At 47.6% G+C, this 72,089-nt stretch overlaps 2 protein-coding genes across 6 annotated transcripts in view; both read left to right on the plus strand.

Moving 5' to 3' along the window:
- The first annotated feature begins 12,834 nt into the window (after positions 1-12,834).
- Positions 12,835-49,828, plus strand: gpr157 (G protein-coupled receptor 157). Its single transcript, XM_078425161.1, is given in 9 exon segments — positions 12,835-12,897; positions 12,899-12,937; positions 12,939-13,071; positions 13,074-13,117; positions 13,119-13,178; positions 13,180-13,208; positions 27,409-27,622; positions 43,134-43,328; positions 46,992-49,828. Coding segments are annotated over 9 exon segments (945 nt in total). The 3' UTR covers positions 47,160-49,828.
- An 11,922-nt stretch (positions 49,829-61,750) lies between these two features.
- slc2a5 (solute carrier family 2 member 5) overlaps positions 61,751-72,089 on the plus strand; it is a 50,386-nt gene continuing 40,047 nt past the window's right edge. The window contains exons 1-2 of one of the 5 annotated variants that reach the window (XM_078425087.1): positions 61,751-61,820; positions 67,603-67,728. The gene's annotated coding sequence lies outside the window, so the exon portion shown is untranslated. Of the gene's footprint in view, positions 61,821-67,602; positions 67,729-67,896; positions 68,052-68,996; positions 69,462-69,725; positions 69,797-72,089 lie in introns of those variants that run through there. The other 4 variants (XM_078425090.1, XM_078425091.1, XM_078425089.1 and 1 more) reach the window with 4 other exon arrangements.

Genomic DNA, 72,089 nt, shown 5'->3' on the forward strand with positions numbered 1-72,089 from the left:
AACAAAGGAGGGTTCAGCATTTTTCTTGCCTGGTCTGCAATGCACCAAGTTCAATTCGAACACCACAACAGTTCGACACTACCCCCTGCAGGCCACGGCCACATTCCTTCCAGCCCAACACTGTGATCCCTCCTGCTCTACGACCACATTTTATCCCAGACTCGCTACCACACCCATGTGCGTTTTCATCATTGATTTGTCCCTTTGCATACCTTTCGTTCGTTTGTTCCGCGTACCTTTTCATATCTCTCGTTTCCTTCTTGACCCTGACTCTCGGTCTGATGAAGGGTCTCGACCCGAAACGTCACCAGTTCCTTTTCTCCAGAGATGCCGCCTGTCCTGCTGAGTTGCTCCGGCTTTTTTTAATCTACATTCAAAGTTAATTGGCTTTCAATAGGGAAAGACCTATTTTATAAAGACAGGGGTGGGTAGGGGAGGGGAGTGGGGTTAGAACCGCCTTTTAATTCAACGGTTCGAATTCAAGCTGTAGTATTAGTTCCATCGCTCTGTCCCGGTCTTCTAGGTCATTTGATGTAAGATGGTGCCAGGGCTTCCCCAGAACAACAGTGACCAACAAAGAACACTGATGCTTGTGATCATTATTGCCCATGAGAGGATGATGTACAGGCATTATCAGCCACGTTTGCTCCATCAGTTACATTTCCTCCATCGGCACGGTGGCGCAGCGGTAGAGTTGCTGCCTCACGGCTCCAGAGACCCCAGGTTCGATTCCGACTACGGGTGCTGTCCGTACGGAGTTTGTACGTTCTCCCCGTTACCTGCATGGGTTTTTTGTCCGGGTGCTCCGGTTTCCTCCCACACTCCAAAGACGTGCAGGTTTGTAGGTTAATTGGCCTCTTGTAAAAATTATCCCTCGTGTGTCAGACTAGAACTAGTGTGCGGGGATCGCTGGTCGGCGCCGACTCTGTGGGCCGAAGGACCTGTTTCCACGCTGCATCTTTAAAGCTAAAACTAAATTAAATTAAACTTTTTTGGGGGATTATGTTCTCCTTAGAATAGTGTTTTAGTTGTCATTTTGTTCTTGTAAATAAACTTGCCGTGTAAAAAAAAGTGTCATCTCACACGTGATATATTAATCATCCAACAGTCAGAACTCTCTCAACGCCTTATTCCACAGCTGAAGGCTGCCTGGATTTTCACACGATGGTCAAATGTAGAATCCCACATTCCCAAGACGCACATGTTTGTAGGTTATGTAGGAAAAAAAACTGCAGCTGCTGGTTTAAATCGAAGGTAGACACAAAATGCTGGAGTAATTCAGCGGGTCAGGCAGCATCTCTGGAGAGAAGGAATGGGTGACATTTCGGGTCGAGACCCTTCTTCGGACTGATGCTCGGGGAGGGGGCGGGACAAAGAAAGGATGTAGTCGGAGACAGGAAAACTAGTGGGAGAACTGGTAAGGGGGTAGGGATAGAGAGGGAAAGCAGGAACTATCTGAAGATAGCGGTAAATGTTCATACCGCTGGGCTGGAAGCTACCCAAGCAAAATATGAGGTGCTGTTCCTCCAATTTGCACTGGGCCTCATGCTGACAATGGAGGAGGCCCAGGACAGAAAGGTCAGATTGGGAATGGGAGGGGGAGTTGGAGTGCTCAGCCACCGGGAGATCAGGTTGGTTAAGGCGGACTGAGCGAAGGTGTTCAGCGAAACGATAGCCGAGCCTGCGCTTAGTCTTGCCGATGTAGAGAAGTTACCACCTGGAACAGCGGATACAGTAGATGAGGTTGGAGGAGGTGCAGGTGAACCTTTGCCTCACCTAGAAAGACTGTTTGGGTCCTTGGATGGAGTCGAGGGGGGAAGTAAAGGGACAGGTGTTGCATCTCCTGCGGTTGCAGGGGAAAGTGCCTGGGGTGGAGGTGGTTTGGGTAGGAGGGGACGAGTGGACCATGGGGTTGCGGAGGGAACGGTCTCTGCGGAACGCAGAAAGGGGAGGAGATGGGAAGATGTGGCCAGTGGTGGGGTCCCGTTGGAGGTGGCGGAAATGTTGGAGAATAATATGTTGTATATGCTGTAAACCGACCAGGTTTGTAGGTTAATTGGCTTCTGTGAAAGTGTACGATAGAACGTGTTTATGGACAATCGCTGGGCAGCATGGACTTGGTGGGCCAAATAACCTGTTTCCATGCTGTATCTCTGAAGTCTAAAGACTACATCTCCAAACAAACATGATCAGAGGAACTCAACGGGTCAGGCAGCTTCCATGGAGGGACTGGTCACATGACGTCTGGGGACTCTTCTTCAGTCAAACCCTTTGTTGTCTATCCATCTCCCTCTCCCTCCACAGATGCTGCCTGACCCATCGAGTTCCTCCAGCAATTTTGTTGTTTGGACAAGATTCCTGCATCAGCCTCTTATGTCTCCTCTAGTTTAGCGGTACAGCATGGAAACAGGCCTTTCAGCCCACCGAGTACATGCCGACCATCGGTCGCCTACAAACAAGTTCGATCCTACACACATAGAGACAATTTTACAGAAGCCAATTAACCTACAAACCCACACGTCTTTGGAATGTGAGAGGAAACCGGTCACAAGGAGAATGTACAAACTCTGTACTGACAGCGCCTGTAGTCAGTTTCGAAGGTATTTATTTCACAAAATGCTGGAGTAACTCAGCAGGTCAGGCAGCATCTCAGGAGAGAAGGAATGGGTGACGTTTTGGGTTGAGACCCTTCTTCAGCTTATACTCGCTGGAATTTAGAAGACTGAGGGGGGATCTTATTGAAACATATAAAATTCTTAAGGGGTTGGAGAGGCTAGATGCGGGAAGATTGTTTCCGATGTTGTGGAAGTCCAGAACCAGGGGTCACAGCTTAAGGATAAAGGGGAAGTCTTTTAGGACCGAGATGAGAAAACATTTCTTCACACAGAGAGTGGTGAGTCTGTGGAATTCTCTGCCACAGAAGGTAGTTGAGGCCAGTTCATTGGCTATATTTAAGAGGGAGTTAGATGTGGCCCTTGTGGCTAAAGGGATCAGGGGGTATGGAGAGAAGGCAGGTACAGGTTACTAAGCTGGATGATCAGCCATGATCATATTGAATGGCGGTGCAGGCTCGAAGGGCCGAATGGCCTACTCCTGCACCTATTTTCTATGTTTCTATGTTTCTATGTTTCTATGTTATTTTCTTACAGCACCTGTAGTGTAGGATCGAACCCGGGTCTCTGGCACCGTAAGTCATCAACTCTACCGCTGCGCCACCGTGTCGCTCTAAACAGACTTCATTGGCTGTAGAGTACCTCAAAGCTACTGGGGAAAACCGAATAGAAATGTGAGTATTTATTTCTTTTGGGAATCTTTATTTTCGCGATTAACAGAGACAATTTTCCTAGGTCAGTGTGTGTCTCCCGCAGTGTGTTGTGGCTGTAATATACTGGATAATAGTCAGGCATGGAGCCAATTCTTTGTTTAGGCAATGTTCTAAATGGTGCCTGTGCCAGTTACAACTGCTTCTCAACTTTTCAGTTACACACAATCACATCTTCTTCCTGTGGAAAAACAATGCATAGTTCCACAAACCTTATGAAAGGACGACTTTACCTTGGTGACCACTGCTTACTGACTAATCGCCTTCTCCAAGATGGAGCCCAACCCAGGTGACCAGACCATAAGATCATAAGTGATAGGATCAGAATTATGCCATTTGGCCCATCGAGTCGATTCCGCCATTCAATCAAGGCTGATCTATCTCTCCTTCCTAACCCCATTCTCCTCCCTTCACCCCGTGACCTCTGACACTCGTACTAATCAAGAATCTATCTCTGCCTTAAATATATCCATGGACTTGGCCTCCACAGCCTCCTGTGGCAAAGAATTCCACAGATTCACCACCCTCTGACTGAAGAAATTCCTCCTCATCTTCCTAAAAGAACGTCCTTTAATTCCCAGTCCTCTAGGACCTCTAGTCCTAGAATCTCCCACTAGTGGAAACATCCTCTCCACATCCACTCTTTCCAAGCCTTTCACTATTCTGTATGTTTCAATGAGGTCCCCACTCATTCTTTGAAACTCCAGCGAGTACAGGCCCAGTGCCGTCAAAGGTTAACCTCCTCATTCCTGGAAACATTCTTGTAAACTTCCTCTGGACCCTCTCCAGAGCCAGCACATCCTTCCTCAGATATGGTGTCCAACATTGTTCACAATTAGCCAGGACATCCCGTATTTTGGGCTAAATTGTTTTGTCTCGTACGGGACCGCCCTTGTCCCGTATTAGGCCCGGGGGGAGCTGTAGGCCCAGACACTGTAGGCCCATGGGCTGCTGTAGGCCCGGACACAGTTGGCTAACGGAATGTGTTCGGGGAGTGGGGCCGAGTGTGTTCGCCTAACGGAGGTTGCGTAGCAACCCGCCTCCCGGCGCAGGCGGCCGCAGTCAATTAGTGGAGCGGGGGTACGTGGCCGCTGGCTGGGTGAGGTCAAGTGGGGCGCAGGCGGTGAAGTCCCTTATTTGGGAGTGAGAAAGTTGGCAACCCTACTCACAATACTACTTGCGTGCTTGCCACAGAAACAGATCTACAATCACATATTAAGATCCTTCCACACTCTTAAATCTCTACTCCTACAGCAACACTGAACGTCATTCCCTTATCGCGTATCTATACAGTGTAACTGGCTCAATTGCAATGACGTATTGTCTTTCCGCTGACTGGTTAGCACGCAACAAAAGCTTTTCACTGTACCTCGGTACACGTGACAATAAACTGAACTGAACTGTTACTCTATTCATAGAGCACAGGTTTTATCCACTTGGTGTGCAGGATGGGAAGCCCTTAAACTCTGATGCTTCTCCATGGAGCCTCTGCTGCTGCCACAGTCACATCTCACCCCTCACCACATAGTCCTCACCACTGCTTTGGGAGAACCCCCCCCCCCCCCCCCCCCCCCACCCCCCAGGGTCCTTGAGTCTTCTTATCATTTCAAAAATAAACTTCATCTATACAAAAAGGTAAACAGGATGTGCAAGACTATAAAGGCTTTCTTTACATTCAATAAAAGACATGAAGTGCCAGAGTAACTCAGCCGGTCAGGCAGTATCTCCGGAGAACCCGGACAGTTGACAATTTGTGTCGGGACCCTTCTTCAGGCTGATGGCTTGGAGGAAATCTGAAGAAGGGTCCCGACCCGAAAGCGGAGAAGAGGGAATGAGGGATGTAAGTGGCCCTTGATTATGTTGACACAAGGAACTGCAGATGCTGGTTTACAAAAGAAAAGACACAAAGCAGGTCAGGCAGCACCTCTGGAGAACGTGGGTAAGCGATGTTTCGGGTCCAGTCTGAAGAAGGGTCCTGACTTGAAATGTTGTCGATCAGAGTTCCCCAGAGATGCTGCTTGCCTGACCCGCTGGAGTTACTCCAGCACTGTGTCTTTTTAAAAAAGAAACTAGCAACTACAGTTCCTTGCATCCACTTTCTTTACATCCATAGTCTTGCTGAGTCCATATGTTCAGGGTGTCATCAAATCTATATAGTCACAGTTCGTCCATCTTATACATTCAGTGTCAACAAGTCTATACATTCATAATGTCGCCAAATCTATACATTCATTGTCACAATAAGTCTGCATTTATGGTCTTGCCAATCTATACATTCACAGAGTGGTCCAGCCTCTACTAAAGAGGTCCTCCTGCAATGCTCACTGGGTATATTTGCAACAATGTAAGGATTGAGGCTATTTTTGTGAACACGTCTCCTCCTTTTACTCCTTGTGGACCGTGACGGGATTAAATAAATCTTTTTATCAATTTGGAACTTAAAACGAAAGCTTATTCTTTGTCGCTACGTTTTAGAAAGCTACGATGAGATAAAGAAGCAAAACGCAGGAGACAAATGATAAATGATAACGTTACTGACCTCTTTTCAATTGGGGACATATCAAAGTTATCTCTGTCCTGTCTTCAACTTCGTTCCTTCTCCATTCCCATTCTCCACCAAGGTGGGTCGTCGAGAGAAGATCTAATCCACGTGCAGAACACCTTGGGCTGTGAGCCAGGGTATTGAAATAGTTCATTGTTCAATACCCAACTGTTGAAGTAGTTTTTTTACACACTTAATCACTTCAATTGTTGGGCTCACTGAGGTGATTAGTCAGGAAGCACTTCGGTATCCGGCCCATGCCAGATCGTTGGGGCCTCGGGCACAATGGGCGAATTGTGTTCAGCTTCAAACACGCTGAGGATGAGATGATGGGTGGAATGAGTGGAAAATGGATGAGTAGAAAATGGTCCTGTTCCCGATTGCCATTTGGTGCCTCCTGCAATGCTCAAACAATGGACCAACTATTTGGCTTCACCTGCCGAATGGGAACACTTCGAAAGGCCACATTCTGATGGTCTACCTGACTCTTCCGCTGCACCCCCATGGCCCCACTCTTATAGTGTAAGGGCATATTCTCCACTGGAGAATGGGGGAGCTGAATGCTCTTTGTAAACTTATAACTCATTCGCTTAATGTTTTTATTGATAGAAACATAGAAGCATAGAAAATAGGTGCAGGAGGAGGCCATTCGGCCCTTCGAGCCAGCACCGCCGTTCATTGTGTTCATGGCTGATCATCCACAATCAGTAACCCGAGCCTGCCTTCTCCCCATATACCTTGATTCCTCTAGTCCCTCGAGCTCTATCTAACTCTCTCTTAAATCCATCCAGTGATTTGACCTCCACTGCCCTCTGTGGCAGAGAATTCCACAAATTCACAACTCTCTGGGTGAAAAGGTTCCTTCTCATCTCAGTTTTAGATGGCCTCCCTTTTATTCTAAGACTGTGGCCCCTGGTTCTGGATTCCCCCAACATTGGGAACATTTTTCCTGCATCTAGCTTGTCCAGTCCTTGTATAATTTTATATGTCTCTATAAGACCCCCTCTCATCCTTCTAAACTCCAGTGAATACAAGCCTAGTCTTTTCAATCTTTCCTCATATGACAGTCCCGCCATCCCAGGGATCAATTTGATGTTTTCATATAATTAATATAATTAATTAATTTTATTTACTAAAGACATTTACATTTCTTTTAAAGCTTCAAAGGCTTCAACAAGGCAAAAGCTCTCTACCACTGCCCTTCCCCACCTCCCCCCACCCCCCCCCCCCCCCCGATTTGCCTTTGGTTCTGGGGTGTCCCAGCCATCCCTGGAGAGGGGTGGGGGGGGGGGAGGAGGGTGGGGGGCGCAATGCCTCAGCACTGCACCACCCAAGGTATATTCACCGTCCCATTCCCAGCCACACCCGTATCGTTTCACATCATAGTCATAGAGTGATACAGTGTGGAAACAGGCCCTTTGGCCCAACTTGCTCACACCGGCCAACAATGTCCCAGCTACACTGGTCCCACCTGCCTGCGCTTGGTCCACATCCCTCCAAACCTGTCCTATCCATGTACCTGTCTAACTGTTTCTTCAACGATGGGATAGTCCCAGCCTCAACTACCTCCTCTGGCAGCTTGTTCCAAACACCCACCACCCTTTATGTGAAAAAGTTACCCCTTGGATTCCTATTACAATTTTTCCCCCTCACCTTGAACCTATGTCCTCGATTCCCCTACTCTGGGCAAGAGACTCTGTGCATCTACCCGATCTATTCGTCTCATGGTTTTATACACCTCTACAAGATCACTCTTGGTGTCAAGTTAGGAGGAGGGGGAGTTCAACGAGATCTGAGTGTCCTAGTGCATCAGTCAATGAAAGGAAGCATGCAGGTACAGCAGGCAGTGAAGAAAGCCAATGGAATGTTGGCCTTCCTAACAAGAGGAGTTGAGTATAGGAGCAAAGAGGTCCTTCTACAGTTGTACCGGGCCCTGGTGAGACCGCACCTGGAGTACTGTGTGCAGTTTTGGTCTCCAAATTTGAGGAAGGATATTCTTGCTATGGAGGGCGTGCAGCGTAGGTTCACTAGGTTAATTCCCGGAATGGCGGGACTGTCGTATGTTGAAAGGCTGGAGCGATTGGGCTTGTATACACTGGAATTTAGAAGGATGAGGGGGGATCTTATTGAAACATATAAGATAATTAGGGGATTGGACACATTAGAGGCAGATAACATGTTCCCAATGTTGGGGTAGTCCAGAACAAGGGGCCACAGTTTGAGAATAAGGGGTAGGCCATTTAGAATGGAGATGAGGAAGAACTTTTTCAGTCAGAGGGTGGTGAAGGTGTGGAATTCTCTGCCTCAGAAGGCAGTGGAGGCCAGTTCGTTGGATGCTTTCAAGAGAGAGCTGGATAGAGCTCTTAAGGATAGCGGAGTGAGGGGGTATGGGGAGAAGGCAGGAACGGGGTACTGATTGAGAGTGATCAGCCATGATCGCATTGAATGGCGGTGCTGGCTCGAAGGGCTGAATGGCCTACTCCTGCACCTATTGTCTATTGTCTATTGTCTATTGTCACTCCTCATCCTCCTGCGCTCCAAGGAATAGAGTCCCAACCTACTCAACCTCTCCCTCTCATGAGCTCCGCAATTTAACAGCGAAGGCTTTGAGGGGACCACAGTGTGGAGATTGGCTACCGCTGGGATATCACTGAGGGGTGGGGTCCCGTGTAACAGCCCCTGAAATATTCCACAGCTCCTGCCTGGCCCACGGAGCTCCTCCAGCAGTTTTTTTTTTCTTTTTCTCTCAAACACTTCCTGAGTGCACGGTTCAAAGAGGAAACCTGATGCGGTGGAAGCAAATGCATTGATTTGATGGTACAATGAATGTAAACACACGTATAAATTGCACATGTCCACCCAAAACATCACCTATCTGCGGCCTCCAGAGATGCTGCTTGACCCGCTGAGTTACTCCTGCACTTTGTGTCTCTGTGTAAACTAACATCCTTTTTTCTACCCTTATTTTTGACTAAACTAAACTTATAAATTGTATTTCCTGCATAATCACTGGAATTTGGAAGGATGAGTGGGGGATCTTATAGAAACGTATATAACATTATAAAAGGACTGGACAAGCTAGATGCAGGAAAAAAATTATCAATGTTGGGGGAGTTCAGAACCAGGGGCCACAGTCTAAGAATAAAAGGGAGGCCATTTGAAACTGAGATGAGAAGAAACCTTTTCACCCAGAGAGTTGTGAATTTGTGGAATTCTCTGTCACAGAGGGCAGTGGAGGCCAATTCACTGGATGAATTTAAAAGAGATTTAGATAGAGCTCTAGGGGCCAGCGGAATCAAGAGATATGGGGAGAAGGCAGGCACGGGTTACTGATTGTGGATGATCAGCCATGATCACAATGAATGGCGGTGCTGGCTCGAAGGGCCAAATGGCCTCCTCCCGCCCCTATTTTCTATGTTTCTATATATGTTTAATGAAAAAAGTATATTTTACTTTAATAAAGAAAAAGAATATTTTTGACATTTTTAAAAATCCCCAGCAACATGTAAGGTTGAGCGTGACCCATGACCCATGACCCATGGCTCCGATACCCAGGGTCAATTGTGGAAAGATTTCAGGGAGGGATTCGGGATGGCTTGTTTTTTGTGGGGAACAGAATGACTTTGAGCTTATTGGCCTTGTCAGCTGTGCAGGTTGGAGGGATATGTAGAACAAGATCTTATCAAAACGTATAAGATTATTAAGGGGTTGGACGCGTTAGAGGCAGGAAACATGTTCCCAATGTTGGGGGAGTCCAGAACCAGGGGCCACAGTTTAAGAATAAGGGGTAGGCCATTTAGAACTGAGATGAGGAAAAACTTTTTCAGTCAGAGAGTTGTGAATCTGTGGAATTCTCTGCCTCAGAGGGCAGTGGAGGCCAATTCTCTGAATGCATTCAAGAGAGAGCTAGATAGAGCTCTTAAGAATAGCGGAGTCAGGGGGTTTGGGGAGAAGGCAGTAACGGAATACTGATTGAGAATGATCAGCCATGATCACATTAAATGGCGGTGCTGGCTCGAAGGGCCTAATGGCCTCCTCCTGCACCTATTGTCTATTGTTTAAGAGGAATGTCTCTGACAATACGAGTCAAAATGACACACTAGGGGCAGTTACCAACACATTAGGCTTCTTGGTCTGTGTATCGTTACTGTGAGGTGGTGGGAGCTGACTGTCGCCTGATTTATACCAATAAGGCAGAAATCCAAGCTGTTTTTAACCTTAAGCCCCAGTTGCATTTTAACCAATATGCAGGGGCGCAGTGGTAGAGTTGCTGCCTTACAGCGGCAGAGATCCGGGTTCGATTCTGACTACGGGTGCTTGTCTGTATGGAGTTTGTAGGTTCTCCCTGTGACTGCGTGGGTTTTCTCCTGGATCTCCGGTTTCCTCCCACGCTCCAAAGACGTGCTGGTTTGTAGGTTAATTGAATGAATGAATGAATGAATGAATGAATGAATGAATGCATTTCTTTATTTGTCCTTCAAAACAAGTCTGAACGAAATTTAGTTACCATGCAGTCACAACACTAAAAAAGCAACAAAAACACTCAACTACATAATTCAACACAAACATCCATCACAGTGACTCTCCTCCAGGCACCTCCACACTGTGATGGAAGGTAAAAAAGAAAGTCTGATCTCCTTCTTGCTTCTTCACCCGTGGTCGGACAGTCAAAGCTGCAGCGTCGAGGCGATCGAGGCTCCCGACTCCGAAGCCCCCCGCCGGGCGATGGAAGATCCCGCGGCTGATTTTAAGACGAAAAGTCCAGCGATCGGTGTAATTGGCTTGGTGTAATTGTAAATTGTCCCCAGAGCGCGTAGGATAGTGTCAGTGTGCAGGGATCGCTGGTCGGCGCGGACTCGGTGGGCCGAAGGGGCCTGTTTTTGCGTTGTATTTCTAAATCTAAAACTAAAAATAACTAGAAGGGGAAGTGTAGATTGAAACTAATTAGTTAAAGAATAACTAAAGGGAAGTTGTGAGAAAAAAAATACCAGGGAAAAAAACTGCTGTGTTCTGACATACTGTATGAACAGAATTAGGCCATTCAGCCCATCGAGTCTGCTCCGCCATTTGATCATGGCTGATCTATTCTCTCTCAATCCCATTTTCCTGCCTTCTCCCCGTAACTTTTGACGCCCTTACCAATCAAGAACCTGGCAATCTGCCCTTTAAAAATACCCAATGACTGGCCTCCATAGCCATCTGTGGCAATGATTTCCGCAGATTCACCACCCTTTAACTGAGGAATTTTCTCCTCATCTCCATTTTAAAAGTACATCTGTTTATTCTGAAGTTGTACCATCTGGTCCTAGACTCTTCCAATGCCAGAAATATCTTCTCCACATCCACTCTACCCAGGCCTTTCATTATCCGGTTGGATTCAATTAGATCCCCTTCATCCTAAACTCCAGTGAGCACAGGCCCAGAGCCTTCAGATGCTCCTTATACGTTAACCCAATCATCCCTGGAATCATTTTTGTAAACCTCCTCTACAGCCAGCACATCCCGAGGTGTGGGCCACACACTGAGAATTTCCTCATCTCCATTCGCAAGGTACGTCCTTTTATTGTGAGGCTGTGCCCTCTGGTACTGTGCATGTGGGTCTGCTTTTTGCTTGTTTGATTCGCTTGTTGCTGGTCTGGGATTGGTCTCAGCTCCCTTGCAGCCAGAATGGACATGAAGGGCCAGGTGGCCTTTCGTGCAATACTGTTTCTTTTAATTGAAAGGGACTGCATTTAAGCGTGTGTGCTCGGGTGCCAGCTGGAAATAGCATTCCCAAATGATCAAGTTGCTCTCATGTGCTTGTTTACTTGGCTGGGGGAGTAGAGGAACCAACGCTGATGTAGGGGGGTAGGGGAGGGAGAAGGGAGGAGCGGGGCAGGGGAGTGGGAGAGGGGAGCGGGGGAGGGGAGAGAGAGAGTGGGGGGAGAGAGAGAGAGAGAGGGGGAGAGAGAGGGGGGGGAGAGAGAGAGGGGGGAAAGAAAGAGAGAGAAGGGAAAAGAGAGAGAGAGGAGGGAAATAGAGATGGGGAGAGAGAAAGAGGGGGAAGAGAGAGGGGGAAAGAAAGAGAGAGGAGGGAAAATAGAGAGGGGAGAGAGAGAAAATGGGGGAGGGAGGGAGAAAGAGGGGGGGAGTGGGAGAGAGGGGGAGAGAGAGGGGGGAGTGGGAGAGGAGGGGGAGGGGGAGGGGGAGAGAGGAGGGGGAGAGAGGAGGGGGAGAGAGGGAGGGGGGAGGGGGGAGAGAGGGAGGGGGGGAGGGGGAGAGAGAGAGGAGAGAGAGAGAGGGGGGGAGAGAGAGAGGGGGGAGAGAGGGGGAGGGAGAGAGGGGGAGGGAGAGAGGGGGAGGGGGAGAGAGGGAGGGGGAGAGGGGGAGAGGGGGGAGAGAGAGAGGGGGGGAGGGAGAGAGGGGGGAGGGAGAGAGGGGGTGAGAGAGAGGGGGTGAGAGAGAGGGGGGTGAGGGGGTGAGAGAGAGAGAGGGGGGGAGAGAGAGGGGGAGAGAGAGGGGGAGAGAGAGGGGGGGAGAGAGAGGGGGAGAGAGAGGGGGGGAGAGAGAGGGGGAGAGAGAGAGGGGGTGAGAGAGAGGGGGTGGGAGAGGAGAGGAGGGGGGAGTGGGAGAGTGGGAGAGGGAGAGTGGGAGAGGGGGAGTGAGAGAGAGAGAGGGGGAGAGAGGGAGGGGGAGAGAGGGAGAGGGTGGGAGGGGGAGGGGGTGGGAGAGGAGGAGAGAGGGAGAGGGTGGGAGGGGGAGGGGGTGGGAGAGGAGGAGAGAGAGAGAGAGGGGGAGAAGGGAGAGGGAGTAGCAGGGGGCGGGGAGAAGGGAAGGCAGTCTCAATAACAAGGGGGCGGAGGAAGCAAAGTTTTGCGCCCAGCCACATGACCGTGGCCGCCAGCTTGTGGTCGCAGTGGCTGTGATTGAGTCCGGGGAACGCTCTGAGTTGGAGAAGTGTGTGTGTACATGAGCTGTGGGCGCGGGCACCATGCAGCAGACGGAGGTGTACCTGTACGAGAAGGTGGTGATCCTGGTGTCGTGCGTGCTGTCGGGCGCTGGGGTCGTCGGTGATCGTGGGCACCCACCTGTGTTTGGCCGGAGCTGCGGACCAAGGCTCGCCAGCTGCTGCTGTACCTGTCGCTGGCGGACCTGCTCTCCGCCCTGTCCTACGCCTACGGGGTGGTGCGGGACTTCCAGCGCACGTCCTGGGACTGCGTGCTGCAGGGGCCGTCTCCACCTTCTCCAACACCAGCTCCTTCTTCTGGACCGTGGGCCATCGCCATCTACCTGTACCTGGTGATCGTCCGCTCCGACCAGAGCCTGGCCGACAGCCGCCCTGCTCCTCTGGTCCCACGTCGTCAGGTGGGTCTGGACGCTTCTCAGACCCCAGTCTCAGTAGTGCAGCCGCAGACACAAGGACATGCAGAGAGATAGATAGATACATGCTGCTGGTTAATGCACCAAGCTTGCAGGAGAAACTCTGCAGCAGGTCAGGGCAATAGACAACAGGTGCAGGAGGAGGCCATTCAGCCCTTCGAGCCAGCACCACCATTCAATGTGATCATGGCTGATCATTCTCAATCAGTTACCCCATTCCTGCCTTCCCCCCCCCCCTGACTCCACTATCCTTAAGAGCTCTATCTAGCTCTCTCTTGAATGCATTCAGAGAATTGGCCTCCACTGCCTTCTGAGGCAGAGAATTCCACAGATTCACAACTCTCTGACTGAAAAAGTTTTTTCCTCATCTCAGTTCTAAATGGCCTACCCCTTATTCTTAAACTGTGTGGCCCCTTGTTCTGGACTCCCCCCAACATTGGGAACGTGTTTCCTGCCTCTAACGTGTCCAACCTCTTAATAATCTTATAGACAATAGGTGCAGGAGTAGGCCATTCAGCCCTTCGAGCCAGCACCGCCATTCAATGCGATCATGGGCTGATCACTCTCAATCAGTACCCCGTTCCTGCCTTCTCCCCATACCCCCTCACTCCGCTATCCTTAAGAGCTCTATCCAGCTCTCTCTTGAAAGCATCCAACGAACTGGCCTCCACTGCCTTCTGAGGCAGAGAATTCCACAGATTTACAACTCTCTGACTGAAAAAGTTTTTCCTCATCTCTGTTCTAAATGGCCTACCCCTTATTCTTAAACTGTGTGGCCCCTGGTTCTGGACTCCCCCAACATTGGGAACGTGTTTCCTGCCTCTAACGTGTCCAACCCCTTAATAATCTTATACGTTTCGATAAGATATCGAAGGCAGGCAGCACCTCTGCCCTGGGGGGACAGGCTAATAAACACAACCAACTCAACGATTTTTTATTTTAAGATCTTGGAAAATATCTGTTAAGCGATACAAGGAATTGCAGATGTTGGATGCAGAAAAAATAGATACAAAGTGCTGGAGTAACACAAAGGTGAACGATTAAAATATAAAATTAAAACTGGGAAAATATTGATATGTTAGGAGATACAAAGAAATGCAGATGCTGGATGCAGAAAAAAAGACACAAAGTACTGGAGTAACTCAGCGGGTCAGGCAGCATCTCTGGAGCATATGCATAGGTTCTTCAGAAATGTTGCCTGACCTGCTGAGTTACTCCCAACACTTTGTGTTCTCGTTTTTTGTTTAATTTAAGGAGCTGTGAGGAATGGTGCTGAGCCGAAACGTCACCTATTTGTGTTCTCCAGAGAAGCTGACTGACCCGCTGAGTTACTCCAGCATTTTGTGTCCACCTTCGATTGAAGGATGAGAGGGGATCTTATTGAAACATATAAGATTATTAAGGGGTTGGACACGTTAGAGGCAGGAGACATGTTCCCAATGTTGGGGGAGTCCAGAACCAGGGGCCACAGTTTAAGAATAAGGGGTAGGCCATTTAGAACAGAGATGAGGAAAAAGTTTTTCAGTCAGAGAGTTGTAAATCTGTGGAATTCACTGCCTCAGAAGGCAGTGGAGGCCAATTCTCTGAATGCATTCAAGAGAGAGCTAGATAGAGCTCTTAAGGATAGTGGAGTCAGGGGGTATGGGGAAAAGGCAGGAACGGGGTACTGATTGAGAATGATCAGCCATGATCACATTGAATAGTGGTGCTGGCTCGAAGGGCCGAATGGCCTACTCCTGCACCTATTGTCTATTGATTTAAACCAGCATCTGCAGTTTTTTTTCCTACACAAGCTGACTGATCCACTGAGTTACTCCAGCACTTCAGGTTAGTTTTGTTTATTATTGTCACGTGTGCTGACGAACGGCGTCTGGGTTTATTTTCATGACTTGCTGGCGAGAATTCAATATTGATGCCAAGTTCTGCCGGTTCAGAGTTATGCTGCAACTTGTGTGAAAATTGCGGGATCTTCTAACTTGTGACTGTGGCTAAGGATTGTTATAGAGTCATAGGGCTACACACCATCTTGCCTAGACTATCCAAATTCCATTTTGGGCCATAGCCCTCATTTGGCCCATAGCCCTCTCAACCTTTCCTATCTATACATCTGTCATATTTTTGAAAAAGGGTCCCGACCCGAAAAGTTCTCCTGAGATGTTTCCTGACCTGCTGAGTTACTCCAGCACTTTGTCTTTTTTTTAAATGATCTGCAGTTCCTGGTGTCTCTAAATATCTATCCAAGTATCTTATAAAAAAAATTATAACTGTGTTCGCTTCTATAGCTCCCTCTGGCAGATTATTCTAGATACAAACTACCGTTTGACAGAAAGGTTTGCCCTCTTAAACCTCTCCCCTCTCCCTTTTAACCCAATGCCACCTAGTTTTCAGGATTCTCTACGCTGGGTAAAAGACTGAGTATTCTCTTTATCCACACCCCTCACGAACATGTACAACTTCAATAAGTCAAGTCAAGTCAATTTTATTTGTATAGCACATTTAAAAACAACCCACGTTGACCAAAGTGCTGTACATCTGATTAGGTTCCAATGGAAAAAAAATGAAAACATACAGTAGCACGCAAACAGTTCACAGCGCCTCCTCAATGAGCCTCAAACGCTAGGGAGTAGAAATAGGTTTTGAGCCTGGACTTAAAGGAGTCGATGGAGGGGGCAGTTCTGATGGGGAGAGGGATGCTGTTCCACAGTCTAGGAGCTGCAACCGCAAAAGCGCGGTCACCCCTGAGCTTAAGCCTAGAACGCGGGATAGTGAGTAGCCCCAAGTCGGCCGACCTGAGGGACCTGGAGTTAGAGAGGGGGGTTAGAAGGTTTTTGATGTAGGGGGGGGGGGGGGGGGGGAGTGTCCATTTAGGGCTTTATACGTGAATAGGAGGAGCTTGAAGTTAATTCTGTACCGTACAGGGAGCCAGTGGAGAGAGGCCAGAATCGGGGTGATGTGGTCCCTTTTACGGGTACCCGTCAGGAGTCTCGCTGCGGCGTTTTGGACCAGTTGCAGGCGGGACAGGGAAGATTGGCTGATCCCAGTGTATAGGGAGTTGCAGTAGTCTAGGCGGGAGGAAATGAAAGCGTGAATGATTTTTTCTGTGTCGTCGAATTGGAGGAAAGGTTTGATTTTAGCTATGGTTCGAAGTTGGAAGAAGCTGGCTTTTACCACAGCGTTGACTTGCTTATCAAATTTTAATGCAGAGTCAAATATCATGCCGAGGTTTTTGACATGCGGTTTGACTAGGCAGGATAGACTTCCAAGACTGCCTGTTATCGATTTGATGGAGTCGGGGGGGCCGAATAGGATGACCTCAGACTTGCTCTCATTTAATTGGAGGAAGTTCTGTGCCATCCAACATTTTATGTCCTCAAGGCAGTGTAAGAGGCTGTTTAAATTTGACTGGTTGTTGGGTTTCAGGGGGAGGTTAAGCTGAGTGTCATTGGCATAGCAGTGGAAAGAAATGCCGTGCCTTTGAATGATTTGGCCAAAGAACCTAGAACAGTGTGGGATCAATAACATGATATGATTCAATGTAAACTATGTAGGAAGACGTCTTTAGTCTGGCATTCTTAAAATACATGAAGCATAAAAGACAATGGAAGTTGATCTGAACCAGTCCTTTCTCATGTCTTGACTTTTTCTATTGCAACCTGCATAGATACCAACCTTATTTTCTCTTAAATGCGCTGAACATGATGCCAAGACCAACTCTTATCTGCCTGCACATAACCCATATCCCTCCATTCTCTGCATATCCATACAAAAGTCTTTTAAATGCCAATAACGTATCTGCTTCAACCACCACCACCAGCAGTGCGTTCCAGAGACGCTCTTTATCAAACCCCCCCCCCCTACTAATCTTTAAATCACCCCTCTGTCTCCTGCACCCCCCAACCAAAATGGCCCAGCCTATCTAACCTCCCCCTATAACTTGTGGCTGCAAGTCCTGGAAACATCCTGGTGAAGGAATGGGTGACGTTTCGGATCAAGACCCTTCATCAGACTAAAGGGTCTCGACCCAAAAGGTCACTCATTCCTTCTATCCAGAGGTGCCGCCTGTCCCTCTGAGTTACTCCATCATTTTGTGTCTGTCTTCGGTTTAAACCAGCATCTGCAGTTCCATCTGCAGTTCCTTCCTACAACATCCTGGTGAAATTCTTCTGCATCCTTTCCAGTGTGGCCATGCTTGTGATGAGGTGCAGCAGTTCTGCCTCACACTGCAGCCTGTGTGAAATGGGAAGAGTCTTCTTACAACTTGTAACGTCATAGCGTCATACAGTGTGGAAACAGGCTCTTCGGCCCAACTTCCCACACTGGCCAACGTTTCCCATCCATACTAGTCCCACCTGCCTGCATTTGGCCCATACTCCTCTAAACCTGTCCTATCCATGAACCTGTCCAAATGTATCTCAAATGTTGCGATACTACCTGCCCCAGCTACCTCCTCTGGCAGCTCGTTCCGTACCCTACCACCCACTGTGTGAAAAAGTTACCCCTCAGGTTCCTATAAAATCTTTCCCCCAACATCATAATGTTGATGGTGATGGAGTCTTGGCATGCTTTTTGCCAGGAGCAGTGAGGTCAAACATCTACTGATGGGTGGAGTGTCCAACAAGACCATGGACACCTAATGAGGACGGTAATGCCATTCATCAACTGAGTGAGTGTGGGCACTGCGACTGCAGTCAGTGTTGTTGGAGAGTTCCTGGACCACTTTAAATTCATCGCCGCCTGGCTGGAGATGGATGGGAACAGGTGAGGGCCCAGGTGGCCGTGGCTGTAGTTAGGGGTTTGTGTTCTTGGAGTGTGGGTGCGATTGGACAAAGCCTCCAGGGCCAGAGGTGGGCAACACCCTGTGTAAAGAATTGGTACTTCCCACCCCAGAGATATATTGTACTCTGTGTGAAGGAGAGGGAGGCTTTCAGTGTAAGAGCCTCCGTTATATTGGAAGGGATCAGGGTGGGGGCTGTGTAGGTGGAGCTGTGTCCCAATTGTGTTTAATTTAGTTTAGAGATACAGCATGGAAATGGGCCCTTCTGCCAACCGAGTCCACATCGACCAGCGATCCCCGCACATTAACACTATCCAACACACACCAGGGACAATTTACACTTGCACCAAGTATACAAAACCAAGCCATTTAACCTACAAACCTGTATGTCGTTGGAGTGTGGGAGGAAACCGAAGATCTCGGGGAAAACCCACGTGGTAACGGGGAGACCCTACAAACTCCGTGAGATGGGATCGAACCCGGGTCCCTGGCGCTGCTCGCGCTGTAGGGCAGCAACTCTACTGTTGCGTCACCAGGCTCTCTAAGAAATGTTGGTGTGATTTATGCTGCATTGTGCTTTGGAATCGAGAGTCACTCAGCCATTTCCCATGAATGGGAAGATAATAAATAATGTTGTAGAACTTTGATAATCTAGCTTTGGATTGTTGGCCGACCCCACGTTTGCTTCTGGTTCACTCATTTAGTCAACAGTACTATATTTCTCACATATACACTTGCACCATGAAATCCTTTTTGCATATATTACACATCTGGGCGCCGCCATTTTTGGCATCATTATTCAAAGCTCAAAGTCCTGTTGGCCCACTCGCTTGATGTACTGGAGCGGTCCCCATAACATAACATAACATAACATAACATAACAACACTTTATTGTCATTCGGCACAACACCGAACGAAATTTCAGCAGTCACAAGACACAGCAAAAAAGAAAAGAACACAGGACACCCGACCCCAACACAAACATCCATCACAGTGACTCCAAACACCCCCTCACTGTGATGGAGGCAACAAAACTTCCCCTCTCTTCCCCCCGCACCCACGGACAGGCAGCTCGACCCCTACCGAGGCAACCGACACGCACAGCCCCCGCAAGAGGATGGAAGGCCCCGCGGCCGAGCCGCTCCGGGCACCGAAACGTCCCGCAGCCGCACCGGGCGATGTTAAGTCCAGCGGCACTGAAACGTCCCGCAGCCGAGCCGCGCTGGCGATGTTAAGTCCAGCGGCCAAGCCGCACCGGGCACCGAAACGTCCCGCGGCCGAGCCGCACCGGGCACTGAAACGTCCCGCGGCCGAGCCGCGCTGGCGATGTTAAGTCCAGCGGCCAAGCCGCGCCGGGCACTGAAACGTCCCGCGGCCGCAACGGGCACTGAAACGTCCCGCGGCCGCACCGGGCGATGTTAAGTCCCGCAGCCGAGCCGCGCCGGGCGATGGAAGGCCCCGCGGGCGAGCTGCGCCCCGGGGAAGAGACCTAATAAAAGAAAGGTTTCCCCCTGCCCCACCCCACCCCACCCCCCCCCACACCCCACACCCCCACCACACATACACAGCCAAAAAACAGAAACAAAAACCATCCCAACACCGATACAAACAAAGAAAAAGACAACAGACTGCCAGAGAGCCGCAGCCGTTAGGCGCAGCCAACTCCTCCCATGTACTGATGACCTCCTCCTCTCCTCACCCGGCCATCTTTGTGTCCCGGGGGCGCCTCCTGTAGCCGACCTTCAGGCACTGGAGGCATGACCCCAGTTCGCCCAACTATCGGTCGGTCCTTGCTCCTCTCGTACATCTTCTCCAGCTCCCTCCTGGTTATGCCGTCTGCCGAGCCTTCGCTTGGGGCCCTGATCCCATCGACCGCAGAGCCTTCAGGCCAGGTCAGTCCAGGATGGGACATTGTTGGCCGGTGTGGGCGAATTGGGCTGAAGGGCCTGTTGCCACTGTATCACTCAATGACTCGATGACTCTAAGTGAGCCGGGATGCTGAGGGTCACTGGGGATAGTGTCCAGACTGTGGGTCAGACTGACGTAGGGTTTGGAGCACAGGCACTGGGAAATGGGGTAGATTTGTGGCTGGAGTCGGGGAGATTGGTCAAGAGTGTAGGAAGGAACTGCAGATGCTGGTTTAAACCGAAGACGGACACCAAAAGCTGGAGTAACTCAGCGGGACAGGCAGCATCTCTGGAGAGAAGGAATGGGTGACGGAAGGGTCTCGACACGAAACGTCACCCATTCCTTCTCTCCCGAGATGCTGCCTGCCCGCTGAGTTACTCCAGCGTTTGGTGACTAGCGAAGGTAAAGAATGCTTAATTGTCACGTGAACTGCCGCAGCGGGTCCTGTTTACCAGAAGTCCTACCGTGGCACCACCGGGGCACGTCAAAACACCAACTAACACCAGCCTTGCCATTCTTGCCCACCATGTCCACATTTTGTTTTAAACTGGCCAACTCTTATGTTTTCTGCTCTAACTTTTAAAAAATATATATATTTATTTTCCGGTCAGTACAATATTGACCATACAGTTGTGAAAGTTAAATAGTGTGAAATCATTGTATCAAAAATAAAACAATATAATCACACATGATATTTTCTGACCGAAAAAAAAAAAATGTGTAGGCAGAAGCCAAAGATTAGTGCCTACCCTTAATACTTAACAAAATATAATTTAAAAAAAATACAACATCATAAGTCAGAAGCAGATAAACAAAAGAAACACAAATATAGTCAAGAACCATAATTTCTGTCATGTCAGTCATTTCTCAATGTTGATCACATATTTTGTATCTTTCAAATATAATATTTTTGAACATTTTCTTGAATTTATACATATTACTACACTCTTTTTAATTAATTGTTGCAACTATTCCATAAATTGACCCCTTTAACAGTCACACATCTATTTTTCACACTTGTTATTGCCCTCTTTTTTTCCAAATATATAATTTCCCCTGAGTGGATCCCTGCTCTCCCTCACTGAAAACAAACATTCGATACAGTCAGGAAGTGTTCTTTCTTTTGCTCTGAACATTATTTGTAGAGTATTAAAGTCTATTAGGTCCATAAATTTTAGGGCATATGATTTCATAAATAATGCGTTGGTTGGGTCATTATAACCAGCCTTATTGACAATTCTTATAGTTCTTTTTTGCAATATAAAGATTGAATTAGTACTATAAGAAAGTAACTGCAGATGCTGGTACAAATCGATTTATTCACAAAATCATATCATATCATATATATACAGCCGGAAACAGGCCTTTTCGGCCCTCCAAGTCCGTGCCGCCCAGTGATCCCCGTACATTAACACTATCCTACACCCACTAGGGACAATTTTTACATTTACATTTACCCAGCCAATTAACCTACATACCTGTACGTCTTTAAAATGCTGGAGTAACTCTTGTCGTAGAGTAGGAGTGCTGCCTGACCTGCTGAGTTACTCCAGCATTTTGTGAATAAATTGAATTAGTACTAGTTTTGTATGTGTTTCCCCATACTTCCACACAGTATGTGAAATATGAAATAATGAGTGAGCAATATAAAGTAGATAGTAAATTTTGATTCAAGATGGCCTTAGTTTTGTGCAGTATTGCAATAGATTTAGACAGTTTTGATTTGATATGTTTTGTGTGCTTCATCAGCTGATGTTCTTCATCAGTTCATGTTTTTGGTGTCTGTGTTCTATGCAGCACCAATTCTTGGACTTGTTTTCTAATTGTGTGCTGTTGCACTAATGTAGAAAGCCCTCGTTATAACAGACCATACAGGGGTGGGGAGGAATGGAGTCCCTTATTGCCAATTGTCCGTCACAACCCCGGTTTAAAAAAGACTCGCCCCAACCACCTTTGTGGTCACTCGGTGAAACAAGTAGTTGTTTTCAAATTCTAAGTTCTTTTTAACAACCAAAAATATATCTTTGTGTCTGCAAGCTAAAAATACTGAAGGCTGTTTGGTACACTGTTTAATGCAGTGTCATTGCAGAAAGTGTCAATTGAAGCAATTGCTTGTCAATGTAAATGACTTCCCGCAGTGTAATTAGCTGCCTGTGTTCTTAAAGAGAAAGGTATCTGATCATTGTGATCACTATGGCCAAAGTCTGTTATAAAGAGGTCTGTAATAATCAGGGCAGGCTGTCTTGTCATTTTTGGTTGCCTTTTCCTTTTGTCTTGAATAATTTATGTATAATGTATATGTAATTTATGCACAATTTGTGTGTAATTTGTGTTTTTTGTGTGTTGTCTGCGTTTCTGTCCCAGTGGTGCTGCTGTGAGCAAGATTGTTGGTGTATCTGTATTTCACTGTACTTGAGCAAATGACAATACACTTGATTTGATTTGGTATCTGTTGCAAGAATTGCAACCACTTTGGAAACCAGTGGACGGGGAATTTGTGCCCATGCTGCAGATTCTTCGGTCAGTTTCTGTATTCTAGTCCTTGCACCCAGTTTCGACCTCACTGACGTAGTTTAGCAAACTTTAAACGCTTGTTTAGTTTTAGTTTGGAGATACAGCGCGGAAACAGGCCCTTTAGCCCACCGAGTCCACACCCACCAACGATCCCCATACACATCTTGGCCTGATGTTATTCTTAAATGCCACTGAATATACATGCATTTACCCACCGGTCCACAACTCTAGTATTTCGATTCCTTGGCAATGTACCATTTGTTGATGTTAAGCTCTCGATTGGTTTGTAGTCAGTAAATTACGTCATTGCAGAAACAGAGATGCTGGTTTATACTAAAGATAGACACAAAATGCTAGAGTAACTCAGCAGGTCAAGCAGCATCTTTGGAGAAAGAGAAAATGGGTGATGTTTTGGGTCAGGACCTTTCTTCAGACTCCAGAGATCCTGCCTGACCCCCTGAGTTACTCCTGCGGTTGTGTCTATCAGTGAATTACATCCCCTGACTTGAAACTACTCCATTCTTACAATAGACAATAGGTGCAGGAGGAGGCCATTCAGCCCTTCGAGCCAGCACCACCATTCAATGTGATCATGGCTGATCATTCTCAATCAGTACCCCGTTCCTGCCTTCTCCCCGTACCCCCTGACTCCGCTATCCTTTCATTTTGTATTTTTAAACTACTGAGTTGTATTTGTGTTTGACCATTTATATTTTTTAGTTGAGCTCTTCTCGATTGAAGTGCAGTTGATGGGAGCAAACTCTGGAATAGTTGGACTCCAACTGTGGCTGTCTCTCACGGTGCCAGGAAGCATGTGATGTGCAGTTGTGTTCATAATCATACTTCATTAGCCAAGTATGTTTTGCAACATACGAGGAATTTCACTTGCCACACAGTCATACCAATAAAAAGCAACAGGACACACAAAATACATTTTAACATGAACTTCCACCACAGTGACTCCTCCACATTCCTCACGTGATGGAAGGCGAAAAAAAAGTTAAATCTTCCCTTTGTTCTCCCGCGGTCGGGGGCCTCGAGCCTTCCGTTGACGGGGCTATCTTACTCCCGTAGCCGGCGGCGTTTGGGCCCTCGCGTCAGGGCGATCTAGCTCCCGCATCGGGGGGGAATCTCCGGTTCCCCTGCGCCGGGCGATCTGACCCCGGGTCGCGGCTGGTCGAACCTTCTGCGGCTTGGAGCTTCCCGACATTGGTCTCTACCCGAGACTGCAAGCTCCTCAATGGTGAGATCCATTGGAACGTTGATCCAAAGTCAGTGAGTAATTCTGAAACCGAACAGTCTGTGGTCAAACACTAACATGTGTTCAGAATGATGTTGCTGATCTGAGTGGGACGAAACTCCACTGACAATCGAGACAAGAAGTCACTGTGCTAACACAAACTACTGCGATGAGCTGCGGTGGCCCGAGTCAACCCTGAATGTTTCAACAGGACATGTACCTGACTCAGGCCAATACCATTGGGTTCCACACCCCCCCACTCCCCACCTCACCTCAAATACCCCCCCCTCGCCTCAAACATACCCTTCCCCCCTCGCCTCAAACATACCCTTCCCCCCTCGCCTCAAACATACTCTTCCCCCCTCGCCTCAAACATACCCTTCCCCCTTCGCCTCAAACACACCCCTCCCCCTCTCACCTCAAACACACCCCTCCACCCTCACCTCAAATACACCCCCCCACCTCAAATACACCCCCCTCACCTCAAACACACCCCTCCACCCTCACCTCAAATGCCCCCCTCACCTCTTGCCTCAGCCATCACCCTCCCCTCAAGCACTCCTCTCCTCCCTCACCTGTATCTACCTATTCCTGCCAGGCTTTGTCCTGCCCCTCCTCTCTTTCAGCTTTCTCCTCACCTTCCCCCCCCCCCCCCCATTGCACACCCATTTCTCCCCCAATTCTGTCAACCCCTTGCTGCCCTCCGTCCACCTACATCCCTTCCTCTGACTTCACATTTCACGCCACTTCTCTCTTTATCTCCTCTGCCTTTTGTCTTTTCAGCTCTGGCCTTTGTCCACCCATCTGCGAATCAAACCCCCTCATCTGTATCCACCTATCACTCCCCAGGCCATGTCATGCCCCTCCTCTCTACCAGCTTTCTCCTTGCTCCTACCACAATCTGTCTGAAGAAGGGTCTCGACCTGAAACGTCCTCTATCCATAATCCCCAGAGATGCTACCTGACTACTCCAGCACTTTGTCTTTTTTTTTTGGTATACCAGCATCTGCAGTTCCTTCTTTCTGCCATTCGTTGGGTGCCATAAAGCCATCCTTGGATGGACAGGTTCGACAATGAAGTGTCTTTATGGGGCTCTTGTTGTTATGTATCAAATGTAACCAGGAAGATAGACACAAAAAGCTGGAGTGGGGCAGGCAGCATCTCTGGAGAGAAGGAATGAGTGCCATTTCAGGTTGAGACCCTCCTTCAGACTGAATCCAGAGATGCTGCCTGTCCCGTTGAGTTACTCCAGCTTTTTGTGTTTAAACCAGTATCTGCAGTTCCTTCCGACAAATGGAACAAGGTATATCGGTAATGCAGACCGCAGTGAAGTGAAACAATCAGATAAATTGTTCACACAGGCTGAGGGAGAGCCAGTGCTAGGGACTGGGATGTTTTTCCATTCACATACAGAAGCAGCAATAATCCCTCTCGCACGAGACAATGTTGTTGACACTCGCTTGCTCTGCACTGCTGTGCTAACCAAGTGCACATGATTAACTCGATACCCAACGTTCAAAGACTTATCACTGAGTCAAGGATAAAAGTCTTCATTTAATGGCACAGCTTGCCTCTCAGCATCAGAGAACCCTGCCTTCGATCCAGACCTCGGGTGCTGCCTGTGTGGAGTTTGCACGTTATCTTACAAACTTCTCCCCCGTGACCCCGTGGGTTTCCTCCGGGTGCTCCGGTTTCTTTCCGCATCCCAAAGACGTGCCAGTTTGTAAGATAATTGGCTTCATAAATTACCACTGGCGTGTAGGAAGTGTGATAACGTGGCACTAGTGCGAGCAGGTGATCGATGGCCGGCATGGACTCGGCGGGCCGAAGGGCCTGTTTCCCTGCTGTCCCTTGCAATCAAGTCGACTAATCTTAAACCTGACTGTGCTGTGCTGAAGAAGCTTTTGTGGACTCGAGTCTAAATGGTGAATTTTAGTGTAGTGCTTTGCAGGGGTAAGTTCAGGAAGTTAACACGGGAGCAATTTATAATTTCCAACCGATGCTGGAGGGAGTCAAACTCTTGACTTGTCTGTCCTTCTCGTAGCATGAATGTAACCGTTTAGCACAAGGTATTCTCTGGAGAAAAGGAATAGGTGACTAATAGACTGAAGAAAGGTCTCCTTTCTTCTCTGGAGGTCTCCTTTCTTCTCCAGAGGTGCTGCCTGACCCGCTGAGTTACTCCAGCTTTTTGTGTCTTGGGCTCAAACCAGCATCTGCAGTACCTGCAACATCCTGCACAGAACTCAAGGTAATGTGCCTTCTCCATAAATACATCCTATTTATAGAGAGATGTTTGTACATTAACTGCCCAGAGTGATCCCTGCTGTCACTGTCAGCTGAATTGTGGAGTGGCGTTCCTTATTACCCCAGTCCAGGCAGCTCAAAGTATTAAAGTAAATTTTTGCACCTGAAGATCGAATCTCTACAATTGCAAGAAATTTGTTGGAAATTGCAATTTCCAGCAAATTTCTTGCAATTGCAGAGATTAGATCTCCAGATGGAAACATTACATTCTTTAAAGGATTTTTCCCCTTGTGCGTGCGATTTAAATATTAAGGTGCTCAAGGCAAGGGATCCAGTTGCAGTGCATTTTCCCTTCAAATAAACGTCAATGTTAAATCTGTTTGAGGCAGTTCTTCCCACTTCTGTCAGTTTAGTTTTGTTTAGAGATACAGTGTGGAAACAGGCCCTTTGGCCCTCCGGGCCTGTGCCGACCAGCGATCCTCGTATTCTACTATAGGGACAATAATTTTTTTACCAAAGCCAAATTAACCTACCAACCTGTATGTCTTTGGAGTGTGGGAAGAAATCGGAGCTCCCGGAGAAAACTCATGGGGTCACAGGGAGAACGTACAAACTCCACACAGACAGCACCTGCTGTTAGGATCGAACCCGGGTCTCTGGCGCTGTAAGGCAGCAACTCTACCTCCGCACCACTGTGTCACGTGTGGGGAATGTCGCTGTGACCATCTATGCCAATCCCTCTTCCCCGGGTCAGGAGAGCAGTGCATCTGTGGATTAGATGGAATGTGTTCATCCACTCCTAATGGACATTGATTCTGTATTGAATGAAGGGGTGACGGTGGTGCAGGGGTAGAGTTGCTGCCTTACAGCGCCAGAGACCCGGGTTCGATCCTGACCGCAGGTGCTGTCTGTACGGGGTTTGCACGTTCTCTCTGTGACTGTGTGGATTATCTCCGGTTTCCTCCCACATTCCAAAGACGTACTGGTTTATATGTTAATTGGCTTGGTATAATTGTAAATTTTTAGATTTAGATTTAGAGATACAGCGCGGAAACAGGCCCTTCGGCCCACCGGGTCCGCGCCGCCCAGCGATCCCCGCACATGAACACTATCCCACACACACTAGGGACAATTTTTTTTAACATTTGCCCAGCCAATTAACCTACATACCTGTACGTCTTTGGAGTGTGGGAGGAAACCGAAGATCTCGGAGAAAACCCACGCAGGTCACGGGGAGAACGTACAAACTCCATACAGTCGGCGCCCGTAGTCAGGATCGAACCTGAGTCTCCAGCGCTGCATTCGCTGTAAGGCAGCAACTCTACCGCTGCGCCACTGTGCCGCCCAAATTGTCCCTAGTGTGTGCAGAATAGAGTTAGTGTGCGGGGATCGCTGGTCGGTGCAGACTCAGTGGGCCGAAGGGCCTGTTTCCGCGCTGTGTCTCTAAGCCTAAACTATGGCATGTATGAATTCATTCACATCGCTTTGTTTTTTTTCCGCAACAGTTGGCTCGTGCCTTTGGTCATCACCGTGGCTGCAGTCAGCCTGCAGAAGATAGGCTACGATGCCTCTGAAGTGTCGGTGGGCTGGTGCTGGGTCAGCATCGAGGCAGAAGACAACGTCTTGTGGATGCTCTTGACGGGCAAAATCTGGGAATTTGTGGCCTACATCACCCTGCCAATACTCTACATCCTCATCAAGAAGCACATCTACAGAGCGGTAAGAGGGAAGACTGTTGTCTTATTCCAGTCAGGGTTCCTAAAGAATGAAGGTTGTCTTTCGATAAATAAGTGTGTCGATTCTACTCGGTTCAAGCCAGAAAGAGCAGGATTAGGCCATTCGGCCCATCTTGTGTACTCCAGCATTCAATCATGGCTGATCTATCTTCCCTCTCAACCCTATTCTCCCTGCCTTGTCCCTATAACCTTTAACACCCTTCCTAATCAGGAATTGTTCAGTTTTTGCAGTCAAAACCCACTGACTTGGCCTCCACAGCCATCCGTGGCAAAGAATTCCACAGATTCACCACCCTCTGACTAAAGAAATCCCTCCTCATCTCCTTACGAACGGTACATCTTTGAGGCTGCGCTCTCTGTTCATAGACTCTTCCACTAGTGGAAACATTCTCTCTGCATCCACTCTCTCAAGCCCAGTGCCTTCAAACGCTCATTAAACGTTAACCCAATCGTCTCCGGAATCGTTCCCGTGAACCTCCTATGGAACCCTCTCCAACACCAGAACATCCCTCCTCGGATGTGGGGGCCACAGTTGCCAGATACATCGCTGTCTCATCCGTCCAGCTGATTGATGGTTCTTGTCTTGTGGATTCCCAGCTGTTGGAGAAATTAGTCAATAGCCATCCGTCCCCCTCTGTGACTGATTACTCTTCTTGTGCAAAGATGTAACAGGGCAGATGTGGGTGCTTTGCAGAGTGTGCAGAAGAGGTTTACTAGTATGCTGCTTGGATTCGAGAGTATTACCTGCAAGGAGAGGTTGGACAAACTTGGATTGTTTTGTCTGGAACATTGGAGGCTGAGGGTAGACCTGATAGAAGTGCAAGCATAACTATGAGAGCGATAGATAGGGTAGACAGTCAGAACCTTTTTCCCAGGGTAGAAATGTCAAGGGCGAGAGGGCATAGCTTTAAGGTGAGAGGAGGGGATGTACAGGGCTAGTTTAGTGGGTGCCTGGAATGTGCTGCCAGGAGTGATAGTGGAGGCAGATACAATGGAGCATTTACATAGGCACATGGATAGGAATGATGTGCAGGCCGAGGAGATGAGTGTAACCTGGCATCATGCTTGGCACTGACATTGTGGACCGAACGACCTGTTCCTATCCTGATCTGTTCTATGTGTAGCAAGGCTCTCTTTTAATTGCAAGATTGCGTTTTTTCAGTACTTTTATTCCTCTAGATTGTGATTGTTGAAAAACCATCTCAAAACTTTTTGCCCAAATTAGCACCTTTCACGAGTCTTTATTTTGGGGATGGATTTGAAAATTGGATTTGAGACCTCAGCTGAAGTACAGCACCTCATATTTCGCCTGGGCAGTTTGCAGCCCAGTGGTATGAACATCGACTTCTCCAACTTTAGATAGTTCCTCTGTCCCTCTCTTCCCCTCCTCCTTCCCAGATCTCCCTCTATCTTCCTGTCTCCACCTATATCCTTCTTTTGTCCCGCCCCCCTGACATCAGTCTGAAGAAGGGTCTCGACCCGAAACGTCACCCATTCCTTCTCTCCCGAGATGCTGCCTGACCTGCTGAGTTACTCCAGCATTTTGTGAATAAATACCTTCGATTTGTACCAGCATCTGCAGTTATTTTCTTATAGTACCATGTTCTGGTTGCCATTTCATATAATGGACGTGTGCCTGCTGGAGAGAGTGTGTAAAAAATAAAATGGTAGATGAGGAATAGCAGAGATGAGGTTATACTTATCAAGAAAGTATGAGCAAGTGTGGTCCCTTCTCTTAGAGATGAGGAGGGGAGTCACACAGCGTGCAAACAGGCCCTTCAGCCCAACTTCCCTGATCCCTGGGATGGCGGGACTGTCATATGGGGAAAGATTGCAAAGACTAATAGACAATAGGTGCAGGAGTAGGCCATTCGGCCCTTCGAGCCAGCACCGCCATTCAATGTGATCATGGCTGATCATTCTCAATCAGTACCCCGTTCCTGCCTTCTCCCCATACCACTTGACACCGCTATCCTTAAGAGCTCTATCTAGCTCTCTCTTGAATGTATTCAGAGAATTGGCCTCCACTGCCCTCTGAGGCAGAGAATTCCAGATTCACAACTCTCTGACTGAAAAAGTTTTTCCTCATCTCAGTTTTAAATGGCCTACCCCTTATTCTTAAACTGTGGCCCCTGGTTCTGGACTACACCAACATTGGGAACATGTTTCCTGCCTCTAATGTGTCCAACCCCTTAATAATCTTATACGTTTCGATAAGATCCCCTCTCATCCTTCTAAATTCCAGTGTATACAAGCCTAGTCGCTCCAGTCTTTCAACATGACAGTCCCGCCCTTCCGGGAATTAACCTAGTAAACCTACGCTGCACGCCCTCAATAGCAAGAATATCCTTCCTCAAATTTGGAGACCAAAACTGCACACAGTACTCCAGGTGCGGTCTCACTAGGGCCCTGTACAACTGCAGAAGGACCTCTTTGCTCCTATACTCAACTCCTCTTGTTAAGAAGGCCAACATTCCATTGGCTTTCTTCACTGCCTGCTGTACCTGCATGCTCCTTTCAGTGACTGATGCACTAGGACACCCAGATCACGTTGTACGTCCCCTTTTCCTAACTTGACACCATTCAGATAATAATCTGCCTTCCTATTCTTACCACCAAAGTGGATAACCTCACACTTATCCACATTAAACTGCATCTGCCAAGCATCCGCCCACACACAACCTGTCCAAGTCATAGGAATACTAAGCTTGTATTCACTGGAGTTTAGATGGATGAGAGGGGATCTTATAGAGACATAAAATTATAAAAGGACTGGACAAGCTAGATGCAGGAAAAATGTTCCCAATGTTGGGGGAATCCAGAACCAGGGGCCACAGTCTTAGAATAAAGGGGAGGCCATTTAAAACTGAGGTGGGAAGGAACTTTTTCACCCAGAGGGCAGTGGAGGCCAGGTCACTGGAAGAATTTAAGAGAGTCAGATAGAGCTCTGGGGGCTAGTGGAATCAGGGGATACGGGGAGAAGTTGGGCACAGGTTACTGATTGTAGACGATCAGCCATGATCTCAATGAATGGCGGTGCTGGCTCGAAGGGCCGAATGGCCTCCTCCTGCACCTATTTTCTTTGTTTCTAACTTGCCCACACTGTCCAATATATCCATTTACACTCGTCCCACCTGCCTGCGTTTGGCCCGTATCCCTCTAAATCTGTTATATCCCTGTACCTGCCTAAATGTTTCTTAAACGGCACGATGGTACCTGTGTACATTAATTAGTGTATTCGATTTTTTTTTGGAAGTTTCTGAAAAGTTGTTGAGGCATCGTGAATGTTACCGTGGGTGGGTGAAGCGAAAATAAGCAACAAAAAGGGAATTTGGGGAGTTCACCCCTGCTTAGTGAGAATGGAGAAGTTGTACCACAGGGGCTGTTCCTCATGGATAACTTGGTGAGAAAAAGGAATGGGGGATTTTTGTGGTACTTGGATGGGAAGTTCAATGAGTGGAATATTTTATTTGCATAGAATTGGTCAAAGAGTGGAAGATCTTTTTTAGTTTGACAGATTGTTACCAGTAAATCCTGGACTGCATCCTCGCAGATGGTCAGAGATGCGTTAATATCTTGGATGAGACTTATCTAAGTTGGCGGTAATACAGGGCGAGGTGGGGTAGTGAGCTGTGAGGAAAGGGAAAAAAGTCTGAAGAAGGGTCTCGACCCGAAACGTCACCCATTCCTTCTCTCCTGAGATGCTGCCTGACCTGCTGAGTTACTCCAGCATTTTGTGAAAAAAATACCTTCGATTTGTACCGACATCTGCAGTTATTTTCTTACACTAAGTGTGAGTTGTTGCTCTTTTGAAGGTTGAATGCAGTAAGGGGAGAGTGCTCTGAGTGCACAATTAATGGCAAGATCCTTGACAACATTGATGTGCAGAGGGATCATGGAGTCCAAGTTCATAGCTCGCTGAAGATGACAGAACTGGTAGATAGTGGTATTGAAGGCAGATGGTATGTTTGCCTTCATTGCTGGGGACATTGAATATAAGAGTCAGAAAGGCATGATGATGCAGCCCGATAAGACTGACTAGGCTGCATTTGGAGTATATACAACTGCATTTGAAGTTGGATAAACTTGGATTACTTTCTGTGGAACATCTGAGGTTGAGGGGAGACTTGGGTATAAAAATATAAAAGAAATATGAGAGGCATAAATAGGGTAGACAGTCAGAACCTTTTTTCCCCAGGGTGGAAATGTTCAACACTAAGAGGGCATAACTATAAGGCGGGAGGGGGACAAGTTTGATGCAGATATGCATGGTGAGTTTTTTTACACAGTGATGGTAGGCTGGAACGCGTTGCCTGGGGTGGTGGTGGAGGCAGATATAATTGTGCTGTTTAAGAGCCATTTAGATAGGCACATGAAAGCGCGAGGAATAGAGGGATATGGATCATGTACAGGCAAGATCAGGTTAATTTAACTTGGCATCTAGTACCTCACAAACATTGTGGGCCGAAGGGCCGTTCCTGTGCTGTATTGTTCTGCGTCTCCGTTACTGACTTTGATTCCAGATTTTTTTTTATTTTTTATTTTTTATTTTTTTTTTTGTTTTTTTGGAAGTAAGCACATTACATTTTAATGGTTCCTTTTTACAGGTGCCAAGAATTATTAAAACATTATTTGTACAACTTCCTTTTTAAAAAGAAATGAGAAAGAAAGAAGTAGTGAAGAGTAAAGAATAAATTAGTGAGTATCGAGTGAAAAAAAAAAAAAAAAAAAAAAAAAAAAGGAAATGTGCAAAAGTAAAGCAGAGAGGAGATTCTCCCACGCAACCAATCGATGTTTTTTTTTGTTTTTTTTTAATATTCTTAATCAATTTTCAGTCTGCGTCTCCGTTACTGACTTTGATTCCAGATTTAATGGCATGAATTGTAATTTTCTTACTACGTTGTAGGATTTGTTTCAATCTCCAGACGAACAATCCAGACCCAATAACCCAGCGTTCCAACACCAATTTGTAACAGAGAAATTTCGAGAGAGCGAGAGAGAGTGGGATGAAGATTAGGGTCATGGAGCACAACAGTCAAATTGGCTGTTGACACAAGGGACTGCAGGTGCTGGAATCTTTCATAGAACGCCAAGTGCTGGAGGAACTCAGCGAGTCGGGCAGCCTCTGGTGGTCATGGATAGGTGATGTTTTGGGTTGTGACCCTTCTTCAAATTGGCTGTGCTTGTTGTAAGATTTCTCTTGTCACCCACAGTCACTTCTGGTTGGAAATAAGTAACTGCAGATGCTGGTTTAGAAAGAAAGGGACTGGAAAAGTGCTGGAGTAACTCGGTGTCGGGCAGCATCTGTGGAGCAAATGGACAGGCGATGTTTTGGGTTGGCCTTCTTCTGAGTCTGAGACACCCTGATGTGCAGGCTTAAAGCATTGTCAAGTGTGTTTTGTTGTCATGTGTCTCACATGCACACACGTGGAAAAAGACAAAACCAATATCCTCAAGTCTATGGCTGTTGGGAAGCACCTGTCCCTGAACCTGGACGTTAGTTTTCAGTCTTGTATATCTTCCCGATGACAGGGGTGGTGATATGAGTGTGTGGCTAGGGTTGTGTGGGTCTCTGATGATGCCGGCTGCCTTTTTGAGGCAGCGATTCTGGTAAATCCCTTCGATGGTGGGGAGATCAGTACCCGTGATGGACTGGGCAGAGTTCATCACTTTATGCAGTCTTCTTCGTTTTTGGGCGTTCATGCGAGCCAGGCCCTGGTGCAACGGTTGGGTACGGAGACTGCGGTGTGGCCCAGCGTGAAGCATGGTGAGATTTGACTATCAGAAGGCAGCCGAGCTTATTGCTGCTAATTGCAGTCCTATCTAGTAGTGCAGGATGTCGTGAGAAATGATGCTTACTGAATGTCCATATGATTAAACATTGCCTTTAAGGATCTTCCAGAGAGGTTTATAGCCAGAAATACTTCCAAAAAGTGGCCACTTGTGCATTGTGAGAAGTGGCAGTCCATTTGTTCTCAACAAACAGAAAGGTGATAATGAGCAGATCATCTAATTTAGTGATATTGACCAAGGCATAAATATTAACTAGGCTATCCAGGATGACTTTACTGGTTGTCTTGGGTGTTGTAAGATCCACTTGGGACTCAACATTTTAATTCTCTTTTGATTAATTAAAGCCTAGTATAGACCCAAGTTTAGTGAGTGCAAGGCGATCTGCAGGATTCAATGTTTAATAACGTTGTAAGTGACTATGTAGAGACTTGTAAATGGAAATGGGGCTGTCAATATACGAACACATGTCAAACGGAATGTAAGAATGCATTGCTTTATTGCAAAATGAGTACACTGACATTTTGGTATTGGTTTAGTATTGTCACGTGCACCAAGATACAGTGAAAATTCTTTGTTGGTGTCTTATCCAGTTCAATCATACCATAAAAACCTGGAGTAACTCAGCGGGACAGGCAGCGTCTCGAGAGAAGGAATGGGTGACGTTTCGGGTTGAGAAGGGTCTCGACCCGAAACGTTGCCCATTTCTTCTCTCCAGAGACGCTGCCTGTCCCACTGAGTTACTCCAGCTTTTTGTGTCTATCTTTGGTTTAGACCAGCAGCTGAAGTTCCTTCCTACGTAGGTATCACAAAATGCTGGAGTAACTCAGCAGGTCAGACAACATGTAGGAGAGAGGGAATGAGTGACGTTTCGGGTCGAGACCCTTCTTCAGACCCTTTACCTTATGGGCCTCCTCCAGTGCCACAGTGAGTCCCACCGGAAATTGGAGGAACAGCACCTCATATTTCGCCTGGGCAGCTTGCAGCCCAGTGGTATGAACATTGACTTCTCCAACTTTTGATAGTTCCTCTGTCCCTCTCTTCCCCTCCCCCTTCCCAGATCTCCCACTGTCTTCCTGTCTCCTCCTATATCCTTCCTTTGTCCCGCCCCCCTGACATCAGTCTGAAGAAGGGTCTCGACCCGAAACGTCACCCATTCCTTCTTTCCAGAGATGCTGCCTGACCTGCTGAGTTACTCCAGCATTTTGTGATACCTTCGATTTGTACCAGCATATGCAGTTATTTTCCTACTTCCTTCCTACATAAATCATACTATACATGGGTGCATTCAAGCTGTACACAAGGACAGTGGATAGGGCAAAGAGCATAATGCCAGAGTGCAGAATATAGTGTACAGTTACTGAATAAGTCTGCAAAGAGATCGGATGGAAAATAGGGATTACACGTATGGGAAGACCTTAGTTTGATGAAAGCAGTTAAGAAAGTGTTCCTGAATCTGGTGGTTTGTGCTTTCAAGCTTTTGTATCATTTAATGTTAATCCTTGCAGAAAGTGACTGCATTTGTATAGCTACTCTGGCAGCCCCTTCTACAATGACTCACAGCCAATGATTTAAAAAAAAAATGTTGTCACTATCAGGATGCATCGCAGGTTAGCTTGGGAACAAGACCGCAAGAAATTGCAGCGAAATGTGGACGTAGCCCAGACCATCACACAAACCAACCTCCCTTCCATTGACTCCATTTATACCTCGCGCTGCCTCGGCAAGGCCAGTAGCATTATTAAAGGACGTTCTTTTAGAAAGGAGGTGAGGAGGAATTTCTTTAGTCGGTGGGTGGTGGAGCTATGGAATTCTTTACCACAGAAGGCCGTGGAGGCAGTCAGTGGATATATTTAAGGCAGATATGGATAGATTCTTGATCAGTACGGGTGTCAGAGGTTATGGGAATAAGGCAGGAAAATAGGGTTAGGAGGGAGAGGTGATTGAATGGCAGAACAGACTTGATGGGCCGAATGGCCTAATTCTACTCCTATAGACATTTCAGTTGCTCCTCTGGTCCCTATTGAATCCATTCCCACCCCCCCCCCCCCCCCCCCTCCCCTTACCTTAAACCCATGTCTTCTGGTTCTTGGGTATTTATTCACAAAATGCTGGAGTAACTCAGCAGGTCAGGCAGCATCTCGGGAGAGAAGGAATGGGTGACGTTTCGGGTCGAGACCCTTCTTCAGACTGACCAGACTTCTTCAGTCTGACCCGAAACGTCACCCATTCCTTCTCTCCCGAGATGCTGCCTGACCTGCTGAGTTACTCCAGCATTTTGTGAATAAATACCTTCGATTTGTACCAGCATCTGCAGTTATTTTCTTATCCTCTGGTTCTTGATTCCCCTACTCTGGCTGAAAGACTGCACATTCACCCTTTCTATTCACTGTGTCCATCCCAGTAATTCAGTTGATGCCGTTCTGAGGAACAGAATTCCAGGGGTTCATTATTCACGGAGAAGGCATTCTTTATCTCAGCCTTAAATAAATGACATATTATTCTGAAACTGCTCCACCTTCCAAATTCCCGCACAAGGATAACATTGTTGCAGCATCTGCCCTCAATCTTGTACATCACGTAATGTATGAAGAAGAGTTCCAACCCGAAAAGTTACCTGTTCCTTTTCTCCAGGGTTGTGGGTGTATGGAACAAGCTGCCAGAGGAGGTAGTTGAGGCTGGGACTATCCCAACGTTTAAGAAACAGTTAGACAGGTACATGGATAGGGCAGGTTTGGAGGGATGTGGACCAAGCGCAGGCAGGTGGGACTAGTGTAGCTGGGACATGTTGGCCGGTGTGGACAAGTTGGGCCGAAGGGCATGTTTCCACACTGTATCACTCTATGACTCTAACTTGCTGGGCCATTTCAGGAGGTAATGACTTTGCTGTTTGTTGTGGACTTTGGAGATCATTGTGAATTCTCACAGCAATTCATTAGTTACTAGCTTTTTATTCCAGCTTTTTATTTTAAAACAGGCAAATTATTTTGCCTAAACTAATACCAGGCCTTCTACAGGGATAATCTGTGGGAAATACTCTTCTGTTAAAGCTGCTAATTGAGTGGTCACATGTAATGGAACAAGTTGTTTCATTCTTTCAAATACCCAATTATGTACAATCTTAATCCTTGGGGTTCAGATGGAATTAGGCAAATGCTGAGACTTGTTTGTGGAGGAAAGGTTGACCTGATTAAAGTGAAGCAGATAGTAAACTCGGATCAGCTGTTCGCTTCATTTCAACGGACTGCTGCAACTTCACAATGTTGATCTTTTCCACCGTGAACAAAAGGCCCTTTATTTAGACGTTGGCTGTGGTTCATTGGGCGCAGTCCAAACATTGTCCCTTAGTCATTGCCGACACATTCCTGATGATTATCGCACTGCTCTTGTAAGAGCCTGCCTTGTCTGAATTGGATGCCGTCTCTCCCAAGATTAGAACAGTGACTATCTGTCGAGAGTTGCTCTGGAACATCACAAGACTGCGATGTGGCATTGGGCCAGATTGTCAAAATAGCCACTCGCCCTTGACTCCACTGGTTCTGCCATACTCCCGACTGAGTTCAGCAAGGTGTCCTACAGCGCAATGTCCTCCACGCTACTCAGTATTCATTGGTATATCGTTGGGGCAAGGGGAAGGAGGGAGGTCAACTGACCGTGCCGATGAAATGTGTGGGTAGGAAGGCTGGAGTAACTCGGCTGGTCAGACGGCATCCCTGGAGAAATGGAATTAGTGACGTTTTGGGTCGGGACCCTTTGAGTCATAGAGGGATGCAGTGTGGAAACAGGCCCTTCGGCCCAACTTGTCCACACCGGCCAACATGTCCCAGCTCCACTAGTCCCACCTGCCTGTGTTTGGTCCATATCCCTTCAAACTTGTCCTATCCATGTACCTGTCTAACTGTTTCTTAAACTTTGGGATAGTCCCAGCCCTAAACTACCTCCTCTGGCAGCTTGTCCCATACACCCACCACCCTTTGTGTGGAAAAGGTTACCCCCTCAGATTCCTATTAAATTTTTTTCCCCTTCACCTTAAACCAATGTCCTCTGGTCCTAGATTCACCAATTCTGGGCAAGAGACTCTGTGCGTCTACCCCTTCTTCAGACTGAGAGTCAGGGGAAAGGAAAACAAAAGATATGGACGGTAGTACAGATGAACAAATGAATGAAAGATATGCAAAAAATGTAACGATAATAAAGGGAACGGTAGATTGTTAGCTGTGAGCTAGGTGGAATGAGTTCGACAGATGATGAAACTCACCAGGGCTCCAGCTTTTTATGACCATGTTGATGATGTTACTTCCTTGGTTTCACACGTGATTGCCATGGAAACCCTTTATCCCTGGCTGTGTCCCGTCGGAGAGTGCGGTGGCCTTGTGCTGGCTCATCCCCACCCCACTGTGGTACGCCGATGGGAAACAACACTCTGTTTCCATCCTCTGGGACGAAGTTGGCACAAGGGATAATGTTTTGGGTTTCATTGTTGGGCGGCACAGTAGCGCAACTGTTAGAACAGCGGCTTCGCGGCGCCAGAGAACCGGGTTCGATCCTGACCTCGGATGCTGTCTGTGTGCAGTTTGCACATTCTATCCAGGACTGTGTGGGTTTCCTCCGGGTGCTCCTGTTTCCTCCTACATCCCAGAAGTATGCCGGTTTGCAGGTTATTAGTTTCTATATTGCCCATTAGGGTGCAGGGAATGGATTATAAAGCAGGACTACATAGAACCCCTGTGAGCGGGTGATCGATGGTCCGTGTGGAGTCAGTGGGCCGAAGGGCCCGTTTCCATGCTGTATCTTTTAATCAGTTCCATTTTTTACATCCAAGTCAACCTAATAATAGAAGTATTACAGGAGCACTGTTATGGGTTGACTGGCATCTGCTAGCCAGGAACAAAACGTCACCCGTTCCTTCTCTCCAGAGATGCTGTCTGTCCTGCTAAGTTGCTCCAGCATTTTTGTCTCTCTCTCTTCGGTGTAAACCAGCATCTGCAGTTCCATCCTCCACAAGGTTAAGAGCCTGCAGTTAACCCCTAAAAGCTGTGGGATGGATGACCTCCAACCTCTGGCCTTGGGTCAAAGGATGAACCAGTAAATGCTCCTGAATCAATGGCGAGCAAGAATGGTTTGGTTTGATTCAATCGTTGAAAGGCATTGTTGGTGTTCGAGGAAGGAACTTTGACTCCCTGTTGTTGACTTCTAATCATAAGATCATAAGTGATGGGAGTAGATTTGGTCCATTCGGCTCATCAAGTCTATCATGGCTGATCCATCTTTCCCCCCTCACCCCATTCTCCTTCTCCCCATAACCTCTGACACCCATACCAATCAGGAATCTATCTATCTCTGCCTTAAATATATCCACTGACTTTGCCTCCACAGCAAAGAATTACACAGATTCACCACCCTCTGACGAAATAAATTCTTCCTCATTTCCTTCCTGAAAGAACGTTCTTTAATTCTGACGCTATGACCTCTAGTCCTAGACTCTCCCACTAGTGGAAACATCCTCTCACATCCACTCTATCCAAGCCTAGCTTTTGCTTTGGCGATGAAGGCATGTCAATTTTGGAGGTAATAGTGTAGGAAAATAACAGCAGATGCTGGTACAAATCGAAGGTATCACAAAATGCTGGAGTAACTCAGCAGGTCAGGCAGCATCTCTGGAAAGAAGGAATGGGTGACGTTTCAGGTCGAGACACTTCTTCAGACTGATGTCAGGGGAGGGGGCGGGACAAAGATAGAATGTAGTTGGAGACATGAAGACTAGTGGGAGAACTGGGAAGGAGGAGGGGAAAGAGAGGGACAGAGGAACTATCTGAAGTTGGAGAAATAAAGTTAGAGAGTACCTCTCTTTCCCCCTCCCCCTTCCCAGTTTCCCACTGTCTTCCTGTCTCCAACTACATCCTATCTTTGTCCCGCCCCCTCCCCTGACATCAGTCTGAAGAAGGGTCTCGACCTGCCAACGTCACCCATTCCTTCTCTCCTGAGATGCTGCCTGACCTGTTCAGTTACTCCAGCATTTTGTGATACCTTGGAGGTAGCAGTAGTAGTTATTGTTGTTCAACCTGTTGAAAGTAGTTCTTGGCCGAAACCTATTTTCCATGCATCGTAGAGAGCCCACGTGATTATTCCCTGGGTCACAGCTCCGGGAAGTGAAGCATCCCAGAGGTAGTTTTCCCCTTCTGTGCAAGAGCAAGTTTGTCCTCGGCACCTGCTGTAATGTTCCCAGGACATGGTGGTATACGGCAGAGAAACAAACCATTTAGTCCATCCACACAAACACACTTCTGGAGCAACTCAGCAGGTCAGGCGGCATTTGTGGAGGGAAATAGATAGATGACTTTTCGGACAGGACAAAGATCCTGACCTGGTAGTATCTATATGCTAAAACTCTCGTTTGTTATCTTGTTTGTGACTGAACTTCAGCCAAAACGGTACACGAAAGCGCGGCAATTTTAGGCCCACCTTACTCGCCATTGTCACTTTAGTGATAATGCAAGTCGTTTTATTGAAATCGGTGTTATATGTTTTAAGTTATTCACATTTTAAAGTTTAAAAGGAGGGGAGGGGGAGGGGAGGAGGAAGGGGGGAGTGGGGGGGGATGGGAGAGGGGAGTGGGGTTTGAGGAGAGAGGGGAGGGGGGGGAGGATAGGGTGCTGCACCAATGCAGGAGAGGTTTGGGCCCAACGGGTCCACTTTGTCTAGTAATATATAAAATTACAAGAGGTATAGATAGTATTTATTCACAAAATGCTGCAGTAACTCAGCAGGTCAGGCAGCATCTCAGGAGAGAAGGAATGGGTGACGTTTTGGGTCGAGACCCTTCTTCAGGGTAGACAGTCTGAACCTTCTTCTGGAAAGGTCAAGAACTGGATGCAGGAAAAATGTTCCCCATGTTGGGGGAAGTCCAGAACCAGGGGTCACGGTTTAAGCATTAGGGGTTGGTCATTTAGGACTGAGATGAGGATTTTTTTTTTCACCCAGAGAGTTGTGAATCTGTGGAATTCTCTGCCACAGAAGACAGTGAAAGCCAATTCACTGGATGTTTTCAAGAGAGAGTTAGATTTAGCTCTTGGTGCTAAAGGAATCAAGGGATTATGGGGGAAAATGCCGGAATGGGGTACAATCAGCCATGATCATATTGAATGGCGGTGCTGGCTCAAAGGGCTGAATGGCCTCCTCCTGCATCTATTTGCTATGTTTCTAGAGGGCAAAGCTCTTGGGTGAGAAGGGTTAAGTTTAAAGGAGATTTTTATACAGAACAAGGTGAGTTCCTGGAACACGCTGCCAGAGGTGGTGGTGGTGGAGGCCGCTATGATAGTGGCATTAAAGAGGCTGCATGATAGGCACCTGGATATGCAGGGAACGCAGGGACATGGATTACGTGCAGGCAGGGGAGATTAGTTGGACTTGGCTTCATGTTCAGCACGGGCATTGTGGCCATGTTCCTGTGCTGTTCTTGCGGCCATGTTCCTGTTCTATGACCCAGAAACATTGTATGTTCATTTTCCTCCACTGATGCTGGCTGACCTGCTGAGTTCTTCCAGCAGTTGGGTTTTTTTTTTGTTGCTCAAGATTCCAGCCTCTGCAGTGTCTGGTGCCCACATTTGGTCCAACCAGTTACCATTGGCACTGATGCTCCCCTCTAGTTTTCTTTGACTATTACACTGCTGACTCCCTCACTGTGACCTTCCTGCTCTTGCGACGCTCAGCCTCTCCATGAATGCACGATCAATGGTGTTGCATTGGTCACGTGTGCAACTACGCAGTGACATTCCCTTTTGCATGTTTGCATACACATGCAGGCGCCGCCATGTTTTGGCGCCATGTCCAAAGTCCGGTCCACCCTCTCTCTTGGTCTACTGGAGCGGGTGCCCGATCCTGGAAAGCCCCAGGCTCCTGCAGGGCCTATGTTAAAGTTCCGGCCTTGTAACAAACAGACAACCACGCAAAGAATCGACTTAAAGCACAAAAAGTTTTCCTACTTTCACCAAGGTGGGAGTGGCAGGACCATAGCAAGTATAATCACAATACTTGGCGGTCCCGGGCACCCACTCAAAGAATCAGCAGAATGAAGGTGACAATGCAGAGTCCACAAACAGATGTCTTTACCATATAGGGGAATTGTCTTTCTCCAAGTTAGCTGTCTGGGCTTAACTTTTGCAGTACACATTCCAGTGTTCCTGCCACTGGCCATGTACACAGTTTAGGCAATTATCACATTCTATTAGCCACATTTTCTTTAGTCAAGTATCCCAACAACCTCTGCAAGGCTAGGTAGCCAACTTTATCACCTCCTTCGACTGGATCAGCCCGCAAACCCATGTCCCTCTCCTCGCCCAGCCTTTGTTATTCTATTCACAAAATGCTGGAGTAACTCAGCAGGTCAGGCAGTATGAACATCGACATCTCCAACTTTAGATAGTTCTTCTGTCCCTCTCTTCCCCTCCTCCTTCCCAGATCTCTCTCTATCTTCCTGTCTCCACCTATATCCTTCCTTTGTCCCGCCCCCCCTGACATCAGTCTGAAGAAGGGTCTCGACCCGAAACGTCACCCATTCCTTCTCTCCCGAGATGCTGCCTGACCCGCTGAGTTACTCCAGCATTTTGTGAATAAATACCTTCGGAGAGAAGGAATGATCACTATTGATCACAACCTACTGTGGCAAGGAGACCTAGATTCCCCACCACTTACTGGTTGAAGAGCTTCCCTTTGACCCATCTATTGGAAACATTAAACCTAATTCTATTTCTTCAGAAGCCAATTGACCACCTGAGTTTTTCTAGCATTTCCTGTATTTATCTCAAATTACCAGCATCTATCGTATTTAAATGTTTTATTGTTGGATTTCTCGATTGCCCCCCTTTCTTGTCACTCGGTCGGACTGACTCTTTCTCCCAGTGGCCATTAGTATTTTTGACTGGGTTTAGTTTTGTCCATCCTTGCCTGTTGTGTGTGAGTGTATGTCAAGATAAAGCTTGGAAACGGGCTCTTCAGCCCTCCGAGACCACGCTGAACATCGATCAGCCTTTCACACTCGTTCAATCTTACCCCCTCTTTCTCATCCACTCCCTGCACACTAGACGCAATTTACAGAGGCCGATTAACCTACAAACCCGCATGTCTCACCCACATTCCGGACGCCCAACTGCATCTGTGATGAGTCTAAAGAAGGATCCCGACCCATATCGTCGCCTATCCCATGTTCTCCAGAGATGATGCTTGATTAGGAGCTGTGGATGTGAAAGTCGACAAAAAAAAAATCATAAGTCACAAAATGTTGGAGTAACTTAGCCGGTCAGGCAGCATCCCTGGAGGATGGGTGACGTTTTGGGTTGAGACCCTGCTTCAGATTGGCATTCCAGCATCTCCACTATGGTGATCTCGGGGTACTGATTGAGAATGATCAGCCATGATCACATTGAATGGCGGTGCTGGCTCGAAGGGCCGAATGGCCTACTCCTGCACCTATTGTCTATTGTGACCGTAAAGAGTATGAAGATAATTCCCAATCCGAAACGTCATCTATCCAAGTTCTCCTGGGATGCTGCCTGACCCGCTGAGTTACTCCGTGTCTTTCCTCGGTAAACCAGCAGTTCCTTGTTTCTCCAAAGTTCTTGAATCTATCCGCAGCCATTTGTTCTTCACTGTGCGCCAGAACCTCCCTCCGGTGGAAATGATGTGCCGTTTATCTTTCTGTTTCTCAGCATGAAGCCTTGTCGGAGTATCGGCCGATCCTCACTAGTAGTTCCAGTCATCACTCCAGGTCTTCGATTGCGGATCGCAAGCTGACCCTTATACCCATCATATTCATCCTCCTGAGAATGTGGAGCACAGTGAGGTTTATACTAATGCTCTACAACTCCGATGCTGTGCAGAATCGGATCCTGGTAATGCTACATGTAAGTACAGCGGCCCCTACAAGTCCCTTCTTGTGTGATATGCACTATAATCTTTTGCAGTCATTTTCTTTCCACTGTCTTGTAAACTTTGTATGTCATTTATGCATAATTTCTGTTTTGTGCGTTAGAATCATAGAAACATAGAAAGTAGGTGCAGGAGTAGGCCAATCGGCCCTTCGAGCCAGCACCGCCATTCAATAGGATCATGACTGATCATCCAGAATCAGTACCCTGTTCTTGCTTTTTGGACCATATCCATTGATCCCGTTAGCCCTGAGAGTTATATCTAACTCTCCCTTGTATACATCCAGTGAATTGGCCTCCACTGCCTTCTGTGGCAGAGAATTCCACAGATTCACAACTATCTGGGTGAAAAAGTTTTTCCTCATCTCAGTCCTATATGGCCCACCCCTTATTCTTAAACTGTGATCCTGGTTCTGGACTCCCCCAACATCAGGAACATTTTTCCTGCATCTAGCCTGTCCAATCCCTTAAGAATTGTATATGTTTCTATAAGATCCCCTCTCATCCTTCTAAATTCCAGTGGATGCAAGCCCAGTCGACCCATTCTTTCATCATATGTCAGTCCCGCCATCCTGGGAATTAACCTGGTGAACCTACGCTGCACTCCCTCAATAGCAAGAAAGTCCTTCCTCAAATTAGGAGACCAAATCTGCGCACAATACTCCAGGTGAGGTCTCACCAGGGCCCTGGACAACTGCAGCAAAACCTCCTTGCCCTTATACTCAAATCCTTTTGTTATGAAGGCCATCAGGCTATTTGTTTTTTTCTCTGCCTGCTGCACCTGCATGCTTACTTTCAGTTGTGTTATATGTATCTGTGTGCCTGTGATGCTGTTGCAAACAAGATTGTCATTGCACCTGAACCTCACCACACTTGTGCACATGACAGTAAACCCGACCTGACTTGCCTTGATAATTATCGCTGTGTATCAAGTTGGCAGCCTTCTCCGATTCACAATGTCATCAGTTTAAGCTACACTCTTAACCCTGAACATGTTCTATTAGTCGGTCAACAGGTAAATGACTAATTTTAAAAGAGAAGACAAGTTCGGGGCAACTTTTTAACGGAGAGATTGGTTGCCTGGAATGCCCTGTCAGGGGCGGAGGCAGATATAGCAGTGGCATTTAATAGACTACTATTAGATAGGCACGTGGATATGCAGGGTCTGAAGAAGGGCCTCAAGCCGAAGCGTCACCCATTCCTTTTCTCCAGAGATGCTGCCTGCCCCGCTGAGTAACTCCAGCATTTTGGAAATGAAGGATATGGATCGGGTCCAGGCAGAGATGAGTTTAACGGCATTGTGTTTGGCACGGATATTGTGGGCCGAAGGGCCTGTTCCTGTGCTGGGTTGTTACGTTTTCCCGGTGAGAGTAGTGTCCCTGGATCGGTGAGACCGAGCCCTGGCTGTTTATCAGTAACTGCCGTCAAGGCTGGAGCTTCTGTTTTGTTAGCGTGGATCACAGAGCAGTCATTGTGGGCTGGCCTGCCATTAGTTGCCTGAGGTAGCATTGTGAGTCACATACCCTTCCCACGAGTGCCCTGTCAACAAAGATGGGGGGAAAAAAAATCTGTTTTTGTATAATTTCATGTGATGTTCGACAGGGAATGTTTATTTTCTTCCTGAGGGGTGAGGAAAAAAACCTCGAGTTGAGCAGAGGGGGATAGAATTATCAGTTAAAAATAAACACGAATCTGAAGAAGGGTCTCGACCTGAAATGTCACCCATTCCTTCTCTCCAGAGATGCTGCCTGGCCCGCTGAGTTACTGCAGCTTTTTGTGTCTATTTTAAAACATTGGACTAAAGGCATAAGGGCGTGTGGCTATGATCTGGAGCCCACTGTTTGTGAGTGGGTTGGAAACAGAATCAATCTGTGCCTTGGAAGAAGAGTAGGTATTTTGGAGAAGAGAATGTAAAGTAAACCCTCACACTAATGGACCTCTATATTGTGGGTTTTGGTTATGGCGGACGAGGGCTCCCGTTGTATTGCCTCTCCCACCCCCCCCCCCCCCCCCCCCCACTTCCGTCAGGTGACACAGTGATCTGGTGCAGAGAGAGCGAGCAGCATGAAGGTGGCATGAGTACCGGGACCGTCCCGGCTCACCGCTTGTGGCGGTTCCTGGACTGTGAATTACTGCTTGGAGTTCCCCCCCACCCCCCAAATCTCCTCAATGCCATGTATCTTCCCTTCCCCCAGGCCTTGGGTTAAACATTACTCCCCTCACTCAGTTATAGCGGACGATCGGCAATAATGGACACCATTCTCCTCCCCCCTGCCTGTGGTCTGTTATTTAGACAATAGACAATAGGTGCAGGAGGAGGCCATTCGGCCCTTCGAGCCAGCACCGCCATTCAATGTGATCATGGCTGATCATTCTCAATCAGTACCCCGTTCTTGCCTTCTCCCCATACCCCCTGACTCCGCTATCCTTAAGAGCTCTATCTAGCTCTCTCTTGAATGCATTCAGAGAATTGGCCTCCACTGCCTTCTGAGGCAGAGAATTCCACAGATTCACAACTCTCAGATTCCTCATCTCAGTTCTAAATGGCCTACCCCTTATTCTTAAACTGTGGCCCCTTGTTCTGGACTCCCCCAACATTGGGAACATGTTTCCTGCTTCTAACGTGTCCAACCCCTTAATAATCTTATACGTTTCGATAAGATCTCCTCTCATCCTTCTAAATTCCAGTGTATACAAGCCGAGTCGCTCCAGTCTTTCAACATATGATAGTCCCGCCATTCCGGGAATTAACCTAGTAAACCTACGCTGCACGCCCTCAATAGCAAGAATATCCTTCCTCAAATTTGGAGACCAAAACTGCATACAGTACTCCAGGTGCGGTCTCACTAGGGCCCTGTACAACTGCAGAAGGACCTCTTTGCTCCTATATTGTGACCATTTGTGAGGGTTTACTCTATCAGGCTCTGGGGAATGAAGCTGATGAGATTATTACTGTATAAAGAGCTAGCATAGACGATGGACAAAAATAGCCTCCATAATTGCCACAGAGATCCTGTTCCATGCTTCACTGCTCAGTGGATCAAACAGCATTTTTGGAAATGAATTGGCGTATTATTTCACAACATAATTAAAGCAAGTTTGCAGGCAATACAGAAGAAGATGGCGTCTCGGATGGAAAGCAAAGTCCTCCCTGTGACCGCGTGGGTTTCCACCGTGTTCTTCGGTGTTCTCAATGACGTGCGGGTTTGTAGGTTAATTGGCCTCTGTAAATCGCCCCTGTGTGTAGAGGGAGTGGATGAGAAAGTGGAATAACATAGAACTAGTGTGAGCGGGTGATCGATGGTTGGCGTGGACTCGGTGGCCAAAGGGCCTGTTTCCATGCTGCATCCTTAAACTAAACACTGGCCTGGGGTGAAGGGGCAGAGTGTGGGCAGCAGGTGGAGCTGAATTATTGAGTGTCTGTTAAACTTCCATCTATGCAGCATCTCTGGGGGTATTGCAATGCACAATGCAACAACTGATTTTCAAACTGCAGCCATTGTTGGAATGCAAGGCGTGAGCTACTGTCAGTGACTGGGAAACTGCAGTGTACCGAACCAGGGATTGAATGATTGCGACTGTGTATTTCTGCGCAGCATCCTGACCGTTTTGTTTTTCTCTGTGTCTTCCACCCACCAGGGGATAGGAAACACCTTTCAGGGTGCAGCCAATTGCATTATCTTCGTCCTCTGCACCGAAGCCTTTCGGTCGCGGCTGGTGTCTGGTCTCTGCGGCTGCTGCAAGCGTGACTCCGATCCGGTGCCCTGCAAGGCCACGCTGAACCAATGCGAGGAGGTGCAGCCGTGATTGCCCGCGCGCAAACCTCCGCACAAAAACACTCTGCAAGGGCACTGGAGCTGCCCTACTTTCAACGGCTTCAAAGAAGGCCGTGGCGCGACACACGCTGCACTCCAGTGGTGAGGAGGGCCTTGCCTCACTTGCCAGTCTTTGCTGATGGAGGATGGATGTTTTCAAGGTGCTTTCAGTGGAATGCCCTGGCCATGCCCAGTTCACCAGCCCTGCAGACAATTGAACAGGGAACTGAAACAGGAAGGTTCCAGAACCACAGTGCCTGCTGCTCCGTTTAAAATCAGTTCTGCTGTCCTTAAATTTAAGTATTGCATTCTGTAAAGAAACTTTCACTGCACCATTTAGGCTTCCTCCTCCCTCTCCCTCTTGCTCTCCTCCTTTCTTTTCTCTCTCACTCTCCCTTCTATTCTTGCTCTCCCCCCCCCCCTTTATCTTTTTGGTCCTCCTCTCCCCTGTTGCTCTCCCTTTCTCTCGCTCTCCCTCTCCCATCTGACTCCCTCCCCCTCTTCTCTCTCTCGCTCTCCCTCTCCCCTCTGACTCCCTCCCCCTCTTCTCTCTCTCGCTCTCCCTCTCCCCTCTGACTCCCTCCCCCTCTTCTCTCTCTCGCTCTCCCTCTCCCCTCTGACTCCCTCCCCCTCTTCTCTCTCTCGCTCTCCCTCTCCCATCTGACTCCCTCCCCCTCTTCTCTCTCTCGCTCTCCCTCTCCCCTCTGACTCCCTCTTCTCTCTCTCTCGCTCTCCTATTCTTTCCCTCTCCCCCGTTTTCTCTTTCTCTTGCTCTCCCCATTTCTCTCTCTCTCTCTCTCTCTCTCTCTCTCTCTCTCTCTCTCTCTCTCTCTCTCTCTCTCTCTCTCTCTCTCTCTCTCTCTCTCTCTCTCTCTCTCTCTCTCTCCCTCCCTCTCTTCCTCCCCCCCCCCTGCCCCAAATCAATCTCTTATCACGCTGATGTGTGAGTTGTGATTCCTGTCAGTATGCACTACTAGTTATTCTGGTAAATGCTGGTTACTGGGGTTATGCAGCTGGCTGTAATTCCCAGCTCATCTTAACCGGTTTAGAAGTCACTAATTTGCTTACATAATCCTGGATTTGAACTGCCTTGTCTCTTGGCTCCTGCAAGAATCTCGGGAAGTAATTGGGCAATGTTATCCGCTGTGGTTCCTTGCTCAACACTGGTGTCTCTCTAAAGCTAATGTGGGATCCTGGATGGAGCTGTGTTGCATCTGATTCAACCTCCAGCGGTTTATTAATAACAAGAGACAGGAGGAGCCTAGGCTGACAATTTCCTGCTCGTAGTGTCAGTACTGATGCAAGATGCTTTACGCACTTTGAAATTATCTTCCTAAAGCATTTCCCCATCTCGATTATTATTTTTTTTAAATTATGTTTGATTTATTTCCTACACTCACAGCTTTCAGCTTCGGGCAGATGCTCAATGTTGAATTTATCTTGCCTCAAATAAACTGTCGTGTTTGCCTTAATCAAAGATCTTCATAAATCCAAGACTCTTTTGCCTTCGAAACCACTTTGAGCAGTTTGTTTTTCAGCAACCCGTCTTTTCATCTAATGCTGAAGGATCCAACCACTCTCTTTGGAAGTATTTATTGACTTGTATTTCAGTTGTCCTTGTGGGAATGTGAAACAAAATTCAAGGATGTGGGTGGAGAGGGGAGGGCAAATAGATTTTAACAAGGCATTGAATATGATCATGTTCTGGGAGCTTGAGTTGCATAGACATGACCCCTACCAAATGGTGGAAACTGTGACTTGCTTTTGACCAATTTGCTTTGAATTGAACAGTGAGCATTGGCTGCAACATGGATCCCCTTCAGAGATAGACACAAAGTGCTGGAGTAACTCAGTGGGTCAGGCAGCATCTCTGGAGAGAAAGGGCAGGTGACATTCTTCAGACCTTCATCACTCACCCATCCTTTTTCCCCCAGAGATGCTGCCTGACCTGCTGTGTTACTCGAGCACTTTGTGTCTATCTTCGGTGTAAACCAGCATCTGCAGTTCCTTGCAACACATGGATCCACTTCAGCAATTTATAATCTGAAATCACAGTAATTGGACCTAAATTAAGTGAGCAAGATTGGTCTATCCCAACTCATTGTTCATTCTGACGTTGTATAAGGAAAGTGTCTTTTACACTTCACCATTTTCAAATCCTTTTGTTTAGTTTTATTCTTAAGCAATGTGTCGGTCTTTGTACAATCGGTGTGAAAGTCAATAGACTTTCAATAGCGACACTCCATTGTGGTGACAGGTTATTTACTTTGGGTTTCCTGCTAGAGAAAGGGAGAAACAGACAGGACATCCTGAATATCAGTTACTTTACGACTCACTGGCTAATGGCTTTTGTTCCCTGGAAAATAATAGAGTGGTTCACACTCGTATTAAGTGACATTTGATTCTCAAAAGAAGTGTTATACACTGCCATAGGCAAACCCATTAGCTCATCTAGGCTATTCTGTTACATATTTCATTAAAAGGATTTTGTAAGTGGGTTTTCTAAATTTGTGTAACCTGTTACTCCACCTGAATGTAGCACTGAGCAAGTACTCCACCATACTTTGTAAATCCAGACCTATTTTCTCACTAGGTTTGAGCATAGATTTTGTCTCTATGGCAGAAGTATGTATTGTCTTTGCCAATAGTAATAAAGTATGTTTGCTAGACTACATGTTTTGTCTTCATTTTGGGTTAGTGAAACATCACAACATTACAAAAGTTTTTTAAATGTAAACTTGCGTTTTCTTTTGGACCAGCTTGTCAACTACTTTAATAAGGGCGGCACGGTAGCGCAGCAGTAGAGTTGCTGCTTTACAGCGAATGCAGCACCGGAGACTCAGGTTCGATCCTGACTACGGGTGCTGCACTGTAAGGAGTTTGTACGTTCTCCCCGTGACCTGCGTGGGTTTTCTCCGAGATCTTCGGTTTCCTCCCACACTCCAAAGACGTACAGGTTTGTAGGTTAATTGGCTGGGTAAATGTAAAAATTGTCCCTAGTGGGTGTAGGATAGTGTTAATGTGCGGGGATCACTGGGCGGCACGGACTTGGAGGGCCGAAAAGGCCTGTTTCCGGCTGTATATATATGATATGATGATATGATAAAGTCAACACGGACAATATCTCCTGCCTTGCGTTCATCAGTCTTGGTCACCTCCTCAAAAAACGCAAAGCCACGCTGACTATCCCTAATTAGCCGCTATCTGCCCTACCTAACTACTTTCTTTCCAAAAAAAATTCATGGCGCGACGGTAGAGTTGTTGCCTTACAGCACTTGCAGCGCCAGAGACCCGGATTTGATCCCAACTACAGGCGATATAAGAAAATAACTGCAGATGCTGGTACAAATCGAAGGTATTTATTCACAAAATGCTGGAGTAACTCAGCAGGTCAGGCAGCATCTCAGGAGAGAAGGAATGGGCAACGTTTCGGGTCGAGACTCTTCTTCGGACTGAAGAAGCCAACTACAGGTGCTGTCTGTACGGAGTTTGTACATTCTCCCTGTGACCATGTGGGTTTTCTCAGATCTTTGGTTTCTTCCCCACACTCCAAAGACGTACAGGTTTGTAGGTTAATTGGCTTAGTGTAAATTGCCCCTAGTGTGTTGTGCGTCCCATGACATCTAATGCCCCCTCTTAGCAGTGGCCTGCTTCACATTATCTATGTTCCCCTCCCTGAACTCGCTGACTTCCACATCCGTTTCCTTGGTGAACACAGATGAGAAGTCTTCATTTAGAACCTCACCTACATCCCCGGTTCCACATTGAATACACCTTTGCACCTTAAAGGGACCCCCTCTTTCCCTGGCCACTCCCTTGCACCTGATATACTTAAAATGTCTTGGAATTCTCTTTAATCTTACTTGCTAAGAATATTTCATGGTCCTTTTTGCCCTTAATTTCGTTAAGTTCATGCTGCACGATCTATATTTCTCAAAGGACTGTCTCGATCTCATTTGCCTACACCTGCCATATAAGCATTTAATTGACATATGTACCTGCAACAGATCAATTAAATTCTTACTTGCAACTGATCTGTAAACACAATATATAATTAAATAACCCAAATGCGTGGGGAAAAAAATCCCAAAGTCTTTTGTGCAACCAAAACAGTCGATAGTTCATAGTTTGGTTGGAAAATTGTTTTCAAGAGCCTGATGTATTTTGGATGTTTCCTTTTTTTCCCTGATCAAACTTCTCTATTCTTTGTCATTCAAGGTTTCCTCGTCTGCTCTTACCAGAATGAGTAGAGGTGTGAAAACAGGCCCTTCGGCCCAACTTTCCCACACCAGCCAACATGTCGCATCTACGCTCGTCCCAACTGCCTGCGCTTGGCCCATTATCACCCTCTAAATCTATTCTATCCATGCACCTGTCCAAATGTCTCTTAAACGTTAAGATTGTACCTGCCTCCACTACCTTCTCTGGCAGCTCGTTCCATACACCCACCACCCTTTGTTCTGGCACTGAACTCTTTACAACTCTCTTTTAAAAGACTGACAGTTTGTCATTTTACCAGCAAACACCTCGCCTGAATCTACTTTTGCCAGATCCTGTGCAGCGTTATTGAGATCAGCCTTCCCCCAATACAACAGCTTAACCTGAGGATCAACTTTCTCCCCTTTCCACAAGGACCTTGTTCCCATTGTGTTTCCTACTCTCACTTCACCACCTGCCCAGTTTCATTTACTAAGTTGAGAGCTCAATGTCTTTACTAAACGTTCCTCAAAAGATCTCCTTGGACAAGTTTAGAGATACAGTGTGTAAACGGGTCCTTTGGTCCACCAAGTCCATGCCAACCATCGATCACCTGTATTCTAGTTCTACATTCAACTGCATTTTGATTAGTTTGGAGATACAGCATGGAAACGGGCCCTTCGGCCCATCGAGCCCATGCCGACCATCGATCGCCCGTACACTAGCTCTATGTTATCCCACTTTCACATCCTACACACTAAGTGCAATTTACAGAAGCCAATTAACCTACAAACCTGCTTGCCTTTGGAAGGTGGGAGGAAACCAGAGAACCTGGAGGAAATCCACACCGTCACAGGGAGAACGTGCAAACTCCACATAGTCATGCCTAACAAATTTCACCCCAGTTAAGCCCCTTTCCCTGGCTAAGACAATCCCAGTCAATGCTTGCAACGTTAAAAATCCCCCACTACTGTGACCCACAGTTAATGAGCTGAGGTGGGTTTTTCAGTAGGACAAGGTGAAACTACTTGCAGAAGAATGGAACTATAAGAGGCCAGCCAATTACTAAGGCCCTGCAGTTAACGGGCTGACGTGGTTTTCAGTTGGACAAGCTGAAAGCAGTTCGCAGTCTGAGGAAGGGTCCCGACCCGAAACGTCACCTGTTCCTTTTCTCCCGAGATGCAGCCTGACCTGCTGATGTACTCCAGCACTTTGTGTCTGCCCTTGGAATAAACCTGAATCTGCAGTTCCTTCCTACAGCATCCTTGAGTGACTGCTCCTGCGTGGTTGCGTAAAGGGAAGAGAGGTAGAAGTGGAGCGGCCTTGAGTAAGTGCAAGGCTTTGGGTCGAGAGGCTCCAATGTAGAGCATGTTGGCTGGGTAAGGTAAGGTCAGGTGTTTTTCTAGAAGTTTCCTGGTGGGGGATTATTAAAATCTTCTTACAAGATGTCGGACGTGTATTCATTGTGCTAGTCACAACAGGGCCTTACAGTGGACATTACATGTGCGTTGCTTTTCTTTCATAAACTTTCCTTGGTCTTGTGCAGTAAGGATGGCAGGTCAGTTGTACGCTCCTCCTGCAGTGAGACCTCCAGTGCCCCCTAAGCCAAGGTCACACCTGTGGGAGGTGCGTCCAACTGCAGCTCCTTCAAGATGGCGTTAGGGAACTGGAGCAACAGCTGGATGACCTCGGGATCATCTGGGGGTGACTGAGGAGGTCAGAGATAGGAGTTGTTGCACTGAGGTGGTCACGCCTAGGGTAGGGGCAGAGAGTAGACGGGTGACCACCAGGAAAGGGAGTAAACACCAAAGATACTAGAGGAGCAAGATGGACCACTCTGTTGAAAACGCCTGTACTGAAGTGTAGTGCGCGAAGCAGCCATTTTAGTAAGCAAAACCCGCCGCTCGCTATGCCTCTCGTAGTGTAATCAGTGTTGTGGGGGAACAGTATGTGTGATGATACCATTAAAATGTAGAATATATCTCATCTATCAATTCACAGATTTTTGTTATTTTTCTTTATAAATGTTTCTGCAAGTTTCTGCCTACTAAAATGGCGCCGTGACATACTAGGGTTTTTAGGGTCGAGTGGTCTATCTTGTTCCTCTAGTATCTTTAGTAAGCACAGAGTACTGGAGTCCCCTGTGGCCATTACCCTTTGACAACTGATGTGTCCCTTTGGATACTGTTTGGAGGAGGGGGAAGGGTAAAGGGGGAAGGGGGGGAGGATGTCTAGGTATTGGAGGGCAACAGCAGTCTGGTCTGTGGCATGGTTGGAGCCTGGATCTGAGGCACAGCGGGGAGGGGGTGAATGAATTCAGGCAGAGCGATAGTGATAAGACACCTGTTAGGGGCACAGAGAGAGATTCTGTGGCAGTAATCAAGACTCCACGATGGTGAGGGGCCTCCCTGGTGCCAGGATGTTTCGAGCGGTTGCATGACATTCTCAAAGGGGAGGGTGAGCTCCCAGAAGTTAGAAGTTATTGTGTAAGTTGATTCAGCCTGATAGAAGGGTCTCGACCCGAAATGTCACCCATTCCTTCTCTCCAGAGGTGATGCCTGACCGGCTGAGCTACTCCAGCACTTTGTGTCTACCTTCGATTTAAACCAGCGTCTGCAGTTTTCTTTCCTACACTCCTTGGCACAAATTATATGGGTTGGAAAAGGGATGAGGTCCTGCAAAATGAATATAGGGAGCTAGAGAACAGGTTTAAAAAGCAGTACCTCCTTCCCAAGGTAGTGATCTCCAGGTTACTTCAGCGCCTCTTGCTCGTGAGGGCAGGAGCATGAAGATAGGGCAGATGAATGGGCTTGGGAGTCGGAGCAAGGGGGTGGGATTTAGATTTTTGGACCATTAGGATCTCCTCTGGGGCGGAGGTGACCTGTGCAAGAGGGACAGTTTGCTTCTGAACTGGAGCGGGATGAATATCTTCGCAGGGCGGTTTGCTAGTGTTACTTTGGAGGTTTTGAACAAGAGAAGTAGGGGGGTGGGAACATTGTAATAGATCAGAAATTGGAAGGAGTGATGGGAAGGTGGAGGTTCAGACCAGCAAATCTCAAAGGAAAGACAGGCAGAGAGAGGTGGCACAGCAGGAGAGTTACTGCCTTACAGCGCCAGAGACCCAGGATCGATCCCGACTACGGATGCTGCCCGTACGGAGTTTGTACGTTCTCCCCGTGACCTGCATGGGATTTTTTCTCTGAGATCTCCTTCCACACTCCAAAGACATACAGGTTCGTAGATTAATTGGAATGGAATACTTTAGTGTCATGTGACAAGGCACAGTGAAATTCTTTGCTTGCATACCCAGGCTCTGCAACTAGCCACCATAAATGGCACCGACACAGTTACAAAGTACCCCTGCCAGCGGCTCCTTTATTCTCCTCACCCCCCCCCCCCCCCACCCTCACGGTGGTCTCCCCACACCCTCAACGACCGTCGACCCGTGACGCATTGTCGCCAAGGAAGAGAAAAATGCCAGAATGCAAAATATCGTTTTTCTGCATCGCGGCTCAACAGTTCCAAAGATAACATTTATAGTCTGCAATGTGGTATGTTGGAAGTTTGGCACTACATGCTGGTTTATGGAAGGACCATTCAGAAGTGTCTCAACCGGAAACATTACTTATTCCTTCTCTCCCGAGATGCTGTCCGACCCGCTGAGTTACTCCAGCTTCTTGTGTCCACCTTCAGAAGTCTGATGTGAGGAAGAAGCTGTTCTTGAGTCTGGTGGTAGCACGTGCTTCTGAGCTTTTGTATCTTCTGTCCAATGGGAGCGGAGAAAAGAGGAAATGTCCTTCATTATGTTGGCCGGTTTCCTGAGGCAGCATGAAGTGTCGATGGTGATACATCTAGTCAGTGTGATGGACTGGGCCAGACCCACAACACCGGAGATTAAGCTGTTAATCTGAAGCATTTGAGACGAGTTTCTCTTTCCATCTCTTCTGCAAGTGTTAGTCAAGCTCCTGGTTCCCCTCCCACACTGTGGCAGTGTTGATCATCCCCTTCCATTTCAGGTTTCTATTTTGTGGTTGCATCGAAACTCACCTCAATTATCTCAATGGAGTTAGGTTAGGTAAGGGGGAAGTGCAGCGAGACCTGGGTGTCCTTGTACACCAGCCACTGAAAGTTGGCGTGCAGGTACAGCAGGCAGTGAAGAAAGCTAATGGCATGTTGGCCTTCATAACAAGAGGAGTTCAGTATAGGAGTAAAGAGGTTCTTCTGCAGTTGTATAGGGCCCTGGTAAGACCACATCTGAAGTATTGTGAACAGTTTTGGTCTCCTAATTTAGGCAGTGCAGCGTAGGTTCACGAGATTGATCCCTGGGATGGCGGGACTGTCATATGAGGAAAGATTGAAAAGACTAGGCTTGTATTCACTGGAGTTTAGAAGGATGAGAGGGGATCTTATAGAGACATATAAAATTATAAAAGGACTGGTCAAGCTAGATGCAGGAAAAATGTTCCCAATGTTGGGCGAGTCCAGAACCAGGGGCCACAGTCTTAGAATAAATGGGAGGCCATTTAAAACTGAGGTGAGAAGTAAACTTTTTTACCCAGAGAGTTGTGAATTTGTGGAATTCTCTGCCACAGAGGGCCGTGAAGGCCAAATCACTGGATGGATTTAAGAGAGAGTTAGATAGAGCTCTAGGGGCTAGTGGAATCAAGGGATATGGGGAGAAGGCAGGCACGGGTTATTGATTGTGGACGATCAGCCGTGATCACAATGAATGGCGGTGCTGGCTCGAAGGGCTGAATGGCCTCCTCCTGCACCTACTTTCTATGTAACATGGATAAATATTGCATTCAGGCACTTTTCAACCAAACACTTCAAAGTGCAGTAGCAGGTGTACAGGATCCACAGCACACGCCGGTAGCTCAGAGATCCCTCAAACAACTGAGATTAAAATGACCCAAGGAAATGCAAGAGACACTGATGTTAAGTCAAAACAGGAGGCACTTGGATGTTAGATGCCAGTGTGGCACAGTGGCACAGCTGGTGGAGCTGCTGCTTCTTAGTGCTAGAGATCCTGACCTCGAGTGCTGTCTGTGTGGAGTTTGCATGTTCTTCCTGTGACTGCATGGGTTTCCTCCGGGTTCTCTGGCTTTCCCCCATATTCCAAAGACGTGCGGGTTTGTACATTAATTGGCCATCTGTAAATTGCTCCCTGTTCCCAGCATTCAGCTCTACCAGTAGAACCTATAACTACAAATTCCCCTCGAGGTATGCCGACTTTGAAGAAGTTCTCCTTCTCTCTCGGATGGGAGTTCTGCAACACCCTTAGGATGTATTATGTTGCTCCCCCTCTGTGATTCCTCGAATCCCCTTGTTATCACCTCCTCCGCAGCCAACAGTGGACCATTGTGGGCTCCTTGGCCATCGGTGCTTGGATTGGTTCTGTACTTTTTCATACCTCCAGTTTCCCTCTCCTCTCACTCTCAGTCTGAAGGAGGGCCTCGACCCAAAGCGTCACCTATTCCCTTTCTCCAGAGATACTTGCTGACCCGCTGAGGTGCTCCGGCATGTTGTGTCTATAATAGAAACTGTTAGTGCAACCGGGACAGTGACCCTGGGCAGGCGTGCCTTTTAATTCAGACACTGCCTTGCTGTCGGCCATCTGTTCCCTGTAGCTGCAGGATGCGAGTGTGTGGTCATGTTGTGCACCATGGGTGTGTCACTGGCATCTCCTCAAAGCCGAAAGCTCTGGGTGGGATGTTCATTAATAGGCAGTGGCAGATCACAGATGTCATTGACCTTTTGAGCAGTTAGGCTTCTGACTGAACACGGGAGGCCGCCCATCGTGGGAGCCGGTGCCGGCATTCACAGGACCGAGGGGGAAGAAAGGGAAAGTGGAGCCAAGGCTGGGCTCCACCCGCTGGGCCCCACCTGTGGAGTCTCCGCTGGAGCATCAGGGGAGGCCATTAACATTCAGCATCAAAGCCTCTCGAGCCAGCAGCTTCCCGCACAGCTTGGTGTGTCTAGTTTAGATTCAAGGTTCATGATTCGAGATTCAGTTTATTTGTCACATGTACCAACTAAGGTGCAGTGAAATTTGAGCTAGTTGTATCTATAACTTAAAAAGGGGCAGTGTTGGTGCACCTCAGCAGGTCGGGCAGCATTCCTGGAGAACATGCCTAGGTGACGTTTTGGGTCAGAACCCTTCTTCAGTCTAATTGTGGGGGGAGGGAACGAAGCTAGAAGAGAGGGGGGAGGGCAGGACAAAGCTTGGCAGACTGCCATTTCCTCAAGGTATGTCTACTTTGAAGATGGCAGATTCAAAATGCTGGAGTAACTCAGCGGGTCAAGCAGCAGAAAGGTAGGCAGAGAGTGCAGGTGATCTCTGTGGCCATTCCCCTTCAAAACCAGAGAGTGCTGAGCTACTATCTACCTCTTTGGTGACCCTCGGACTATCCTTGATCGGACTTGCTGGCTTTACCTTGCACTAAACGTCATTCCCTTATCATGGGTAGACACAAAATGCTGGAGTAACTAAGCGGGTCAGGCAGCATCTCGAGAGAGAGAAGGAATGGGTGACGTTTTGGGTCGAGACCCTTCTTCAGACTGGTGTCAGGGGAGGGGGGGCGGGACAAAGATAGAATGTAGTCGGGGACAGGAAGACTAGTGGGAGAACTGGGAAGGGGGAGGAAGGGGGAGGGGATAGACAGGGAAAGCAGGGACTATCTGAAGTTAGAGAAGTCAATGTTCTTACCGCTGGGGAGTAAACTACCCAAGCGAAATATGAGGTGCCGTTCCAATTTGCGCTGGGCCTCAGCAGGACAGGCAGCATCTCCGGAGAGAAGGAATGGGTGACGTTTCGGGCCGAGACTGGTTGGGGATAAGGGAAAGGAGAGATATAGACGATGATGTACAGGAATAAAGAACAATGAATTAAGGATATGCAAAAATGTAATGATGATAAAGAGGCCATTGTTAGCTGTTTGTTGAGTGAAAAGGAGAAGTTAGTACGACTTGGGTGCGGTAGGGATTGGGAGAGAGGGAATGCCAGGACTCCCTGGGTGAAAACCCGAAATCTACCTGATATTCGGTTTCCTCCCACACTCCAAAGACGTAGGTTAATTCCCTTGGTATATGTGCAAAATTGTCCCTAGTGTGCGTAGGATAGTGTTAATATGCGGGGATCGCTGGTCGGTGCGCACTTGGTGTGCCGAAGGGTCTGTTTCCACGCTGTATCTCTAAACTAAAGTAAATTAAAAATTCAATTCAAGAACACTGTTGCTGGAAATGGTGCAGGGAGTGGAATCAGCTAAACGGGAGGATGAGGATTATGCTGTGCCAAATGAAAGCAGGGTTGTAGTATTAAAGAGCCAGTATGTGCACAATGGGCCAAATGGCCTCTCGCTTTGCTGCCAATCTCTAAAGATTTCTCATTATCAGTCAGTCCTAATATTGTGCAATATTACAGAATGCAGTTATTCCCCAGCAAACACTCTCCTCGAGTCTAAATCCAGCTTTCTCCAAACAACGATATCTTTCTTCACCGACCAACAAGCTAAATAACTCAGAGACACAAGGAACTGCAAATGCTGGAATCTTGAGTAAAACACAAAGTGCTGGAGTAACCCAGCCGGCCAGGCAACATCTGCGGAGGGAAGGGGACAGATGACATTTGGGGTTGTCATTTAACTTGAATGGATTTAACATAAATAAATCGCAGGAGTTTCTACACTCGATTCGAAGCTTTTTGTTTCCCTTTTGTTCTTTCCACTTCATGCCCTCTTGTTTCAGTCTGACTGAAGGTAGGTCCCACTTTAGCCGTAGTAGGCCAGTCTGTTCCTTTGCTCTTGTAAGACGAATGTCATGCGTAGGGAAGATCAAGAAGTGACACCAGACGCTGCAGATGCTGGAATCTTGAGCTAAAAACAAGGTGCTGGAGGATCTCAGAGGGTCAGGTAGCATCTGCGGAAGGGGGGGGGGGGGGTGACATTTTGGGTCTCTCTTCAAACTCTCAGAAGGTCAGGCGGTCTTGGTGGATGTCTTGTTGGTGTGTACAGGGTTAAAGGGAGCCCTGACTGTCACCTCGACTGCTGCAACCAGGTAAATCATCAACTAAAGACAATTTAATCAGTCGATAGCCCCGGCATTGCCACACCAGCTTTTTCTGGCCTACATTACGGCAGTAAAATTATTGCCGTACTATGATTAAGTGAGACTGACTTTTCCTTTACCTTTCAAGATAACAAATCCTTATTCAGAAGGCCCCAGTGGGCCGCTTGGCCTAATTCTACTCCTATTCCTTGTGACCTTATGACCTTATGACCAATGGGCAACGGCAGTGCAGTGGCTAAACGATGGATTGACAGCTAACGATTTGGACTATTGATCCAAGGCATGAACTCAAACTCCACATGTTGGCTAAGCAATTTAACTTCACGCAACTAAAAGAAAAAATTAGAATTCCAAAGAAAAATTGAAGTCCCATTAATGGTGACCGTGAATGTACAATTTGCTCGTGATATGTGGACACAAGCAGCTGCAGATTGTCCGTTTGTAAAAAAAAGAAAGACAAAGTGCACAATCTCCTCAGTATTTAGAGTATTGTGTTCAGTTCTGGGCACCATGTTGCTGGAAGGACGTTGTCAAGCTGGGAATGGTACAGTGGAGATTTACGAGGTTGTTGCCAGGACTGGAGGGTCTGAGCTACAAGCAGAGGTTGAGTAGGCTGGGATTCTACTCCCTGGATCTGATAGAGGTGCATAAAATCATGAGAGGAATAGATCGTGTAGATGCACGGAGTCTCTTGCCCAGAGTAGGGGAATTGAGGACCAGAGGACATAGGTTTAAGGTGGAGGGAAAAAGATTTCATCGGAATCTGAGGGATAGCTTTTTCACACAAAGGCTGCTGGGTGTATGGAACGAGCTGCCAGAGGAGGTAGTTGAGGCTGGGACTATCCCAACGTTTAAGAAGTAGTTAGACAGGTGCATGGATTGGACAGGTTTGAAGGGATAGGAACCAAACACAGGCAGGTGGAACTAGTGTAGCTGAGACATGTTGGCCGGTGTGGAGAAGTTGGGTCGAAGGGCCTGTTTCCACGCTGCATCATTCGATGACTCTATGACTCTATGCCGACTTTGAAGATATTCTTCTCCTCTCTCCGACGGTAGTTCCGTAAGACCCTCTCTCGCTGCTCCCCCTCTGTGATTCCTGCTGGTCTCCTGCTCTTCGACTATAGCCGTCTGAAGAAGGGTCTCGACCCGAAACGTCACCCATTCCTTCTCTTCCCGAGATGCTGCCTGACCTGCTGAGTTACTCCAGCATTTTGTGAATAAATGCCTCTTCACCATGTTCTTAGTTCAAGGGATGGACAAAAACTGCTGGCATTGCCAACACCATCATATCCTCCTCTGAAGGAACCCCAGACAGTGGCACCATGACTACCTATGCAACATCTAGTCCTGGCTTCCAAACCAGGACATAAAGTGGTGGAATAACTCAGCAGGCCGGGGAGTATCCCTGGAGAACATGGATAGGTGACATTTTGGATCGGGAGTCATTCTTCAGACTGGCTAGCTCTTTGTAAACACACCTCGAATTTTTCTCATCGTGTCTTCCAGAATCTGCAGTCTCCCATTCTTTTCCTCCGGAGATGCTGCCTGACCCGCTGAGTTACTCCAGCACTTGGTGTCATTTCAGAGGCGTGTTGTGCAAATGGCAGACACCCCAGTCAACAGAGGAGAATGTCCCACGGTAAACGTGAAACTGCCCCTTCCTGCTACTTAGCGGGACAGGCAGCATCTCTGCAGGGAAGGAATGAGTGGCGTTGCGGGTCGAGACCCTTGCTCTGAAGTCTGAAGTCTGAAGAAGGGTCTCGACCCGAAACATCACCCGTTCCTTCTCCCCAGAGATGCTGCCTGTCCCGGTGAGTTACTGCAGCATTTTGTGTCTATCTTCGGTTTAAACCAGCACCTGCAGTTCCTTCCTACACCTTCCTGCCACTTCATGCAGTTGTGCACTTGACAGGATTTACAGTCGGGATTTAAGTAAAACGGCCTGATCTGATCCTCTAGCGGCAGGTCTCAGTCAGACTTGGCCGGGTTTAATACCTGTAATACTTGTAAGTTAAAGTTTTATGGCCTCTCGCAGAATCAATCGCACACCAGAGGATGAATAATTCAGGTGCCGTCAGTAAAGTGTTCAGCAGTTAATGGATTGCTAAACTGACGCAATGTTTACAAGCCTTTCTAACCGGGTCAATAAGATACAAGGAAATGTGAAGAATATTACTCCCTGCGCCGAAGGAATAACGGCTCCCATAAATTTAGTGCGGCACGGTGGCGCAGCGGTAGAGTTGCTGCCTTACAGCGAATGCAGCACCGGAGACCCGGGTTCGATCCCGACCACGGGCGCTGTCCGTACGGAGTTTGTACGTTCTCCCTGTGACCTGCGTGGGTTTTCTCCGAGATCTTCGGTGTCCTCCCACACTCCAAAGACGTACAGGTTTGTAGGTTAATTGGCTTGATAAATGTAAAAGTTGTCCCTAGTGGGTGTAGGATAGTGTTAATGTGCGGGGATCGCTGGGCGGCGCGGACCCGGTGGCTCGAAAGGGGCCTATTTCAGCGCTGTATCTCTAAACTAAACTAAACTAAACTGAACTAAATATTGTCCAGCACAGCAAAAGGAGAGCTTTCTGGAATGCTGCGTAAAGTGTGGACTTCAATTCTCTATATTTTCTGAATATTATAACGCACCTGTTTAAGTATCCGCTTGTCACAGTGGATGGTTCTCTCTTGTCTCTGGGTTAGATGGTTGGGCATCCACTACCCAGCTACCGGAACCTGGGACTGAAATACCTCAGCTAATGCTCTGCTGTGGTATTGAGGGAGCGCTGCACAGCCATCTTTCACTTTCTGCCATTAATCCAAGACGCATTCGTTCTCTCAGTCGGAGGAGTTCTTGGCGGAGAGGAAGAATTCCGCCAGAGTGTGGCAATTCTCCCCCAAAGTGTGTGGTTTCTCCCAGTGTTTGAGAATTCTTCCCCAAAGTCTTGCGTGCAACGTTCTCCCCGTGACCTGTGTGGGTTTCCCCCGAGATCTTCGGTGTCCTCCCACACTCCAAAGACGTGCAGGCTTGTAGGTTAATCCACTTGGTACAAATGTAAATTGTCCCTAGTGGATGTAGGATAGTGTTGATCCACGGTAGTGGGGATCGCTGGTCGGCGCGGACCCGGTGTGCCGAAGGGGGTTCTTTCCACGCTGTACCTCTAAACTAAACTAAGAACGTAGAACAGTGCAGCATAAGAACCAGGCCGCCGGCCCACAAAATCTAAGCCAAACATGACATCAAGACCGTCACCCATCTACCTGTACATAATCCATATCCCACCGTTCCCTGCGTATCCACGTGCCTATCCAAAAATTCCTCTGCATCGTTGCTGTAACTAGGTGACCAGAACTGCATACAATGCTCCAATACTACAAGTCCTGGTCAGCTTTTATTAACTAACGTCACTAAAAGAGGTGGTCTGGGTATGAACTCCCTGCTGTATGTGACAACCAGCAGTGCTTACAAATTGACGACCATACACCAAATCCACTGAAGGTCTACACTAATCAATGGCAATCTCCTCTCCCACACCAATGTCCCCACTTGTATTCTGCCGGCCATGCTGAGAAGGTCACATTGCCCTCACACCAAACACCGGATTCCATCAAACCACAGTAGAGTTGCTGCTTTACAACGCTGGAGACCTGGGCTCGATCCTGACGAGCGAGGCATGCTGTCTGTACGGAGTATTTACGTTCTCCCTGTGACCAACCTGGGTTTTCTCCGGGTGCTCCAGTTCCCTCCCACACTCCAAAGATTACAGGGTTGTAGGTTAATTAACCTCGGTAAAATTAGAAATTGCCCCCCGTGTGTAGGATGGTGTCAGTCTACGGGGCGATCGGTGGTTGGCACAGACTTGGCGGGCCGATGGGACTGTTTCTGAGCTGTATTTCTAAAGCCTAAAGTCTAAATTCTATTCTAAACTCCATCACAGCAAAGTATTGGCAGGAAGAAAAGATGTAAAGAGGTTCTCAAAAACCTCCCTGAAGAAAAGCAGCATCTCTACTGTTTAGACATTTTAGATTTTTTAGATTTAGAGATACAGCGCAGAAACAGGCCCTTCGGCCCACCGGGTCCGCACCGCCCAGCGATCCCCGCACATTAACACTATCCTACACACACTCGGGTCAATTTTTACATTTGCCCAGCCAATTAACCTACATACCTGTACGTCTTTGGAGTGTGGGAGGTAACCGAAGATCTCGGAGAAAACCCATTAGACATTAGGCTTTAGACTTTAGAGATACAGCATGGAAGCTGGCCCTTCGGCCACTAAGTCCGTGCCGACCAGCGATCACCAACACTCTAGCACTATCCTACACACCAGGGCCAATTTACAATTATTCCAAGGCAATTAACATACAAACCTGCACGTCTTTGGAGTGTGGGAGGGAACCAGGCAGAGCACCTGGAGAAAACTCACGCACGTCACTGGGAGAACGTACAAACTCCGTACGGACAGCACCAATAATCAGGATCAACACCGGGTCTCTGTCGCTGCAAGGCAGCAACTCTACCATGCTGCCCCTCTTGAGTTTCTTGAGAATCACGGGCCTATGAGGGCATCAAAGGTTACAGGGGTGAAGGCAGGAGAATGGGGTTTGAGAGGGAAAGACATGGTCGAATGGCGGAGCAGACTCAAGGGGCCGAATGGCCTATTTCTGTTCCTGTGTCTTATGGTCTGTGACTGCTCAGTGCAGATAAAGAACGCTCTGGATGGTATCAAGTCATGCATCTGGAGCACAAGGAAGCCCTACAAGTTTGGGCCACCGCACAAACTACCCAACCGCATGCCCCATCAATGGAAGAGTCTTCAGTTTCCACAATAGACAAAAAGCTAGAGTAACTCAGCAGGACAGGCAGCATCTCTAGAGAGAAGGAATGGATGACGTTTTGGGTCGAGAACCTTCTTCTGACCCATTCCTTCTCTTCAGAGATGCTGCCTGTCCCATGGAGTTACTCCAGCATTTTGCGTCTATCTTCGATTGAAACCAGCGCCTGCAGTTCCTTCCTACACTCTACACTTTCCACATTGGCCTCACCAACAGCCTCATCTTCAATCCTAAGGACACAAAGTGTCGGAGTAACTAAAGTCTGAAGAATTGTCCTGACCCAAAAAGTCACCTATCCATGTTCTCCAGGGATGCTGCCTGAGCTGTCGAGTTACTCCAGCACTTTGTGTATTTTTTTGGTAATACAATTCCTTGCATCTCAATCCTGAGGGAATACGTAAGAAAAATTGTTTCTGATTTACAAAGAGAAATCGTCTGTAAAGCACTTTGGGCAGTCATTAAATTTAAAAACTTGTTTGACACTTGTTCTTGAGTGAGACCATGAGATCTCGCCTGGCATGTTGCAATGCGTACAGAGGTAACTGCTTCGACTAATCTGGCCTTGATAGTTCCATCCACACAGGGGACAGAGGTTTAGGGATGTGTAGCTTTCCTGAGTACATAAGTTGTAGGAGTAGAATTAGGCCGTTCAGCCCATCGTCTGTTTAATCATGGCCGATCTATCTTTCTCTCTCAACCCCATTCTCCTGCCTTCTCCCCATAAGCCCTGACACCATTACCAATCAAGAATCTGTCAATCTCCACCTTAAAAATATCCATTGACTTGGCACCCACAGCCTTCTGTGGCAATAAATTCCACAGATTCACCACCCTCTGACTAAAGAAATTCCTCTTCATTTTTTGCAGCAGGTCTGAAGAAGGGTCCCAACTCCAAACATCACTCATCATTTTTCTCCAGAGACGCTACCCTGACCTGCTGAGTTACTCCAGCACTTTGTTTCTTTCTCGTTCTGGAGTGGTTCCTGATTTTCGAGATTCTCTTTTCCTCCTTGCTTCCTCCATTCTAGCTTCTGCACACGAGCGGGCTAAGCTTTTAGTGGGAAACGGAACGAGCCAGCGCTTGTTTTGAATTGATGCAGAAGCAGACATCTCTGGCCCTTCAGGATACTCTGCCGTTCCATCAGATAATGCAGGATCCTTTGCTAAAATCTACTTCCCATCCCAACCCACATCACACAATTCCCCCAAATTCCAAACAAAGCATCGTAACCAATCGTGAATGTAATCAGCAAATGAGTATCCTCTGGGATGCTGAGTCCCAAAGATTCACAAGTATCTGAAACCTAAAGAGACAATTGCACATCTAATGTTTGTGTGCTAAAATCGTAGTTCCAACCATTACTTATTGTCTATCCCGAGTGGTAAAGCCCGACTTACCAGAAGGATCTTTAGTTGTGCAATGGAATCATGAGATGATATTGGGTGGGTTGAGACCAGAGTTAAGACCTTGCCTGTGAAATATGTAACTGAGGCAGGGCCGTTTTTACAGCATTATGGGCCCCCGGGCAAAGCAGTGTACTGGGGCCCCTACCGTTACTCTCCCCCACCCCCCTTTCCCTACCAGCCCCCCCCTGTCGTGCCGGCGGAAAGCACTTACCGAAAAGCACTTAGCGATGGACTTAGGGTGCTACATTGTTGCGAAAAGCACTTACATATCGCTGTGAGAAGCACTTAGGGACCGAAAATGTTGCGAAAAAAGCACTTATTGAACCTACATTTTTAAAGTAGTATTTATTTATTGCAAGTCACTTAACATACACAGATCAGCATGGGGCCCCTATGCTCGTGGGGCCCCGGGCAAGTGCCCATCAGGCCCATGCGTTAAGACGGCCCTGAACTGAGGTAGTCACTATTTTTACAGAGTTATACAGTCACAACAACACGGAAACATTTCGTTTGGCCTACCTTGTTCATACCAACCTATTTGGCATTCTGAGCAAATGAAATCAATTTAGTTTAGTTTAGATTGGAATTACAGCATGCAAACAGGCCCAATGGTCCATGAGTCCACGCCGATCATCGATCACTCGTTCACACTAGTTCTATGCTATCCCACTTTCTCATCCATTCCCTGCACACCAGGGGCAATTTACAGAGGTCAATTAATCTGCACACCCGCGCATCTTTGGGATGCAGGAGAGAACCGGAACACCCGGAGGAAATCCACATAGTCACAGGGAAAACGTGCAAATTCCACACAGACAGACAGCACCCGAGGTCAGGATTGAACCCAGGGTCTCTGCCGCTGTGAGGCAGCGGCTCTACCAGCTGTGCCAGTGTGCTGCCCTAAGTTGATTCTTAATAATTCCTGGAAAATAGTCAAATAATGGCAGCACGGTGGTGCAGCGGTAGAGTTGCTGCCTTACAGCCAATGCAGCGCCGGAGACTCAGGTTCGATCCTGACTACGGGCGCCGTCAGTGCGGAGTTTGTACGTTCTACCCGTGACCTGCTTGGGTTTTCTCCGAGATCTTCGTTTTTCTCCCACACTCCAAAGACGTGCAGGTATGTAGGTTAATTGACTGGGTAAATGTTTAAAAAAATTGTCCCTAGTGTTTGTAGGATAGTGTTAATGTGTGGGGATCGCTGGGCGGCGCGGACTCGGTGGGCCGAAGGGCCTGTTTCCGCGCTGTATCTCTAAAAAAAAAATGTCCACTTAGTTAAAATCTCAGTGAGTAAACGTTGGGATTTTCTCCCAATGTTCGTTTCCCCCCACATCCAAAAAAACGTGCGGGCTCGTAGGTTAATTGGTCGTCTGTAAATTGCCCTTTTTATGTTGGGAGTGGATGAGAAGGTGGGATAACATAGAACCAGGGTGATCGATGTCGGCGTGGTCTCAGTGGGATGCTGTATCTTTCAATTCAATTCAAAGAGCACAACTCGGGCAGCAGGACAAACATGGCTTCAGCTGCAGCAGGTTCCTCCCCTCGTTGTTCCATTGGAACTCGGCGGCATTTTCCTGAAAAATCCATGCCTTCACTGGATGTGCAGCATTTAAGAAGCCCAGCACAGTTGGAATGCACAGTTGAAGACGTTCCTTTGTATAAAATTCAATCTGGTATCAATTATTTTACTGATTGATATTGGATTAATTTTTATCACATGTTCTAAGATACTGAAAAACAGTGAAAAACTGTGTAATGTGAAAATTGCAGAGGTTATTTTGGGGGCAGCCATTTTGAGAGTGGCTGTTGTGCGTTGAGATGCAGTTCTTGAGGAGCAAGAGCTGAGGCTTTGCTTTGAGGGACTTTGCAGCAAGTTGGAGCAGCAGAGAACAGTTTAAAAACGCTCAAAGATTCTAAGTAGTGTTTCTTATTTCCCCTAGGAGCTTATAAAAAGGAGTCAGGATTCAAGTGAGCAGCCATTTTGGAAGTGGATGTTGTGAGGTTGAGGTGGAAGTGGTGAGGGTTGGTCTCGACGAGCTGCAGTGAACAGGCAGAGTAGGGGTGAGGTAAGAACTTTCACTTTCCTCTGTAGGCTTGGTTTACAGACAGCGTACTCCTCCTGCAGAATGTGGGAACTCAGGTAAACTTCCAGTGTTCCACCTCTACCTGAGGTGTTGACATTAGTTTAGTTTAGTTTAGTTTAGAGATATTAATGGAGCAGAACCACCTGCCTGGGAATTTGCACCTTCTAATGTTTCTAAAATGCGTTTTGCAATGCTTTTAAGTCTTTTACGACTTTGATATTTTTTTGTTTTCAACTACCTTTTGTTGACCCTATTACCTCTATAGGGTATCAACTGACGTGTCGAAGAAAAGACTCTAAACCAAGGTTTAGTACAACCTAATCTTTATTAACACTTGAGTAACTTAAACATGCATGCAAACAATTGACTTCTAATAACTTCCCATTTACTTTACCATTTCAACTTATCACTTCATAAACTAAATCGCAAGTGTGGCCTTGAGAAGATAAGGTGCCAGGAATGGGCATTTTGCAAACTAACTTTAATGAGAAAGAGATATGACCAGGCAATGCAATTAAGAACTCTCTAGCCTGTTTTGTTTATTCAGCCCCTGGAGGAATGACAACCTGAAACGATTGACTTTAAAGTCACGAGAGACTTGGGTTAGAACAAAGGCTTCCTTTCGAAGATTGAAAGGGAAATTCGTGTAAAAGAAGCAGGGTCCAACACATCGGCTGTGACAACGAGGGAACAACTATTGCAAGAAGAAGGTTCCAGAATGCGAAACTTAGAGAAGACTACCCCCAGAGAGAACTTGGCCAATTCATTCATGCGGGTAATATCTGGCTTCAAGTCTAGTTTACAGATACAGTACGGAAACAGGCCTTTTCGGCCCACCGGGTCCGCGCCGACCAGCGATCCCCACACATCAACTCTATCCTACATCCACGAGGGACAATTCTTTTTAACATTTACCAAGCCAATTAACCTACATACCTGCACGTCTTTGGGGTGTGGGAGGAAATCGGAGATCTCGGAGAAAACCCACGCAGGTCACGGGGAGAACGTACAAACTCCGTACAGACGGCACCCGTAGTCGGGATTGAACCCGGGTCTCCGGCACTGCGTTCGCTGTAAGGCAGCAACTGTACCGCTGCGCCACCGTGCTGCCACGGAAGAACTCTGGTGTGACCATCGACTATTCGCTTCCTGGACCCGCGAATGGCCATCTTGGCCAGGCCCAGGAGCAAACCGACAGGGAGACCCCTCCCCCACCCCCCCCCCCCCACCCTGTTTAGCTGCCTTGGGAGTTAGTTTTGAAAGAAAACACTGAACGCACGTATGTGTTTCTCTGAGGTGCATGATTGAAAGCTGCTAGACTTTAGACTTTACCTTAGATTTTAGAGATACAGTGTGGAAACAGCCCACCGAGTCCACACTGACCACCAGTCACCCGCACACTAGTTCTATCCTACACACTAGGGGCAACGTTACCGAAGCCAATGAACCTACAAACCTGCACGTCTTTGGAGTGTGGGAGGAACTGGAGCACCGGAGAAAACCTACGTGGTCACTGGGAAGACCTACAGATGGTGCCCGTAGTCAGGATGGAACCCGGGTCTCGGACGCTGTAAGGCAGCAGCTCTAACCACCTCTCCAATGTGCCACCCTTACCAGCTGTTGCCAGAGCATTCTGAGAGCTAGGAATGGAGGAGTGTCCAGGAGAGATCTGTTATGGTTAATAGTGTAAACAAACAACAACAATTAAACAAAAGGTGAAAGACCACATGAACCTTTGTTTGATGAATAATCTCGTTTGGTTGATCCCAATGGCCGTTGTATTTGATGCTCTTAAGAATAAAGTATAGCCATGATTGCCTTGTCCGATCCTAGCGGTGTGGTGGAAAGTTTTGTTTGACATTTGTATAAAATAAATAGCACTGTATTTATTTTAATGCAAAAAGTCTGCCAGGTCAGGCATATGAGCTCAGGGTATTTTTCGTCGGCAGATGGGATTGTGATATCATAGCTATCACTAAACCCCAGCTGACGGACGGGCAAGGCTGGCAGCTCAATGTACCGGAGTACAGATGCTGCAGTCATGATGGAGGTGAGCGGAGAGGGGCTGCATTCTTGATTAGGGAGAACATCGCATCAGTATTTAGGAAAAACATTCCTGGGGGGGAAGGTCCAGTGAGCAAATATGGCAAAAACTTAGAAAGAAGAGCATGATCACTGTGAAGGGATTGTAATAGCAGCCCCCAATCGTCGGTGGGTATTAGAGGAGAAAATATGTAGGGAGATTATCTTTAGAAGACTGAGGGGGGATCTTATTGAAACATATAAAATTCTTAAGGGGTTGGAGAGGCTAGATGCGGGAAGATTGTTCCCGATGTTGGGAAAGTCCAGAACCAGAGGTCACAGCTTAAGGATAAGGGGGAAGTCTTTTAGGACCGAGATGAGAAAACATTTCTTCACACAGAGAGTGGTGAGTCTGTGGAATTCACTGCCACAGAAGGTAGTTGAGGCCAGTTCATTGGCTATATTTAAGAGGGAGTTAGATGTGGCCCTTGTGGCTAAAGAGATCAGGGGGTATGGAGAGAAGGCAGGTACAGGTTACTGAGCTGGATGATCAGCCATGATCATATTGAATGGCGGTGCAGGCTCGAAGGGCCGAATGGCCTACTCCTGCACCTATTTTCTATGTTTCTATGTTTCTATATTATAGATAGCCCGACAGAGGAATAATAGAGTTGGAATGGTAGGTGATTTTTAGCTTCCTTTGTGTTGACTGGGACTGTCAGAGTGTAAAAAGCTTGGATGGAGCAAAATATGTTAAATGTGCCCAGTAAATTTTCCTCAGGCAGTACATGGCACTACCAGAGAGGGGACAACACTTAACCTCCTTATGTACAATGAGGCAAGATAAGTGGTCGGAGTGTTAATGGGGTGCATTTTGCGACCAGGAACCATCATTTTAGCTTAGTTTAGTTTAGTTTAGAGATACAGAGTGGGGACAGGCCCCTTGGCCCACTGAGTCCGCACCGACCAGCGATCCCCGTACACGAGCACTATCCTACACACCAGGGACAATTTACAATTTTTACCGAATCCAATTATCCTACAAACCTGCACGTCTTTGGAGCGTGGGAGAAATCCGGAGCACCCGGAGAAAACCCACGCAACTCTCGGGGAAAACGTACAAACTCCATACAGACAGCGCCCGTGGTCGGGATCGAACCCTGGTCTCTGGCGCTGTAGGGCAGCAACTCTACCGCTGCGCCACCGTGCCGCCCCAAAGGTCATCGACTCAGCTTGATTAGATTCGATTAGTTTGAAAATGGTTATGGAAAATGATAGGAGTGGGTCACAAGTTAAGGCCCTACATTAGGGCAAGACTAATTTTTAGACAGGAACTTACGAAGGTTGAATGCAAGGGGCTGTTTACAGGTGAAGGGATGTCTGGCCAGTGGGAGGCATTTTAACGTGAGATAGAGAGAGTTCAGGCCCAACTTCCAGACACCCCACCATAATGGGGGCGTGGCTACGCCTTGCGGCTGTGGCTCACCGGCACTCTCTCCGTCTTTTTCTGTCTGTCTATTGTTACCGCTTAAATGTATGTATTGACCTATTTTTGTATATGTGGGGGGTGGTGGGGGAAACCTTTTTTCTAAATCTCCTCCTCAACGAAGATGCAACCTTTATCGTGTCGTATCTCCGTTTGCGCTATGGCCTAACACTGTGGAGTCGGCGGCCTCCAGCTGGGATCGACCTTGAAGCCTCTGGTCGCAGGGCCTGGACTTACCATCTCGGAGGCTTCGGCCACGGGCCCTGCAGACCGCAACATCGGGAGCTCGCGGGTCCCTGGCTGGCGACCGGCTTTCGGGAGCTCCAGCCGTAGCAGCTTCGACCGCCCTGAATCACGAGGCTCGATCGACCCGCTCGCAGGACCTTCATCGCCCTGCGTGGCTCGGCCGCGGCACTTTCCATCGCCCGGTGGGGGCTTAGGACCTTCATCGGCCTGCTGGGCTCGGCCCTGGGGCCTTCCATCACCCGGCGGGAGTTTCAAAAGTCGGGAGCCTCGATCGCCTCGAGGCAGCAGTTTGACTGCCTGACCGCGGGAGAAGACTGAGGAGGAGCTAAGACTTTTCTTTGCCTTCCATCACAGTGAGGGTGTGCCTGGAGCAATCACTGTGATGGTTGTCTGTGTTAAATTGTAATTGTGTGTCTTGTGCTCTTTATTGTTTATTGTCAACCATTTACTGTTTATTGTTTATTGTCAACCATTTACGCCGGACCCTGACGTGAGAGGACGCTGGCGCTGTTTGTTCGCTGCTTCTCCGTCTGGACAAATCTTTTGTTTGTTTGTTTGTATGTCTTGTTTGCTCTGTAAAGCGTCTTTG

The sequence above is a fragment of the Rhinoraja longicauda genome, chromosome 30 (assembly GCF_053455715.1).
Source record: "Rhinoraja longicauda isolate Sanriku21f chromosome 30, sRhiLon1.1, whole genome shotgun sequence".
In the NCBI taxonomy this organism is placed as follows: domain Eukaryota; kingdom Metazoa; phylum Chordata; class Chondrichthyes; order Rajiformes; family Arhynchobatidae; genus Rhinoraja; species Rhinoraja longicauda.